Consider the following 70,784-nt stretch of genomic DNA (forward strand, 5'->3'; position numbering starts at 1 on the left):
CAAAAATTTAATATGAAGTACATACTTTATATGCACAATAAAACAATTACATTACATAAAAGACAAATAATTTTAAAGCTGATGCTATAGATGTTTTTGTATTTTTAATTTTTTTATACATGGTAAAATAACTAAGCTACTCTTAAAAAATAAAATGTCATTCATTGATGATCAATGATGTTTTGATATTTTGACTACCATTTTTTTTTCACAAGACCATGCTGATGGAGAGTCATCTTAATAATCTTTAAAATAAAATATTATTTTTAAAAAAATAATTGATACGTGCAATGTGTACATCAAAGCATGGGCCGCTTCAACATCACTTAGATGGCAAGTGGAGAGGCTTCAAGCACCCCAATGATACCTTCTAGTGTGACGTTCACATCATCTCGACGGCTCTTGTATCATTGAATAATACGTATAGTTTATTGACCTTTGATTTTAATGTTGACATCTTTTTATTTTTTTTCTTTCCTCACTACTCGTGAATTTTTACATATCTCTGCAAAACTTTAAAGGTGCCCTTCAATTTATTTTTTTATTGTTATTTGTTTTATTTGAAATAATTTATAATTTTTTTTTTAATTTCATCCCTCTAATTTTTTTTATGAGTCAAATTTGATGCTTATTTTTTGAATTGTTAATTATTGTGTTTGAACTTGATTTTTATGATTTTGTTTTGTGATTTCTTCCTTTATTTTTTTTATCAGGTCTGATATTTGTTATTTTGATTGTTTTTTTTTAAATATAATTTTTTTATGGTTTCATCACTCAACATTTAATATTAGGGATTGAGTTGTTTGCTTGGTTTTTTTTTTAATTTTTTAAGCTCGTGTTTTTAAATTTTGATTTTTTAATATTTATTTAATTGGAGACTGAACTTCTATTATTATATTTTCTTTACATTATGTAGAATTTCTCATTGATTTTGAAAATATGTTGGGTTATCCAGAGTCTTTTAATTTATTTTTTTTGTAATTTAAATCATTTAAATATATATACTTTTAACTAAATTAAATTAATTTATTAAATGTAAGTATGTGATGCTCAATTCATGTTATTTTTTTAAAATAAAAAAAATATTAAAAAAAAGAAATTATTTTTCTTGTTAAAAAATAAAAATTATCTAACATATTAGTTAGATGCAGTATTAAAAAAAATGAAGAAATAAACTTGAACTAAAGTTAATGGATAAATCGAACCACTTAATTAAATAGACTGGTGTGTATAGTGTACGATGCATTTTGTTTTAATAAATATCATTTGATAAACGGCAGTTACAGCCTACGGGTGATTCGTGGCGTAAATCCGGATAATATTCCAAGCTTGACTCTAGGCAACAACTTTTGTTCTAGTCAAACTCGCTAACTAACTAAGATATATGACAAAGATGTTGAGAAATAATTTAAAAAATATATTAGCTTGTTTAATCGTTTATATGAATATTAAAATTAATCTCGTACTATTTAATTGTTTAGGTTTATGTTTTAAAAGATAATTTATTTTAAATCAATATCCTTATAGTTAATAAAAAAAGTCATCATATATATATTATGTTATTCTAACACCTACCTGTAATTAATGGATCGATCAAGAGGTCCATATACTACGTCGTTGGTGCCATATATATATTTTTTGTTAAAAAAATATTATAATAAATTAAAGAAGTGGCGGTGCCATTCTCAAAATAAAAATAACAACAATGATAATCTTGTTGGTGCCTTCCATGATGCCAACCATGGGGGGCAGCGTGCTTTACAGCAATCATATGATTTGTCTCTCTTTTGCTCCGGATGAGGTCGCTGTAAATAAAAGGAGACAGTAAGGAGTTGGAATCCTAAATCATGAAGCAAAATAATGATTGATGGGTAATTTAAGTAGTTTGATTTTAAATTTATTTTTTATTAATTATAAGTTTGAGGTTTTTTTAAATTATTTTGATTAGAATCTATATGATATGAATATAAATTTACAAGATGTAAAAATTTGAACAATATATATATATATATATATATATATATAGACACACACCTACGAGTATCAACAGAATCCCCGTTATGATTTTTTTTCCCCTTCGCTAGAATTATTCCTTTTGTGTGCTCGAGACAAAAGCTGACAAGAAATTTCGGTATCTAATTTCATGCTAGAAGGCGCGATGAATATGATTCATGGATCAAATGTACTGTCCGCCACTCTTCAATAAAATTTATTTTTATGTAATTTCAAGCAAAAATAAAAAAACTGAAAAATAACACGCACAGCTGTTTCGAGCAACTTCTAAAAATCTCAGCTGCCGGGCAGCCCATCCCCAGGTATCAAAGATTTTAACAGGGCAATAACTCTAGCCGCAACTCGCGATGTTGGACACACAATAAAACTTGACAGATGGGTCTATTCAAGTGCAAGATGGTTGTTGCGGTCTTTTGAAATTTTTTGAATATTTGCGTCAACTTTTATTTTCCTTAAATAAGGTTGATCGAGGTATTGGAGCGTTAGTTCTGGGTTGCTGCTATCTGAGAAAATGTCCGTAGCAGAGCCGGCACCGTGTGGAGGATTTTGGACACGGACAGAGTTGGGATTTGGAACTGGACCTCGGATCATGGTTTCTGGGCCTTTTGAAATTGTGGACACTAGGCGGAAGTTGGACCTGGTATTTGTAGCCTTACAAGTTACAACTTACTTTAAGATCTGATCCTACCATAGAGTTCAGCCCTACAATCTGCAAATGGGAAATAGCGACGGATAGGTCGAAAACTCACAAGCGAGAGTGAATTTGAAACATCAACCGCGACGTGATCACTCTTGTCGCAGAGATATCATTAAATCTCATGTTATGCAAAAGTTTCCAAAACTGTTGATTCCGATTCAGGATAATTTTTCATTTTATTTATTGATAATTTAACTTTTTTCATAGTAACCTTTGTAATTTGTTTAGCAATTGGACATAATTATTAGATTATTTTGATAACATGCCAATTTTTTCAATATTTAGTAGTTTTCCCCCTTTGATTTAAATTTATAATTGATTTTTAATGTAATTTTAAAGAATCTTAATTGATAAATACAAATAAAAAAATCTTTCAAAATAAACCAAAAAAATCCTAAAAAAAAAAAAAACATAAAAAACACCCAACAAACATATACTCGAACATGGAGTCCAAGCCCACACACTAGGAACATGGGCTCAGGCTAGTAGCTCAAGCTCAAACACTAGGTGTAAACCTATTAAAGGCGTTCGTCATGCAGTGCACTGGGCATAAACCACTATAGGGCATACACCTAGCTAGTGTTAGACATTCATCCATCGCTCTTGTGAGCTTAGGCTGTCAGGCTCGAGCGCAAAGTGTGGGGTCCTAGAAGCGCACTCAAACTCACTTTCACCTCTAATAAGGTCGATACCTTACTCGATCTCAACACTCGTTGGAGAAAATTTCTTGGATTCCACAGATGTCCCTCAATATTTTATATTGATCCAATATGTATCATCTTGACTAGAATACAATTTAAAATACCACAAGGGTAAAATAACACTTCAACGCATTTTCTAAGAATAAGATTCATGAATTATAAATACACTGTGAATCATTTAAGTCAAAGGTTCATAATTTTTTCTTTTTCAACATTTTCAGTATGCACATTTTCAGAGTCTTATATCTGTAAAATATCATTACATTTTTTCTATTTATAAAGTTATTGATTTTATTATTAGAGAGACTCTATGTCCATTAAAAAAGACCTTGTGCAAGTACTTGTTAGTGATCATATAGCTTTACACATCACTTTTCACTATAACAATAACGATCATCTGGTTTTCCATGCACCGCTTGCTATTTGCTACTATCACGATTATCAGTTACCTGGTTTACCAGATATCATCTACTATCAATTACAAACTCTCAATTTTTCATATTCAAATTACTAAATATCTAAAATTATAAAAAATAAATTATATTATTTAAACTAAAAAATAAACTGATTATCCAATAATCCAACCATTTCCTTAAACATTTTGGAATTTAGAACTCATCAGTAAGATACCACACTGAACAAGTTGAATAATATAAACTCAAGAATGAGGGTGCTTTACAAAATACTTCGATTATTAGCAGCATTTAGAAGAGAACTGGAAAAAAACACATCAAAGTCATAAATGAACATGGAACGGGAAGAATTAAAAAACCGTAATAGGAGAAATAAAGAAAAAGGAAGATTAACAACAAAGTAGGCGTACTTACTTGAGCCTAACCTAGCTATACATCGAGAAAGAAAATGTTGTAGATTATCCGGTTATTAGTTTTGAATATTTTACTCTACACTAAACAATTGCAATTTTATACCAACACTTATAGCTTGCGGCATCAAAGACATCATGTAGATTCACCATGCTGTATTGATTATCCCAGTACCGAGGAAAGCGTACGTGCTCCATGTCCTTGGAGATTGTTAGAGAGCCAAAGCTATTTCGCATAAATTGGTTGAGCTAGCAGAGCGGGAGAACTTTATGATGGGTTCTCTGGAATCTTGGCTGGTAGTGATAATTTAGGTAGCAACAATGGGCTGAAAAGGGAGATCCTAATTAGCTTGGCCAAAAAAAACCATGGGGTGGGTGGGTGCGAGTGAATTACAAATGGAGAACGTCTTGTCCAGGTTTAGCTTGTGCAGGGGATCTCATTCGCGATGGAATTGGACAATGGCTGCATGGTTTTATTGCGAATTTGGAAGTGTTCTTCATTTAATTTAGAAATCTGGCGGGCTGTTTATAGACTAGCGCGGCAACTTGGATTCCTTTCTTGTCTAATTAGAGACTAGAGATGGACTTGGCTGTTCTGATTAATGCCATCAAAGCTTCCTCCTCTTCTCTGGTTGTGAACCGCTTTTTAAAGAGCTTAATCAAAGATATGGAGGTTCCAGTTTCCCATAACTATAGGGATAGAAATCGCAGTGCAGATTGGTTAGCTAATGCAGGACTCTCGACTTGTATTGAAATGCGCATCTTTATCGAAGAAACAAAACAACAACACACAATTTTATTAAAAAGAAACTCAGTAGCACACAAGAAACAAAGCACAGAAACACATCACTTTATCCCATTCCGCGAGTCTCACACACAATTCTATTTGTTTATTTGAATTCACCATGACTCCCTACAACACTCCACAAAAGGTCCCTTGATGCTCTGTAGAGTCTCAGCCGGAGATCTCAATGGACTTAACATCAGGCTTCTTGACTTCCTCTTTAGGCACAGTCACTGTCAAGACCCCATTTTCCATACTAGCCTTAACCTGATCAGCTTTAGCATTCTCAGGCAATCTGAACCTCCTCAGGAACTTACCACTCGATCTCTCAACTCTATGCCACTTGTCATTCTTCTCTTCCTTCTCCTTGCTTCTCTCTCCACTTATTTGTAAGACCTTACCTTCCTCTATCTCCACTCTCACTTCCTCTTTTTTCAGCCCTGGAAGATCAGCCTTAAAAACATGAGCCTCTGGGGTCTCCTTCCAGTCTATGCGTGTGCTGGCAAATGCTGATGTTTCTTTGGCGACCTCTGAACGTGGGGCTGCTAGGGCTGTGCTTGGGAAGGGAAAGTCCTGGAAAGGGTCCCAGATGTCAAGCGAGAAAGGATCAAAGACGTTGGTTCTTCGGCCACCAAAGAGGGAGCTTGGGATGAGAGACATTTTCTTGGTTTCTTGTCGAGGTATTTTAGAGGAAAGGGAAAATAAGGTTTGCACGTAAAGGCTAGCTGAGTGTAGAATTAGAGCTGATTGTTTTTTTGATTCTTGTTCTTGGTATGAATTGATGGATGGGAAAGCCATTTATAGGAAAAGAAAAGCGGTATTTGGTAAGCATCCATTTTAAGTGGCAGGTTCGGGAGGCTTCGAGACAAGGAAAGATGGAGAGCAGCGATCTTTCTGGAACCGGCAAGGGATTTTGATGTGCAAGCAATGTTCATTCTGGAAAGGGCCAGATAGCCCACTGCACTGAGGGACATTTTTGGGTATGAGCATGAAGGGTACGAGGGATACAGTTTGTTCTAGAAAAGTCTTCGTGCGTCGACCAATTGATTAAGGCCAAATTTAGTTTCCCGTAGGGTCCACTAATTAAGATAAGTGGTTTTTACCGCTGTTTGTATTGGATAAGTCGGTTTTTCAAAATATTTTTTTATTAAAAATATATTTAAATAATATTTTTATATTTTAAAATTTATTTTTAATATTATTATCTATTTAATAAAAAAAATTAAGAATTTTCATAAGACCAACAAACATGCACCTAATTCCAAACATACATCACTTTATTAATTGTCTATGTTTTGCTGCGGATGAGGTCGCTGTGTAAAAGGAGACAGTGAGGAGATTGAATCCTAAATCATGAAGCAAAATAATAACAATGGAGTGATAATTTAATTAGTTAAATTTTAAATTTTTTTATAATAATTATAAATTTGAGTTCTTTTAAAAACTTAAATGATTAATTAATTTTAAAATATGTAAAACTAGCATGACGAATATGATTCATGGATCAAATATACTGTCCGCCACTCTTTTTTTACCTGGCATCTTATTTTCCAAGGAAATACCCGTACATACAGCATAAAGAAAAAAATAAACCAGATTTATTAAAGTTACTGCAGTGAAAGCGACCACAGCGTGAAACCTAATTTAATAATGTGTTTTTTTTTTTTTTTTTTTTATTATTCTCGTAATGTTTTGATATATTAATATTAAAAATAAAATTTATTTTCATGTAATTTCAAGAGAAAAAAAAAACTGAAAAATAACACCCACAGCTGTTTCGAGCAGCTTCTAAATCTCGGCTCATGGTTTCTAGGCCTTTTGAAAATTTGGACACTAGGCGGAAGTTGGACCGGTATTTGTAGCCTTACATCTTACTTTAGGATCTGATCATACCCCAGAGTTCAGCCTTACAATCTGCAAATGAGATAGGTCTAAAAGCTCACAAGCTGGACTGAATTTGAAACATCAACCGCGACGTGTTCACTCTTGTCCGAGTTGTGCAGAGATATCATTAAATCTCATATGTTTCAAAAACTGTTGATTGATAATTTTTCATTTTATTTATTTATTTATTGATAATTTATTCTTTTTCATAGTAACCTTTGTAATTTGTTTAGCAATTTGACATAATTGTTAGATTTTATTGATAACATGTCAAAAATTTAAATATTTAGTAGTTTTCCCCACTGAGTTAATTTTATGATTGATTTTTAATGTAATTTTAAATAATCATAATTGATGATCTAAATAAAATAGATAATCCTCCAAACAAAAAAAAAAAACACTAAAAAAATCATTTAAAAAAAACTCAAAAAACACTCAAGTTTGAGCTTAGATAAGGAAGTCGAGCCCATGTACCAGAAGAATGGGCTCTGCAAAGTAGCTGGAGCCTCTACACTCTGAATAGGCACACACCCATGCAATGCACCGAGTATTTTTACAAGTCTTTACATATTAATACCACAAGAACTTGAGGGATTGCCGGTGCATAAAATAATTATCTAAAATAGAAAAAAAACACAAAACAACTCAATAAACATTGGATCGGGGCCTAAACTCAGCTCCCAGTGAGCGTGGGATCGGGTAAGGAGCTCAAGCCCACGTATAAGGAACATAGGATCAAACAAGTAGCCCGAGACCATCTGCCTTGTTTGTGCGCTTGGATGCCCATTGCATTGGTGCCATGCAGTATACTAGGCGTGCACCTGTGCAAGGGTGTATGCCAAGTGAATCCCAATTGTCTTAGACCCAACTATTGTTAGAGAAGCACGCCTAATCCCATCGTGTTTGGGTTCTGGTAGCACGCTTAGATTCATTTTCATCTCTAGTGGATTCGGACACTTTGGTTGAGCTCAACATTCGCAAAAGATTTTTTCTCAGATCCCATGCAAGTCTCTCAATATTTTATACTGATCCAATAAGTATTAGTTTAAGTAAAATACAGCTCAATATATCATAAGGATGAAATTGCACTTCAACTCCTCCTCTCCAAAAAAGAATAAGATTTATGAACCATAAATACACCATGAATCCTTCAAGTCAAAGTTGTAAAAAATTTTTATTCTCAACATTTTCATTATACATATTTTCAGAGTCTATCTCTCTAAAATATTGTTATATTTTCTCTCTCTATAAAGTTATTGACTTTATCATTAGAAAGTTCTCGTGTCCATCAAAAAAGACTTTTTATAGATACAAGCTACCGGTCATATAGCTTATAAAGCACCACCTGCTACTATCATAATTACTGGTCACCTGACTCACCAGGCACCACCTGCTAGTACCACAACTGCTAATTATTTGGCTTATTAAACACAACTTGTTACTATTATATTTACTGTTCCCCTCGACTTACCAGACACCATTTACTACTACCACATTTACTAATTATCTCTTTTACCAGACAACATTATCTGCTACTAGTTATCAACCCTCTAGATTTTTTATATTAAGTTATTAGATAACTTAATTATAAAAAATAGATTAGATTGTTTAAACTAAAAAATCAACTATTATAACACATATTAACTTTATTTTTAAACATCTTGAATTTTGTCAATCATAAGTAATATACAACACTAAACAGGTTGAATAATATAAACTCAAGAATGAGGGTGCTTTACAAAATACTTCGATGATTAGCAGCTTTTAGAAGAGAACAGAAAAAACCACATCAAAATCATAAATAAATATGGAACGAGAAGAATTAAGAAACCATACTAGAAGAAAGAAAGAAAAAGGAAGATTAACAGCAAAGTAGTTGAACTTACTTAGCCTTGCATAGATATACATCGAGAGACAAAAAGTTGAAGATTATCCGGTTATTAGTTTTGAATATTTTATTTTACACTAAACAATTGCAATTCTATACCAACACTAATAGCTTGCGGCATCAAAGACATCGGTAGATTCACCATGTTGTATTGATTATCCCAGTATTGTGGAAAACGTACGTGCTTCAAGCTCTTCGAGATTGTTGGAGAGCCAAAGCTATTTCGCATAAATTGGTTGAGTGAGCAGAGCGGGAAAACTTTTTGACGGGTTCTCTGGAATCTTGGTTGGTCGATAACCTTACTAAAAGCTTTGGTGTTTCTTGCTGTTTGGTATGGCGGTTTGGAAGATGTGGAAGTTGAGGAATGAGCGAGTTTTTAACCAGACTAGACATTTTGGCGATGGCAGTCAGGAGATTCTTGGTTTTGCTCATGTTGAGGTGGTTGGTAGTGACAATTTTACTAGCAACAATGGGCTGAAAAACGAGATCCTTATTAGCTTGGCTAAACCCAAGGGAGGGTGGGTGCGAGTGAATTGCAAGAGGAGCAAGTCTTGTCCAGGTTTAGCTTGTGCAGGGGATCTCATTCGTGATGGAAATGGACGATGGCTGCATAGTTTTATTGCGAATTTGGGAGTGTTCTTAATTTAATTTAGAAATCTGGCGGGCTGTCTATAGATTAGCGAGGCAACTTGGATTCCTTTCTTGTCTAATTAGAGATGGACTTGGCTGTTCTGATTAATGCCATCAAAGCTTCCTCCTCTTCTCTGGTTGTGAACCGCTTTTTAAAGAGCTTAATCAAAGATATGGAGGTTCCAGTTTCCCATAACTATAGGGATAGAAATCGCAGTGCAGATTGGCTAGCTAATGCAGGACTCTCGACTTGTATTGAAATGCGCATCTTCTATCTAAGAAACAAAAACAACAACACACAATTTTATTAAAGCAGAAACTCAGTAGCACACAAGAAACAAAGCACACAAACACATCACTTTATCCCATTCCGCGAGTCTCACACACAATTCTATTTGCTTATTTGAACTATCCATGACTCACTACAACACTCCACAAAAGGTCCCTTGATGCTCTGTAGAGTCTCAGCCGGAGATCTCAATGGACTTAACATCAGCCTTCTTGACTTCCTCTTTAGGCACAGTCACTGTCAAGACCCCATTTTCCATACTAGCCTTAACCTGATCAGCTTTAGCATTCTCAGGCAATCTGAACCTCCTCAAGAACTTACCACTCGATCTCTCAATTCTATGCCACTTGTCATTCTTCTCTTCCTTCTCCTTGCTTCTCTCTCCACTTATTTGTAAAACCTTACCTTCCTCTATCTCCACTTTCACTTCCTCTTTTTTCAGCCCTGGAAGATCAGCCTTAAAAACATGAGCCTCTGGGGTCTCCTTCCAGTCTATGCGTGTGCTGGCAAATGCTGATGTTTCTTTGGCGACCTCTGAACGTGGGGCTGCTAGGGCTGTGCTTGGGAAGGGAAAGTCCTGGAAAGGGTCCCAGACGTCAAGAGAGAAAGGATCAAAGACGTTGGTTCTTCGGCCACCAAAGAGGGAGCTTGGGACGAGAGACATTTTCTTGGTTTCTTGCTGAGGTATTTTAGAGGAAAGGGAAAATAAGGTTTGCAACGAGAAAGCTAGCTGAATGTAGAATTAGAGCTGATTGTTTTTTTTATTCTTGTTCTTGGTATGAATAGATGGATGGGAAAGCCATTTATAGGAAAAGAAAAGGGGTATTTGGTAAGCATCCATTTTAAGTGGCAGGTTCGGGAGGCTTCGAGACAAGGAAAGATGGAAGCAGCGATCTTTCTGGAACTGGCAAGGGATTTTGATGTGCAAGCAATGTTCATTCTGGAAAGGGCCAGATAGCCCACTGCACTGAGGGACATTTTTGGGTATGAGCATTAAAAATGCAAGGATATAATCTATTTGTTTTTGTTTTTAAGAAAAAATAATTTTTTTTATTAATTTTAATTTAATATATTTTTTTATTTTTCAAATTATTTTGATGTATTTATATTAAAAATAATTTTTTAAAAAATAAAAAAAATTATTATTAACATTTATTTTAACACAATTTTTTTTAAAAAAACAATTATAATTACACTACTAAACAAATTAGTATCGACCAATTGATTAAGGGTAAATTTAGTTTCCTGTAGTGTCCACTATTTAAGATAAATGGTTTTTAGGCTGTATATATTTTCAAAATATTTTAAAATAAATTTTAAATAATATATTTTTTAGTTATTTTTAATATTATCATCTGTTAAAAAAAAATAAGAATTTTCATAACACCAACAAACAAGCACCTAAACACGATCGTGTGCTCTAGTAACAGCTTCAATTAAGATCAGATGTGGGATTGATATGGCATAAAGTGCAATTGTCTCCAGGCTTCTAGTGTCTTCTGCGAAGTTCTGGCCGGTAAGGATGTATTTCTTTTGTTTTCTCGGGGCTGGATCGGATATTTCAATACCTGAGGCCAGAATTCACGTGTGTTTAAGAGTGTGGTTATTGTTATTTTTTAAAATATTTTTCATTTAAAAAATATATTAATAATATTTTTTTAATTTTTAAAAAATTATTTTTAAAATCAGCATATCAAAATAATTTAAAAATATCAAAAATATATTAATTTTTAAAAAAATTTTAAATTTTATTAAAAATATTTTTAAAAAGCATTCGCAGACAATCTTGAAAAGTGAAAAAAAGAAGGATATGAATGAAGATTAAACTAGTATACAAAACTAACTAAATTAAGGAACGGAGGATTTTTTTAAAAAAAAAGAAAAAAAGAAATAAAGATCTCTAGCTGGTACCTGCTTTAAATTACAATTGTAATTAAATTTAAATATAAGCAGACAATAATTGAAAGAGAAACATCCAATTCAATGTGTTTTTCACATGTTTGAAAAAGAGGAGGACGATTATTACAGGCAACGTGGTGGGCTGTAAAGGCAAACATTTTTAATATTTTTATTAGATGGGCCTCAGCCCATTAATATCAAGAAGGCTTTCTAAACTTTGGGTCATGAATCCAGTATAAATTGAAAGGAGACATTTTTGGATTACCCTCGATTCATCTGTGAGCAAACCATTTATAGAGAGTAGATGGGCCTCTTTTATCTAGCCCATGCAGGTGTTTCTCGTTTCTTCCTCTAAAAAGATCGTAAAAAACTTAGGTTCTGAATGGGAATGTGGTCGGAATATTCGTAAACAAATATTAAAATCCCTCAAACAAAGTCACATGCACGACCAGTACTGGATTATGTAACAGTTTGGGCTTCTCAGAGAGAGAGAGAGGGGGGTGGGGATCCGAGAAGCGTCTGTAGATGTCTGGAATGATGGGGGTCCAAGATTATGACAAGTGAACAGAGAGTGGGCTACAGCTGGACTCCATTAGCACTTACAGCTGGACTCCATTAGCACTTTAATAAACAGTAAGAATTAGAATTCAAAATAATATTTTTTAAGATTTACTTTCAATATTAATACACCAAAATAATTAAAAATTAAAAACTTCAAATAAAAAAAACCCAATTAAATCACAACACCAAACGAACCGTACTTTACTTGGCCAGATAAACTAAATCTTTATCTGCATAAAAGGCAAACAAAATTTTCATGGATCTTTAGTTAATTCCATGGGAGACCCGGACCTAAAAAATGTCACTTTCTTTTAATCTTATCCTTCTTCGTAATTGGTTATTTTAATTCAATAAAAGAATACAACTCAGTTTTTCTCGAAAAGCAATTACTATCACCAGTACAGATATCTCATAAAATGGCTTACAAGACCAAATGGGTAATCAGAAGTGCCAGATTGCAGACTCCGTCTGTCGCGCAACGAAGGCTGGAAAGGGAGAAGATCGAAACGACCGTCAAACGGTTATTGGTGAAGCTATCAAAAAAGGAATCGTGTGTTTAAAGGAGCAGGCAAAGAAATGTCTTGTTTTTTATTAAAAAAAAAAATTATTTTTTTGAATTAATACTTTATAATATTTTTAGATCATTTTGATATGTTAAAAATTTTTTTTAAAAAAAATAAAAAATTTATTATTTTAATATATTTTTATATAAAAAAAACTTTCAAAATAGTTCCATGTGGCTCGAGAAAGTAATTGTCGCAGGGTTAAAATCCGTCAGGGGTAGGCTAGCGAAGAGCATTGATGGATAATAGCTACTAGGTGGCAACTCGTGTGACAGTGGTGAAAATTGGGAGAGTGTGTGTGCGGCAGCACACAACAACCAGCGCAGCAGTACACTGACGAGAGTTGAGACTTGGGCGAGGATTGTCCAAGGCTTGACGAAACAGTGCTGGGATGATACAATGGGACAATGGGGAATTCAACAGAATTAATGAGATCGGCAGTGTTTATGGAATTCAGTAACGTCGACAAAATTGACAGTTGGGACTGACGATAACTTGGACAGTGGACGGTTTAAGGCATGTGAGGCAGTTTCGCTGGCAGTATGTGTGCTAGCAGTGGAAATTGGCTTGTGGGAGAACATGGCAATGCAGTTCTAGCAATTTGGGAGCAGTTATCGGTAGTTGAGGCGGTTTCTTATACGGGGAAAAAAGTGGATAGAACATGGGATAACGGGTGCTCCAGTTGTTCAGGAAGTTATAGATAGTTTTTACGTTTAACTTCCATTATCTTGTAAATAGATAGACTGTAGAATGTGTAGCATACAGAATGAAAATGGGCATAGCACATGAGAAGAATTTTGTGTGATCCTTTAGTTGAGTTAATGAAAAGGTTGGGACTTGTTCATGTAATCTGTTGTGTTTTTTGTTATGTTCATATTTATTTGTGTTATTTTGCTTGCTTGTGATATTGAAAGAGTGTGGAGATCTCTGGGTTTGTAGGACAAACTAGTCGTAGGCAAAACACGAGTGAATCAATGAGAAAAAAACTGAGTCTAGTGGGACTAGAATGTCGCGCGAGGTCTACTTTTGAGAGCAAAAAGATTGACCCGTGACAATAATCATAATGACAGTTCCACATTCCCCAAACATTGGAATCTCAAGTTTAAAGTAGAAGGAAAACCTTCAAGCCAATCACTGTATAGCTCGGTTACTCATGTTTTGGGAAACCTCAAACTAACCCCTGGTGTATTTACCCAAATATAAATAATTTTATTATTTAAGCCCAAAACATTTCATAGATATCTCGATGGATACTTATGGCCAGTTTTACTAATTTCATTTCATTTTTTATTTTTTAAAAAATTTTCTATTGCAAAAAATAAGATATTGGGTGCAGTTTTTTAACAATCTTTGACGAAATACCCAATCAAGTAATATCTAGAACATTTGATACCTGATTCGAATATATTAAACTAAGGCTCAATTTTCACTCAATAAACTCCTCCATTATGGGTTTGTTAGCTTGTTTTCTTTTAGTATATGATTTTGGTCCTCGTCTATCCGTGCGATGTGTCTCCAATCTCGCTTCCAGTCTTTATAATTGCTAACATCATAGAAATCTGGGGCTAGATGGGCCAGAACCCGAAGAGTGATTTCTTCATTTCCTGTTCCTTTTGATTTTTAACTGATTTTATGAATTTTTCTATGGATTGTTTCACATTTTGAAGTGGTTTTGAAGCTTGCGAGTTAAAAAAATACAGCTATCTAAAACCAGCATCGAATTTTAGGCTAAGCAATGCTACATATCTACAAAAAATAATTTTAAAAAGTATTGTGTACTCTAATACTAAAAACACTAACTAGATAGAGGCAGTAAAAAAAGAGAGTATATATATAGTGTATTTTTTTAGCAGAAAACCAGTCCCAGCTGATTCAGGACCTGCCACTCTGCTCATCTCGTGACAGAACTCCATTTTCCATGTGACAAGAATTTAAATTGATCGTTGGTTTTTCCTTTTTCCCAGTAGGTGCGGGCTTATCGAAAAGTGACCACCCCGAGAGGGGTCCCTATGATCTGTCTTGGCTGTTAATAATTCAATCTCTCTCTGTCTCTTTCTAGCCGGAAAGTACCGTAACCGGATGTCAGGGCTCGAAATGAAAGCCACGCGGGAAGGCTACTTCACTTCAGACAATCAGGCAAAAGCAGCGGTGACCTCCTCTCGGTTCTCCCTTTAACACCAACGCCGGGCGCCTTTCATAGCAATCCATAGAACGAGCTATGGAAAGAAATAATTCAATTCCCATCCCTTCAAATTTTAATGTACATGAATTCAGAATTCAAACAATTCATTTTAAACAACTCCTGTCATTCGAGTGTAGAAAAAAAATGGCCACTGAAAAATTAGCCACGTATCATAAGAAAATCCCACTTATTTTGTTTTGTGACAAAAAAATAATATAAAAAATGTAAAATAGGTGACGCGGCGTTAATTTTAAATTCTTTGGGCGACATGTAAAAAGACAATAAAAGAAAAAAAATATATTATTAATGCAACATCAAGCTATTAACACGGGATGTCTTTGACTGTTCTCGAAAGTGTTGGCTTTTAAATCTTGTTCCATAAGACATGTCAAAATCTTGTATTTTCGCAAGATACAATTCCTAATATTTCAAAGCAAGGGAAAAATTCATTATTTCATTCTAATTTGCATAGATATTTGATTATATCTTAAAATACAGTTAAGATAGTAATCAATCAATAATATATTCAAGAACTTGGATTTTTTCTCTTTAGTCTAAAAAATTTTAGGCTTGCAATAGAAACTTTGGTACCTACAAAAACAGTCTAAGTCGAATGGATTTAAAAACCTTTTAATGATAAAATCAATATATTTATGAGAAAAACAATAAAATGACTTTAAAAACTTTAAAATTTGAAAATAAAAATATTCTTGAATTTTAAGATGGTTGATGTCTTAAAATCTATATGAGTTTTTTTTTAAGAAATGAAAAGTTATAAACCCTTGTCTAGATGTATCCAAGTGATATTTATACCTTTTAAACCTTGTTGTTTATAGAAAAGAAAAGAACCAGAAAGTCCTCTCATGTTGGCAAGATTAATGCGGAGCATATATTTTTTATATATTATCAATAAGATAATAAGTACGACAGGTTCTTTAAGAGGTATTATATGCACCTAAAAGTATACGAAAATCATTACCTCGACATAAGTGATTATTTTAGAGTGAAAGACATGACGATTTATCATGTCTTCAATACTTTTATTTTAGGGTCGTGCATGTAGCCTTAGAACTTTGTAATGGTTAAATTCAAATGCTTTGAGTTTTGTATGTTTGCTAGACCTATGTTATTTTGAGTTAGGTTGACTGCTAAGTTCAGGTGCTTGAAGTTTGATATGTTTATCAGACTCGTGTTACCGTGAACTTGGTTGGCTGTCAAGTTTGAGTTCTCTTAGTTTGATATGTGTGTCAAATCCCTATTATTTTTGGCTTGGCTGCCTACGAAGCCTAAGTGCTTGGTGTATAACATGTCTGTCAGACTCATGTTATCAAACCCGAGTTTTTTGGTATCTGTCATGTTTGTCAAATCTAATTTACTTTTAGCTTGATTGTTTGTAAAGGTAAATTATTTATATTTACAAAAATTTAATTTTTTTGGATCTGACAGGTTTATTAGATCTATTTTATTTTTTAAAATTATTTATATTTATATATAAAAAAAATTTTTGAAAAAAAAAAAGTAGACAAAGCATTTCGTGTTGAAACAAAATTTATGTCCACGTCTATCTAGAGAGGCAATTCCGTATGATTCACGGCGAAACATCATTCTCACCCTCCCTGTCATATTACTAAATTAGATTGTGATTTATGAGTGATGGCTGCACAAAATTAAAATACATGTAATTCCAAGCGACGCTTTACAAATTGCCGATGACAAGATGGACCTCGAGCCTGCAGGCTGCTGGTGCCAAGTGTTGTTCCTGGTTAGCGCCTATTAGAATGACCTGATCGCTTCTTTCTACACACTACTGGCTGAAATGATCAGTAGGAATATTCATTCTCTTTATTCAATAAATGTCCAAATCAGAACTAAATTAATTTATTAATGCCAAGAAAGACAAGGTTTATTACTGTCTGCTAATTTTATCCATGAAATCAAAGAAATCCGAAGCAAACCACAGTGAAATGGCAAGTGCAAGCAATATCTTACACCTCTATCTCAGATATCATGTACTCGCACACTCATCGACCTTATATCCTCAATCAAACGGTTCAGATTACAATAAGAGGACCCACCTTCTCTGACACTCTTTCTAGACAACTCTGCCATCCTAGTCGCCGATCTCACATACTCCTCCCTCCTCTCCACCATCAGGTCATTCACCATCTTTTCAACGATCTCTCTATCGCACTGGTCCTTCATGTCCAGCCCTAGCTTCCAAACTTCACCCACAAACCTGCTATTCACCTGCTGGTCAGCAAAATAAGGCCAGCAAATCATAGGCACTCCAGCCACTATACTCTCCAAAGTTGAGTTCCATCCACTGTGTGTCAAAAACCCAGCAATTGCCTTGTGTGCCAAAACCTCCTCTTGTGGCACCCACCCCGCAATAAACCCTCTGTCCTTGGTCCCCTCCTCAACCTCCACGGGAATTTTTTCAAATTCACCATCTTTCGTGGCAATAGAATCAGGTCTTATAACCCACAAGAACCGCTTCTTGCTACTAACAAGACCATACCAGAACTCCAACAACTGGTGTCTAGTCATCACTGTGATGCTGCCAAAGCTAACATAGAGCACTGATTTCTCAGGTTGATTATCTAGCCATGTCATACAGCTCCTGTCCATTTCCCTCAGACTGTTGGAGGATTGACACGGTTTTTCGTTCTTCGCGCTGAGCTTTGCTTGTAAGTGCTCGTGGAGAGGTCCAATGCTGTAGATCTCGGGGCACTGAGTTCGGATTTGAGACAATATTGGCCCTTCAAGGTCTTCGAATGTGTTGAGTATGAGTGCTTTTGCTCGAGGGGACTGTCGTGTCTCATCCATGACCAGTAAGAGATTCGGGTGTGTCATGTCACTGACCCGGCAAAAACTAGGAAGATCTCGGCATCTGAGAAAAGTTTCCATCCCCGGTACTTTGGTTATGAGACGGTCCATATCTTCATCTCCTGCAGTCTCAACAAACACCAGATTTGGTACTCCTCCTTAAACTAGAAAACAGTAGACTCCCAGTTATCTACGAAACTCTAAGGGCAGACAAGAACTCGATAAGAACACGTTGCACCCAAGAAAAAAAAAAAACATGTCCAAAATATATGAATCAGGGGCAGAAAACAAAGCAACAAACACTTGTTAATGAACGAAAGTTAGATGGAAATACTAATACCTCTGATGGGAAGTTGACCACCTTCAATGATGTCAAAAATCGAAAAATAAGCCCAGAAGGAACAGGCACTAACGGTACGAAAATAAATAATAGGAACTCCAACCTCAATAGCAACATCACCAACAAATCCAAGAATCCCATCTCCTATAATACAGTTAACTGGCGGCTTAGTCTCAAGCAAAATCTTTTTAAAGATTGGCTTTGTAACCAACTTCATCGCGTCGAAAAGCTCCATGAGCTGGCCACCTGAGCGCGGGTGATCTACAGGCAGACCATCAGCTATGGTCTGGAATTGGAACCCAGGATATTTCGTAAAACGATCTTCAATATTCGTATAACGGGCTAGAAGCTCATGGTTGTGCTCGGAATTTAGGAAGGTAATGTTAATTCCGGCGAGGCTTAGAAGCTCGGCTAGCTTGAGCATCGAGTTGACATGGCCTTGGCAAGGGAGAGGAAAGATTAGGACATGAGGGGGAGGATTCGACCTGTTTTCCATTTTTGCTCGTAGGAAGCTAATTCTGAATTGCAGTGCAGGAAGGTTGCTCGCTTGCTATTTCATGTGTGATTGTTTTAGAGGTTGAAGTTGAGATTCATGCATGGACCACTAGATTTTTTTGAAAAAACAAAAAAAAAAAACTAGTTTTTATTATTAAATTTTATACATAATTAAATTATACCCCACCCAATCTCAAGCACAACCTCTCTTGCTGCAATGTAACGTATCCTTGTATATATTGCAGAAAGATCTCCAAGGACTTTCAATGCACTTTAAAAATATATTTTTCAAAGATGCGAATTAAAAAATAATCACTTCATGGTTAAAAAATTATCTAACGTGTGGTAGACAGAGACATGGATCTGTCAGTTGCAAACCAATGTAACCGAACCAGATACGCACAATGTTATAATAATTATTAGTTAGCTTGAGATTATTGGCTCCTACAATTATAGCATTTTTTTGGCAGATCCTACAATTAGTTTAAAACTCATAACTTATGTATTTAGTTTGTGAGATTTGAGATTTTTTATGTTAGGGCACAAATAAGAGATTTCTAGAAAAAACTAACATAATTCCATTGGGATGTTTTTTCAAGCAAGTTAACTAATTTGATTCGGCGTGGAAAACTCCAAGGCAGAAAATTAAAGGTATTTAATTAAAAAAAATTACTTTTCTTAAAAATAATTAAAACTAAAAAAAAAATATTTTGGTAATGCGAATTTAAAATTTCATAGTTTATCTATTTAATTTAATGTAGGATTCATTTACTTCAATTATGGTTAATTAGGAAAATTACCTCTGATAGGAAGTTCACCAGCTTCAATGACTTGAGGCATAGAGAAAAAAGCCCAGAAGCAGCAAGAACTAATTGTACGAAAATGTAAAGCTCACCAGCAACGTCAACAACAAAGCCCATGTTACCATCTCCTGTATTACAATTGACTCCTGGATGAATTCGAGCCAACAGATCCTTAAGGATTGACTTAGACACCGGCTTGAGAGATTGAAACATCTCCATGATTCGGTCACCTGATCGTGGGTGGTCATCAGGGAGATCATCGGATATAGAGCGGAGGTGGAATCCAGGTTACTGAGAAAAACGGGCTTCAACATCAGTGTATCGGACTAGGCGTTCATGGTTGTACTCAGAGTTGAGAAAGGTGACGTTTAGACCAGAAAATGCAAGAAGCTCGGCTAGCTTAAGCATGGAATTGATATGGCCCTGGGCAGGGAAAGGGAAGATTAATAGGTGAGAAGGAGCAGGATCAGGCTTGTTTTCCAATTTAACCGTAGTTGCTTAAGTTAACTAACCCTTCTAGTTTCTTATAGTCCCGTGAGTGTTATAACTAACTAATAATATTCTATACCGGAGATTATTAAATAATTTACCAATCCGAGGATGTTTGGAGTATAATAGAGGTCTATTTTAGAAGATGTTTGATAATTTTGCTGCAAGTTTATTAAAAATTGTCTTTCAAAATATATTTTATTTAAAAATAAATTAAAATAATATTTTTATTCTTTTAAATTTATTTTTGATATTAAAATAATAAAAAACATTTACAAACCAAGTAGCTATAAATTGTGCTGCTGCATGTGCCACTAACTTTTATCCCCTGCGCTTCTCTGCCTTCAATATAATTAAAAAATTGTTCGATTATACGGTAGCTTTCAGCTTTTAAAGCTAATCATGTAAACATCATGTTGGATAATAAAAAAAATAAACTTAACTACTCGTGTGGGATCCATGTTTTTAAGTCAAAACCACTGGTTTCACAAAGCAGTTGAGAGCTACTTCTTCTCATGTCTACTAGGTGAATAATTCACCTAGGTACTATTCACTTCAAGAACAGTCTCTTCACTGGACCGCGATCCGAGCTAGTAAAAAAAATTATTTTTTATTATTTTATAATCTTAATTTGAAAAGTATTTTTTTAATTAAATATATTAAACTATTTTTTTTTAATCTTAATCATAATTTTAACCATATATATATATATTTTTTTTAAACCAACTTCAAATAAAATAATTTTTTAAAAAATTATAATCACAATAACTATTACAGTAACAAACACACTAATCAGGTAAAGAATTCCCATCGAAATGCTAAAGATAAAGCTTGAAGAGTCGGGGATTCCTCTCCTGCAAATTCCAGTTAACCTAGTAAAAGCTCGGATTTCTTAAAAACATCAATGGAAGAAAGATGTGGTGACCGGCCCATTAAGGTAATAGCCTAGCTAATTGAACTAGTTTTTTTTTAACACATGTAAGCCTATTTGGCAACGTACCGCATGTTTATCAAAATTTTGATTTTTTTTTGGGTCTAAAATCATTATTTTTTTATATTTTTTGAATTTTTTATGTGATGATATTAATAAAATTTTAAAAAATAAAAAATATTATTTTAATAAATTTTAAAATTAAAAACATTTTAAAAAATAACTATTACCACAATAACAAACATTACCTAAATGTACCCACCTCATACATACACTCTCTATTTGTTAAATCGAAGATATATAATAATAATAATAATAATAATAATAATAATGTAAAAAGGGTTTGCGCACGCAATTATGGATCATTTGTTAAAGTTATGTACCAAAAAGGACAAGAACTTGAAAAGCTCTAAATGAGTGCATATCTGGAAAGCTTTGCACAATAAAATAGACATTTGAGCTTTTTTCTTTAAAAAGTGGAAAAAGCCAATATCATCCTCAATGGCGCGCATGTTTTATTATGCAAGTTTTCTATTTTGTCCTCGCTGTTCTTTTCCCTCACTAAACCTTTAATTCTATAATGTTTTTTTTTTATCAATTAAAGTATGCTTTTTTTTTTTTTTTATCATGATAAAGTGGGCATGATAATGAGATGTCATGAAACCTCAAAAAAATTCCCGAACAAAATGGGTGTAGAAGCTAAAGATCGCTGAGTTTTTTCCTGAGATTTTAGAAGTTGAAATTTAATTAAAAAACAAAATGTGATCCTAAAATTAGCAGGTAAGCAAGCCCAACAATCCAACGAAATGCAATGAATAGAGAATGGTAAAATGCCACACTCTACCATTTACTCGTCTTGTGTGGCCGCTTGATAAAAAACAGAAGAGATTTGCTAAATCAAAACGCATATAGTTGAGTGGATATTTACAGAACAAGACAGATTTGCTACTATTGGCCATCCTCGTCTGAGTCATGAACGTCGTCGACAGCAGCAACCTTAGATGCATTAATCCTACAAGACGCTGATCGAATCTTGAACGGTAATCTTGCATTATTGCTAATCACAACATTATCACAGCCTTCTTCCTCTTTCTTCAAGTCACTGGGTGGCAAAAAGCAATCCATGGACAATCCCTTTATGTTAAAATCAACTTCTTCAATAGCCCAAACCTCCTCCATTCTTGTCCTCGAATGACTCTCGGAGGTCTCCCCGAACCTGAACAATGAGACCGAAGTCCTACCCTTGTATGCTATGTTAATCCCATCTATGGTTCGGTAGTCTTGAATTGCTGACTCCATTGTTGTCTCCCAAAAAATGCTGTCGTTGCCTGAAGCTTTAATCCTTAGAAGGTGAGAGTCCTCTAACTGGACCAACAGACCCGTTCGTTGGCTGAAGTAGCCCCATAACGTGTGTCTAATTATTTCTACATTGCTACTGCTTCTTGCTCTTAGTGAAGAGGGCTCGGCTTCAAGTTTTAACACGAAACAGTCTTCGTTGTTGATTGCTTTCTCGCCAGTGCAAACAGAATTGGAGAATAAGTTGGCTGTAGACTTTGGATCAAGACCCTGTTGGTTATGAGTCGAGGTATGAGAATTTGTGAAAACAGAAAGAGAAATATAAACTATCTTCATGGAAGGTCATATGCTCATATGACTGAAGGAGCAGATTGCAAGATGTTCATTTCACCATTAATTAAAAAACTAACAAAGAAAGAAGAGTACAAGATGTTCTGAGTTAAAAAATTGCCAGATTTAATCGGAAAATATGTATTTTTAAACAAATTTAAATGCAGGATGTACTACTTGAAATGGATCGAGTTCCGTTAACAGGCTTCTCGCCTGTCTGTATTTTAATGGGCTCGGTTGAAAAACAACAGAGTTCATAAAACCTATCCACAATCTGGGCCAGTTCTAGAAAAGTTGACTTGAAAACTTCAATAGATCAGCTGGCATCCCTTTCTTTTATTCTCATTTCTTTTTCTTTTTTTTAGCTGCGTGCCCAACCATACCATTGACTTTGAACACCACTGGTGCTTTGACTTTAAGAACAACATTTTCCAAAATTTGGTCGAAGAGGTAAACAGCAGCCTGATAATTGAGAAATCTTGGTGGGCTAGGTCCCACAGTAAAGTGAAAACAGAAAAATCATCCCCCGGCCTTTTCTCTTAATTTAGAAAAATTCAAATGACATGAACCCCACCCGGGGAGTTGGGAGTTGATGAATTGAAGTGAACACCTTTTCTACTTACTGAGAAAGTCTAAGGAAACCCCAAAATGAATAAGAGCTGGATAGCTTTAACCGTAGCATCCAGCAAAGTAAAAACCCATAGAAATTACAGAGCCATGAAAATCATTGAAACAAATCCTGAGTACCCATAAAAAACATCAGATATTAACAATTCGATTAATGGGATCTTACCTGGAGAAAACGTCTGAGAGGCCTAGGTGGGCCTCTAGATGCATGAGAGTGGTGCCATGGGGTTTGCCTCCAAGCAACCTTACCGTCGCTGCCAGCACTAATTTTGCACCCAGAGACCACTAATTCCAAGCACCACAAATCAGGCCTTTTTTGCCATAGAACAAATCCTCCCATTTCTCCACCTCCATGACTCTGATTCTTCACTCTCAGCACCTTATTGCTGTTCAAGCTCCCTTCACCTGCACAAAATTCTGATGCTTCCATTTTAACTTTCCCCATGGCATACATGCTGTCCACAGAATTCAGAGCCCTCTCTCCTCCCACTGCTGCTATGTATTGTTGCACTATGTATTTTGCCATGGATGCCTCCTGTACGATACATGTAGAGATTGATAAGAACATAAACTTCTCACACACAACCATAAAAAAAAAAAAAAAAAATTCCTTCACGACTACTAACATTGGATTATGAAAAATAATCATAAAAAAATTTAAAGGATTTCATTATTAACTTACAATGGGCTGGTCTTTGATGTTACAGTTGACGAACTGGTGATCACAACGGATTTGAAGAGGGATCAAAGGAGCACCAACAACACCAAGCAAGAGTTGAATCTCAGTGTTTTTGCCTCCAAAAAGAGTTGCCATGGACCTTTCGCTGTGTGGTCTCATCCAGGCTTTCATGTTTTGCCATGACCTATAACTATGCTTGTTTGAAGCAAACATTTCTTCAGGGATTGGAACCTCGAGAACTGTCTCGAGCCCATCTTCACGATCAAAATTTGGACAAAGTTTCCTCATATCGGAGAGAAAGAAAGAGTAGTAGTGGTGGTCTTTGATTAATTTTGGCTCCGAAAGATTGAGAGAGTAATGGGGTTTTGCTTTAGCTTTGGAGTTTGTCGAGTACTAAAGAGGTCAGGAAGACTTGGATTGAAAGAGAGATGGATGAGAGAGTGTACGTGTGTTTGTGCAGCTAGTGAACATTACCAACCGACCATTGGCCACTACTAACGTGGTGCTCTTTGTCTATGTCGTGTTTGCACGCTCTTCCTCTCTTTCTTTATAGACTTGGTTTACTTGTGTATAAACATATTATATTTACGATGATCAAAATTGTCCGAGGCTGAAAGCCTAAGAGTGTGTGAAATTTTCATGGGTTTGGTAGGTTAATTGGATATCACTTGTTTCATTTTGCTCTCTCTCCAACGACTTGTGCTTTGATTTTTAACAATCTAGTTTGATTTTTTTCTGAAAGATGTATATATGTTGTTGATATTGTTGCATAATTGTCGCTTTAATTGAATCCTGGATTAATCTCTACGCAGTATAAATCTTTATATGATTCAAAGTCTTCAAGGAGCTTTACATTTTTTATTAAATTTATTATTATGTCTCTTCATAATTATATTATCGCCGCCAATCTTTTTATCAATTTAGCGGCTAATTAATGACCCACAAAATAATATGTTCGACTTAAAATGCAGGCTAACAGATGATCACTTATCTTCAAGGTTTTAGCCTAATTAATTAGAAAGGAATTAAGGGAGGTAATGATACTGGTCAACAATAAAAAGGCCCTTTAATTATAGAAGGGGAAAATTAGAAAGCAAATTAATGGCTCCAATTAAGAATTGAGAGGATGGATGTCTGTGATTATGAGCACTTTGCTGCTCTGGTAAGCAGCTGATTGGATAAGAATGGCTATGAAGCTTGATTAAAAGTAAAATGTCGGCCAAACATGCCCGGTGCCGGAGCATGCGGCCGACATTTTAATTCGGATTAAAAGCCATGTTTGTTCGGAGCACAAGCAAACTGATTAGTCTTAAACTGTGTGGCATTTGCCGTGCCGTATAATTAGTTGGTTTCTGAATCTTTTTCTGGATTAACTGAATTGCAATATATGGCGCGATACTTTACCTGATTGGACCAAGACAAAGAGAATATATTTATATTTTCATTCGTGGATCCAAAGATTGGGACTTGGGAGCTCTCAGAAAGGTATCCAATTATGTTGTCCACGTCACTACCTGATTTAAGGATAATTAGTGGTAGGGGTTCCTTTGTAAAATATTTAGAAATTTATTTTTAAAATATTATTTTTAATATTATCCCAAAAATATTAAAAAATTAAATTTTAGCCAGCAATTTTTTGGGTTGCAATCCTTAAGCGGGGTGGGTTAATACTACAACACATTTATGGATTACTTTCTGCACGCAAAGGTGGCAGCTAGGTAATAATTTCACAAAACATTCTATCGATCACAAAGTTTAATGAACAAAAAAATTATTTCTTAATTAGTAGCTGGACTTGAATTATCCTCAATATATGTCTAACTGTTTATGCAAGTGAATCAGAGCAATATTATTTTTTAGGGCCCCACGGTTAATTTGGTAAGCAATAATGTATATGCATTAATAGCAGTTTTAATATTATAATATTAATTGTTTTTCATATGGTAATAATGTATTGAAATAATAATTTTATTATTTTTTAAAATTTATTTTTAATATTAACACATAAAAAAAATCTAAAATCACAAAAAAATTTAAAAATTTTAAATAAACAAAATTTTAAAATAAAAAATCAAACATTCTGAGAGATTCTTTGTTTATGCTGTTCAGATCTAGCGCATGTCTGATCATAAACCACATCTGAACTCTATCATGTGCGATTAATCTGTGAGGGATATAAGCATTGAGGGTACAATAATATGTTGCGAATATTTCACATGGTAACATTCCTGCTTCAGCTCACGGCTTTCCAACTGACAACTTATTAATCTGACAACGGCTCTGGCTTGGAACAATATATTTTTATTAGCTTATAATACCTTTTCTTTTTCAAAATCTGAGAGTATTTTCATACGGGCTTACTTTTATTTTCTTTGATAATACATGTTCTTCGTTCTAGAGCAGGGCAATTTGAGATTCCAAAAGCTAGCTAGAAAAAAAAGCACTCGTACTCTCCTAAAGCTTTTCTAGCCAATCATATATTTTATATGGATTTTAAAAGTATAATAATAGTTATTTTTTAAAAGTATTTTTTATTTAAAAATATATTAAAATATATATTTTTTATTTTTTTAAAATTATTTTAAACATATCTAAAAACATCAAAATAATATTAATTTAAAAAAAATCAATTTTTTTAAAAAATATTTTTAAAACACAAAAATTAATTTCAAATTAGATATTGGATCAAATAATGAAAAGAATAAAAGAACTAGTAATTGTATGTTCTAGAAATAGCATCCCAGTTCTCTCTCCAAAATAAGAATGGATAATTCCACGTGACACACACACACTGCCGTTCATAATTTCTCCTCTACTAAAGAAGGGAATGGCATTCATGAGCACAGGGCGCCTCCATTGGCACAAGTTATTCTAAGAAAAATGCCAAAACCACAATAATAATAATAATAATAATAATTCGTTTTCTTCTCTGAAAGAGGCATCCTATGTAAAAATTATGAGTGATCACCCACTCACGAGCAAGAACAAGTATGGGTTTACGACAATGTAGCTGAAATTAATTAAATACTGCACAAAGGAAAACAACAGAAATAATAATATAAATAAAACTGACAAATAAGTGATCAGCTCCCCACCACGAGCTAGCTGTGTGCATGCCTGAGGCAGATTAAAGACTGCTAGTCCCCGCTAATTGCGGCTTGTTTGCAGCAGGGACTGCCGCATTGACCTGATCTGACCACCGCATCTATTAATCGCTGCTTAGACTCGCAGTGTTTGTCTTCTCCTTTTCGGCTGCGTGATCAGGTTAGATTGGATGATAAAAAATGATTTGGCTAAATTCTCTCCGTTTGTTTATTTATTTGTATTGCTATATATTACAACTCAATGATTCTTTTTTTTTTTTTATTATGTTCAAGCTGATGATATAACTTCAAACTCGTTATATATTTGGTTACTACATTTGTCATATGACACATAATTTAGTTTTAGATGCAAGAAATTGTAATACCAATAATACTTTTATAGAAATAACCACCATTAAGCCATGTGTCTGTTCATCATAGCATTTTAACTGCCTAACATCTCACAAATTATTGTGAATTAAAATAATTAAGTTTTTTAAAAAAAATTAAATTTAATTTTTGAATCTTTTATGTATAATTGAGTTTTTTTAAGCGCAAATTAGCATCCAATTATATGTTATTTTTTTAAGAAAAAAATTTGAATTGAAAGATAAAGTATTAAAACTTAATAGACAGGTAAGATAGATGGTATCTTATAATTTTATTTAAAAAGTTCATTTTAATTCTTTATTTTTTTTAGCTACTAGATAACTGACTCCTTTAGTTTTTCAAAACTCAATTGTATTATCAAATTTTATTTTTTTCATTTCTAGTTTTTTTTCGCAAGAAGAGAGAGAAGGGGGTTTGCTCAATTCTAGTATATGGAGAGAAATTTGTTGTTGATGACATTTTTATACAAAAAAAAAAGTCAATTTTGATATCAATGAATTCTATTTCATAAGAAGAGTTTGATTTATGTGTTTTTTTTCTCCTCCTTACACGAGGAAGTATATTTGATAGCAGGTTTAATAGGTTAATCCATGACATCTAGGGTATTATTATTATTTTTTTCTTTTTTGAGGGTTTAATGCTTTTTTTGTCCCTTAATTTAAAAAATACAATTTCACCATTTGTTATCGATAATTTATTTTTTTATTTATCTTGAATCTAAAAAAATACAATTTCACTCTTTATTGTCAATGATCTACCTTTATTATCTTGGCTCCATGTGCTTATCACAGTTTTATTTTCATGTGCTTATCACAGTTTTATTTACTTTAAAAAATGTGTTGTTTCATAAAAAAAAATATTATGCACTTTTTTTGTTGTATAATTAAATAAAAAATAATTTGTGAGATAAAAATAATCATTGAATTTAATGACGTGCATAGCTTTCATTACAAGTTTGTTTATTTAACTTGAGTTAACTCTTTTTTTTAATTAAATGTTTTTTTCATTGATTTTATTTTTAAACATTGAGTTAATTTAGATTAAGTTTTTTAATTTTTTTTTTTAAGATTATCCCATCAAATTTTTCAAATTAATCTAAATTAATTCTAATGAATTAAATATATATTTTTTATCTCAGTATTGGATCAAATTATTCGTCAACTCATGATTAATCTATTTCTCTTTTTTTTGGAAAAAAAATTACTGTTGCTGATAATTGAAGATCTCGATGCGTACGAGGACAGGGCTCCTTCGCGGATTGAACAAGGATGATGTTTATAAATTGCACAAGCTCACATGTACTCTGTTGGCACTGACAAGTTCACGATACATATTTTTGTGCCAATCTTGTCTTCCATTCCTGCATGAAGCATTCTTAATAACTACTTTGTTCATGAAAAAGTCACTAAAGAACAGCTAGTTGTCTCCCACATCTCCATTAATGACCGACTAGCTGATGCACTTACAGAACCTCTATCTCGACATCGATCTCAGCAGCTCATGTACAAGGTTGGTGCTAAGATGGGAGCACCATCTTGGGAGTGGGGGGCATGTTAAGAAAACACCAGAGAACTTCTCAATGAATCCTCTCAGAAAAATCATTGCAGAAAATCGTTCTCCAACTACTACAATATCCGAAGATATATCTCTATTGACCAAGATAATTTGTAACTGTATATATTCTAGCCGAAGAACGTGAACGAAAACATACTTTTATAGCAAATTTATTTATTTATTTATTATTTTGATTTATCATTAATCTAGTTTATGTTGAACTTGAGCTATATCCATTAATTTGTGCTGGAATACGGTCTTGTATCCAGATGATAATGCTCTCAAATTCCCTTCTTTCATGTATGTTTGTTTTAGTCCATCGACATTTTTTCTTTAACGAACAATTGATAAATTTATATCTTTCAGATAAAAATTTTGCTCACATGCTCTCCATTTTCTGGCACCATCTTGTTATTTTCAACCAAAAAGTAGTCCTCTGTTTACTTCCATAGAGCTGAAAGATCTAGAAAAGAAAGCAGATTTAATATATCATTCAAATACATATATCATCAGGCGAGAATTAAGTGATTTTTCCGTTGGATGATGTGATATACCTCTACGGTTCTACCTAATAATTTTTCCAATCTATTCAGGCTCAACACCAAGCGTATCCAGAGCAAACGCTAAATCATTGCAGGTCTTAGACATGGCTTCGTCGTTAACTGCTAGCCCTCAGCTCCTCTTATCACAGTAAAACCCCGATGGTTTAAAGCGTAATACTGTGAAACGCACCTTAATTCCCCTTCTTGTTTCTGCAACTTCTCTCTATTTATTTTAGTATTAATGTCACCAGCATCAAGTGACCAGGACATATGATAAAGTATGCAGATGTGTATTTAAGAAAATAAGCTGCCAGCCACATTAAGTTACTCCAACGAAGTAACCACATGAAAAATGCATTAGCATCCTTGGACCTTCCCAATCATCCAATAATGTATTGACCAAAACAAAAAACATTCATTTCAATAATGAAGTGGCTTAGTAAACCCCATGGCCATGGCCACGGTATCGTTTCCGTCCCCTTAATTACATGTCGTAGACAGGAAAACAGATACGAGAAAGTGGGATGGCACAATAAACCTCCAAATGATAATAAAAAGTAGATATTGATGCATTGTTTACAGCTGACAGAACTTGAATGGTACGGCTTTCAAGTTTTGCAATCCAAGATGGACGGAGACTAAATGCAAAGAAAGTTGTGAGGGTGTGCTGAGAACACTAGCATTGTAATATAAATGCTGAAAGAAAACCAAACTCACAACATTAGATGACAATCTACTTGATCGTGTGAAAAAAATCTGAAAATAATACAACACGAATTACAGTGTTTAAGCTCTAATACTACTATCAACAAGAAGCAGACACGGGAACCATAAAACTTTATGGGAATCCAGATCACACGGTTGGTGCAGGATGGTACCTGTAGCAGTGCTCGGAGCCATGATGCTTGTTTCCTTATCTTCCATCATCAAATCCAGGAGATAAGAAATATCTCTTACAAGATTAAGAGGGTATATTGAAGTGAAAGAGCCAGGAGATGACAAAGGCAAAGACCATACATGCTAGGAGGAAATTCAAGAACTGGTGACCCTGCCAGAAGTTTCGGGTCTCTGCAGGTTGCACAGGCGCAGTTGTGGTTGCCATGGCACCATCAGTGGCCTGGTTCCACTGCTCTGCCAACTCAGTTTCATTCACACCAGCTACATTTCGCGCAACTGATCCACAAATCTCACAGGTTCTGCAGTTAGATTTTTTAAAGAAATATCACTCAACAAGTGATCTTAAACAGCTACACAATTTACATAGTTTATTTCGAATGCTAAGACAAATCCATCCAAACCAATATCAATACAATGTTAGGAAGGAATACATTCCATATTCTAAACACAAGATGGACAAGAAAGAGCTATTGGCAACATTATAGTCCACTAATACTTCTGACCTGTCATTCTCAAAAGAAAATACTGCATAGCGAACATCTGATTCAGAAAATGTATTCCGTAGAGTTTTATTAAATACCAGCCATTTCTACTGTAAAAGACAGAACCATGATAAAGATGATCTCTTGTCATGTCTACACATAGAAAGGCATGAGTTGATGGAGAATAATTTCCATTTTGTTAGGCAAAGTATGAGAAAATGAAATACCAATCAAAACAAACCCATGCCAGTTTGGTCATTCTAAATTTAAGACGATACACTGGAGATTTGGTCCAATCATTCATTATATTCTGTTAGCCGTGACTAGTCTCAGTATCAGTCAGGAAACTTGTGAGCCTGGCTAACTAAGATCATTCCACCATGAAACGGTCCTTAAAATTAGAAATTCAATAGGACAAATAGAACAAAACTATGGAACTGTCAAAACATATGTATTTGAGTTGCATCATAGAAAGCCTTGATTATCCTATTCATATATAAATCATGTAGGAGGACAACATATGAATCTTCTACTCCCTGCGTAATGTAGAAACTATCACAAAAAAAAATCATGTTCTGATCTGTTACCTTTTAAGCTCCACAAGATTGTAGGAAAATAGAATCCTTCCTCAACTTTAAAAGGGTAATTAGCCAATTGAAAACATGTTTTTCGTAGTTGAAGTTAATTTGCAAGTGTGTTGTAGCAAGACATATTGTGCACAGCACAGCAGCTACAACTCAGCCTCAAATCCTCGAAGTGGACTTTCTAGCAAGAGTGTTGGGTAGCCTTGCTGCACAGAGCACAAAAAATGTATGGGATGAGTCCACATGCAGCAGATTATGGTTCTCAATCGAATTCAATGGCTAATATTCCATTTCCCTAGCTACTCCAAAATATTTTTCTTCACACAGAAGAATCTGAACCCAAAGGACTCCTTGACCAAGTCAAATTCATTCCAAAAAGGTTATACGCTGGGTAAAATTCAGAGACCATGTCTGATCATAAAGGAAACGGATGGTTTTATAGGGGAAAGCACCATGATGTCAAAAGCCAAAAATCCACACGAATTCCTGTAGTGCCACAAGAAATGTACTGGACTAGGAAATAATGCAATACCGAGGCAATTCACTAAGTTTCTTTCAATATGAGCTAATAGACAGATTTTGAACAGCAAAAAGAAGCAACACAAGGGAAAGGGCAAGTTAGACGAGCGACTCCAAATGCAACCCAAAAGTAATCCTGAGATGAAAAATATAACAGATAATTTATTTTGTATTTGTTTTAAAACATGATATTTCTGCAATGAAAATCATCTAAATCACCATGGTATGAAATCCTAGAACTGAAATGGCACCATAGACCTTGGGATCCAGCCGGAATTTTTGTTTTAGATCTCTTAGTGATCTGACACTATTTGGTTGATCTTTCTTCATAAGCTGTGCGGGTCACTAGACAATAAGACAAAATGGAAGAGTTCTGATTTTTTTGAAGGTATGTGCGTCATGAAACTACAGTTCAACAGGTATCCAACCTACCACAGATAGCCTGTCTGTTTACATCTTATCAGTAATATCTGCTAGTGCCTGGTTTATCAATCTAAATTATCATTGCACACTGGAGTCAAATCCCAACTTTTGTTATAGCGCAATAAAAATTGTAATCGCATTACACAAGATATTTTGACAAAACAAACAATGGAATGATTATTCACGTAGTTGGAATTAAAAGTAGGGTTTAGCCTTTTTCTTTCGCCATAAATAATTCTTTTCATTTAGTGCACAGACCACTTTTACTCTCCTTTCTCCAAACCAACAAAGTAGAGATTTTATTCTAAATTACGTTCCATTAACATGTTCCTTGCATCCAGCACGATGCTTTTCGCTGGTATTTTGACCAAATATTCCTCCAAGGCTTGTGTACTAACAAAAACAATTAGTATTATGTGCATCTCGACCAATAATTTCCAAAGGCACCAACTTTATAGCAATGACCATCTGAAACAAGATCATCGAACCCGTTTATGACACCCTTTTGGTAATCTTACCATTTGCTTCGTTAACTAACAAATTGCATAAACTCCTCGAAGACTAGTAGTGCCAAGATCAAACCTTAAATTTTTCAGTCATCTACCTAGGAAAAAAAAAACCTTGAAATTCCCAAGAATCAACAAATAGGCGTCCCCAAGAACATGTCAAAAATCATTTGCAAGGCAAACATTTACTATAATCATTGTAGGATGGCATTAGAGCACAACATCTAAATTTAGAAGAGCTAAGAACCAAAATATATAACACGTCAATAAGATCAATTCTGTGCTTTCTTTATCAACTTACTTGTTTCCCTTTATCTTGAACCAGGCCTCTGCACACTGCTTATGAGCAGCAGCCAAATCATCTTTACAAGAACACCCCAACTCAAAAGGCACTCCAGACTCCAGATTCCCTGCATCCATGGTCAAATGACAAATCCTGCAGTCCCTCTCAACTTTTGCCAAATGCAGCTTTATCTCTGGTGCCCCACACTCCAGATCCACAGCTGACACAGAAGATCTCTCCTTCACAATCTCACTGCAAGAGCCAGACTCACTTGAAGAACCTATATGCTCTTCACCCACTGACTGCTTGTTGTTGGGGTGACTACTTCCATCTACTGCATCAACATCAACAACAACAACAAGCAGCAGCTTGGGTTTTTTGCAAGTTTTCCATTTTTGAAACCCAGTTTACTAATCTTCATGTAAAGGGTTTGGAAGGCAGAGATCATCAATGCCAACCAAAGGTCAAAGAAGCTCTCAGAACCCGTGGCAAGTGTCAGTTTTGAACAGAACTTGTAGTAGAAAGAAAGAGGGCGGAAGATATTATGGACAGAATACAGTATCATTCAGCAAGTACAAGAAATACTACTGGAATGTATTTGATTACTTTTCTTTTTTAAAGTCGTGGCCTTGTGGCTGTGTGCTTTCATTATTTATTTACTTATTAGGTGGCAGGGTTGGTGCCAAGAAAAACGTGGGATAAGTGGTCGAGAGGAGCCAGTATGCAAAGGCAACAAGGGATCTATTAGAAGATGATTTGATGTTGAAGTTACCTATAAAACACTGCTCTTTTTCCGCAGACAGCACAGGATAGTGGCGGTGTCTAGAGAAAGATTTTTATCTGTCCTCTTTAGTGCTTTTATTGTATTTTAAATGCGTCATGAACCTGTACACCCTCCGATTTTGATGGGGTCGATATTGCCCATGCCTTTTTTACATAGATGATGTTGTGATAAGGGCAGTGTGGACTTTCCATTTATCATGTGCTGTCTTATCTCTTGTGAAATGGAGAGTTCGGCATATCAGCTGCCGTTTCAAGCTTCTAAAATGATGTTTTTAGCCACTTTAGATTTTTTACACTGTCTTACGAGTAAGTTTACCGTTTGGTCAGATACTATCGTGTGGGAGGAGACTGCCAGTGGAACAGTTGAGGCTGACAGTAAAAGAAAAGATCCCAACTACCTTCCTGCAATTATTATCACTATTACTAGTACAGCTCTCCTTAAATAATTGAACGAGTTCATGATTCACTGTTTTTTAGTTTTTTTTTTTTTTTAATCTACCTTCTAAACTCTCTCTCTCTCTCTCTTAATTTATTTTTTATGAGATTATTATAATTTTAACTAAAAATTCAGTATTTAATTGGCGCTTAGTCAAGAAATCTGGAACTAGGAATCTGTGATTAATGAAGTCGTGGGTTTACCACCAAATGCTGATGAAATCTATGACTGAATTTAGGACCCATGCACCATTGCTTACTGAAAAGCAGCCTCTGGAATTACCATTCCTGCGACACAAGTTACGCAGCCAAAGCTAAGGTTGATCCGTCAGTCTTTGCCTCAAGAACAAGGTCCTGCTTTGCACAAGTAACCGTGGTTTAAATGCACCAACGTGTGCCATTGGACGGGGAAGAGTGCAAAGCTTTATGGCCTTTAACTCTAATGGCCATGGGCCTAGAGACCAGCCATAAGAAAGCATCTTGACTGGGAAACTTGAGCACTGTAATAACGGATACAATCAAGTTTCATTTTTCAACTGAGTCAAGACTCAATATATCTTTAAGAAATATATTTGTGGCTGTATAAGCAAAATGACATCATCTCTTCGCCAGGAATGAAGAGCCTCCACATGAAATCATTTCTTCACTTCTAAAAAAGGCAAATAATTGATGACAACTGAATTAATTTCACCTATACCATCCTAAGATGAAGCAGTATCACGAGAGGAAATCAGTAGCAAGTTTGGTTCAAGCTCTACAATTCGGCAAGCATTGCCAAAGGTCAAGCAGGCATCTGGGTTGATATAGTACCTGCCATTGTGCCCATTAATCTGCTTCGCCCCTCCTCAAAATGCAAATGGCCGTTTCTTAAATTCTGTTCAGACATTCCCATTTGGGAGTCAACAGGAGTCCCTTGAGACATTCTGTAGCCTGCAGCATTGCTAGGTATCACAGTGCTGCTATTCTCCAGGCCACTCTTCATCCACGCAATATTGTTCAAATCTGTAGCAATTGAGATCAATTCTTGACTTGAGAAAGGAGGGGGCTCCTCATATTCAACAAACTCAGCCCCCAGCAAAGAGCTTGGAGGATGACCCCCGCTCGGGGTTGCACAGCAACCATACCCACATCGTGAAGGAATTATGGGCTCACAATGAACATCTTCAAGGAATTTGCAAGACCCCAAGTCTGGTTTGGGCGTTTGAACCGAAGGGCCATGAGTTGGAACTGTTCTTGTAAGCCCAGAACTCATTTTCAGACCACTGGGGGGATTATAAACTTTAAATGCACTAACACGTGCCTCAGGACGAGGAAGGGTGGGATTTCCATGTGGTTGTGCAGCAACAGTGACCTCATTTGTTTGAGGAATGGTGTCTGTTGGAGCTTTGTCTTCATGCTGGCTGGGTTGGTCATCGATTGTGACATCTCCCACTTCTGGGGGCTGTGATGAACTGATGTCACAAACTGAAAGGGTTTCTTCTGATGACGCCCTTGTTATTTCAATGCTACCATCTTCCATCACATCACTGGTTCCTGGTTTCAACCTTATCAGATCTGCCCATCGGCGCCTTAGAGTAGAATTCCAATGGTTCTTGATTGAATTGTCAGTTCTACCTGGCAAGAGCCTCGCGATTGCTGCCCATTTGTTTCCATGCTTTGCATGAGCTGCAATTATAATACGATCTTCTTCCTCTGTACCAATAGCCAACATATGCAGCACATGAAAGTTAATAATTACAAATGACACGCACCAAAAAATAAAAAGAAGGAAATTCAAACAACTTCACATGAACAAGTTACTTTGCAAATATGGAAGCTCTGTAGTGAGTTATTACAGAGATTGAATATAAAAACATGAACAAAGAACATCAAGAGTGCTCAAAATTGTCATCACACAGTTATCATTCCACTGACATAGTCCTGAGGGAGAGCATTTGAACATTCCTACAATTCACTTACACCTGCAGCTTTCTGATTGCAAGCCTGTAGGTTTTCACCCTTGTGACAAGTGATAGTCCCTAACATCAATAAAATTTTGAAAGAAAGAAAAATTGGATAGACCTAAATGTTAAAATTCAATAATTTCAAGATAATTTTTTTTCAAGTCTGAGGTTTTAACACGGTCAAACTCAAGTCGAGTTTCTACAATCTACACAATAGAGTCCTTGAGGAGCATGCTTTAGTGGGGAATAATGGCATACAGAGGGGCAAAAGTTTCAAAGGATGGAAAAGGTACCATCACTGCACTTATTTTAAGAACACGAAGATTAGTGTGCAACCACCACAAAATTTTAGGACAGAAAAACAAATTACCCTCATTTTCAAATATAACCAAAAAGTAATCACTTCTTGTTTGGATAGAGTGTAATTGTGAACGAGACTTGGGAATTTGCATAATCATCCTAGTACACATGAATAAAGCAGAATGCAAGAATAGCTAAGCTAAAGAAATCTTCCTTGTATCCTAAGGGTTAGCTAAAGCTTATTTGTGTTACAGTAGATTAGCAAATCCATTCTATCCCTTTAGGGTTCAAGTGCTTCACCCATGCTGTGAACCTGTGACATTATCACACTACACTTCACCAAGTGATCAACTATTGCACACCAAAAGCATGTGAGAGTGCTTCTGCATAGAAGTATCCTGTGGAAACGATTCAGATAAAATGTTGCTAAACAGTGAATACTAATAAGAAATGTGCTTAGGTAAATGGTTCTTCAGAATGATCATGAAATCTTCTAGAAGACTCCAAATAATTACCAGGATTACTTCCTTAAGATACGAATTCCAGGCTACGTCCTGTTTGGTTGCTATCCTATCCTATTCCAGCCAAGTTCCAGATTTAAAACCAAAAGCGTAATCCCATCAAAACCTAACCAGGTGATCTTACTGGTTAGGGCTCTAACTCACTTCCGAGACCAGACATTACCTAGCCATAAATTGTTTATACCTTAACTTCCTTAATAAGGGAAAAATTAAGCACCATATCAACAGCAGAAAAACTTTGAAAATGACAAGAAAATATCATAGACAACTAATTGTATGCACCAGGATACCCTGTTACATTATGTTGCCTTATTTCCTAATGAGCCTAACATATGCAAGTTGTGTGAAACACCAACATCAAGAAAATGGTATCTCCAAGAAATGGGGACTACCTAAACTGGAGCTTAAATGAATATTGTTATTTAACATGTCTCATAATCAAATCTCAGGCACTTTGAGTGACTTAAAATAATTCATTTGCTTCTATCATTGAGCCTTTAAATGAATGAGCCATTGAGTTCAAATAATTTACACACTGAAACAAGGCATACTTCTCATGTTATGAATACAACAGATGAGAAGAAGCCACGACAAAAGAAAACAAATCATCAGAACTTACAGGAAAGCAACCTGGATTTAAAACCAAAAAAAAAAAAAGAAAAAAAAAGGAAAACAAAACAAAACCATCTTTAAAATCAGTTGGAAAGCAATACCATACCCCTGCCATCACAGACAAACAAAATGATATATACAACGGGATGGGCCTATTCACCTACGCCATGTAAACTGTGATTAGCAGAGTTCACAACGGATTTTGAGTGTTCTGGGACCCATTTGCACCCGCCATTGTATCTATCTAGATGTCATAAACTTGATGGCCAAGTTGACAATCCCTTAAACTAGTAAACCTCAACCCCAAATAAAACTTTGCTCTCCAAGACCACCACTTTCTAAAACCAAACATAAGACTTGAATGTATACAACTCGATTCCAATGTTCAAAGATATAAGAAAGTCAATCTAACTATCCAACAATAACCAAAAGATCAATGCTCAACATCAGGGATTTTCAAATCCACTCTTTCACACTACAGCTACTATTGAAACAAGCTTAAAATTCACAAATCAATCATAATGTCGAAACCCCTATAAAGAATATATCAATCCACGCGCGCACACAAAAAAAAAATTAAATGAAAAAAAACCCCTATAACAAGTTGGAGTTCGGTTCGAATTTCCAACCTTGAACAAAAGACTAAAAAACCTACTGTCATCATTAAAAAAAAAAAAAAAACAGCAAATCACCATTCGAACCCCCCCCACCCCCCCAAAAAAAAAAACCCAGAAACAAACACAAAGAGATGAAAGAAATAGTATATGGAGTGACTTGATTATGGAATTATACCAGTGAAAGGTTTGCGCGTGAGACAAGGATCAAGCTGATTACACCATCTAAGCCTACAAGATTTCCCAGACCTCCCTGGTATTCCTCGTGCTATCAAACTCCAATTCCTCGCTCCAAACTTACTCACTAGTTGACTCAGTACTGCATCTTCCTCTGGTGACCACGGTCCTTTCACTTTACCATTAGTCCGACCGTTTCCCCCGATTCCGCCACCAAGCTCACCTGACTCAGCTCCACCATCTCCTCCAGTCGGCGAATTCGTCTGATTCTCTCTGTCCCCTTCTGTTATTCTCATTGCGTCATTGTTGTTTTCAGTTTGATTTTGCATTTTTTTGAGGTTTCTGTTTCTGTTTTCTTGTGTTTCTCTCTCTATAAAAAAACAATCTTCTTTTTTTTTTTGTGTGTGAAATACCGACCTGCCTAACTGCAAAATGCGAACAGTAACATTGGGGCTGATGTTCCGGATTCTTTTTTTCCTGTTTTAGACAGAAGTTTCCTTTAAATTACCAGCGTGTCCCATTAAAACGGTGACGTTGTTACCTTTTAGACCAGATGAAGTGGCGCCGTTTGGAGTTTTCTGTTAAGTAGTTGTTTTGACTTCCTTTGACTTGGATTGGATGGGTGGAGCAATAGGGTGGAAGTGGACCCGGGAGTGATGAGCTAATTACCTTTTTGCCTTTCATGTTTTATTGATTTACTGGTTGTTTTCTTGGGTTTTTAGTGTAAATAAGTGAATGGTCATGGCGATTTGGGTGACACCAGATTCTGTTATTCAGTAGGCCAAAGGACCCGCCTTTACAATTTTTATAAAGTTCTTGAAAAAATGGGGAGCGGGAGTTTTGTGACGATCTTGCCCTTGTTTTTAGCTTTATGAGGAAGGTGCTCAGATGGTCTTGGGGGATGGCCCAAGGTTTCCTTATATTATTTGGATTGGGCTTTGAAATTTGGACCTACTATCAAATTGATGAGCCCGTAACATTTCTTCCTTAATTGTCTTTAATTGCTCATGGCCCATGGGATTCGTACGCAGAGATTGAGCAGAGGAGGGGTATGGTGAGACATGGCTCTCCCACAGCTCAGAAAAATGTCTCTAAGGTTATGTTGTAGTCCCCTAATTTTATCAACTTTTTTCAATTAATTGTACCCGCGTAACCCTTTTTTTTTTTTTAATCTAAATATGCTACCAGTGATTATTTTTTTTTATAGAAAAACCAGAATAAAAATTTATACCATTTCTCGTGGAGATCATTAGGGGGGAAATTATTAAAAAATTGATTAAACTGGAAAAAATAACTAAAAAAACTGAACTGTGAAAAAATCAAATTAAACAGATTAAAATTTTTAAAAACTGAGTGGTTCGATTCAGTTTTGATTTTATAAGCCTAAAATCTAAAAAACCGAACCGAACTCAAACCAAAAAAATCCGGAAAAAACCAAGCTAATCTCAAATCACTAAATGTAAGTAGTTAATAACATCAAAAATACAATTAGGCTCTCAATTGTGGGATTTTTTTTCCTTTTCTAATCGATAATCAAACAATCAACGTTCAACTCTCGAACATAATAATATCAAATTGATTTCTAATTCAAGCAAAGGTCGATAGTTCTAGGCCTTCACTTCTCTAGTTCTTAAATCCCTCTCTTCTTTTTTTCTTTGAGTGTGAATCCGAAACTTAATTTCAAATAGAAATTTCGAACTCTAAAAAAAGTACAAGCAGGTGGGCACGTCTAATTCTTACAACTTTTCGATTTTGAGATTTAAATGGGATAGATTTTTTTCATGTAAGTTTTGGTTTTGCCGATTAAAATTCAGAATGAATGGGTTGAACAATCCATGTCAATCAACTATAAGATGCAATGTTAAAAATGAATCATATTAATGATGGATTTATTTATCATAATAAAAAAAAGAAGATAATTAATTTTAGCTAAAATTTATTATAACCATCTTGATGACTAGGGATGAGCAAAACCGGTTCGGTTAGGTTTTTATCAAAAAAAATAACCAAACCAAATTTTTTTTAAAAAAAAAAAAAACGAACCAAAACCGGTTCGAACCGGCCGGTTTCGGTTCGGTTCGGTTTTTTAGGGGGAAAATCGGTTTGGTTCGGTTTTTTCCGGTTTGGCTCGTTTTTTGGTTTTGGCTCATTTTTTTCCAGTTTTGGCTCGGTTTTTTCCGGTTTTGGCTCGGTTTTTTTCGGTTTGGCTCGGTTTTTTTCCGGTTATTTTTTCGGTTCGGTTCGGTTTTTTCAGTTTTATAAGCCTAAAACCGATATCAAACCGGTCGGTTTTTTCAAAATTTTAATCGGTTTTTTTTTTCGGTTTTTTTTTTTTTTTTCTTGATTTTTTCGATTTCTTGGTTTTTTTTGCTCACTCCTATTGATGACTTGAAAACCTAGGACAAGTGCATAATCTTTCAGTAGATATACCAGAACGTAGAGTAGTGGAATGAAGGTGGCCTGGTAAGCTTGAAAATGAAGGCAGAAAGCATGTCTTTGCTGTCAATTATTCAATCATTTGTCCATCCATCCATATATAAAGTCTTGCCTGGTTAAAGCTTTCTTGAAAAAGATGGGATTCATCTGCGTTAAAAGAGACCTACCATATTCCCATTTAATTATGCTACGGTTTCACATCCATTGATAAGAGCTTCTGAACTACAAATCCTTCACCTTTAAACAAGGAAATGATCTACTCCTGTGCAGATCAACATCATCGATATACAGTAGTAATGCCTGCTCTATACTTTGCGATTGTTATGATCCAGCTCCTATTTTATTTTCTTTCTTTCTTTCTTTCTTTTGTAAGAGGGGGTAATGTGGTCTCTCAGTGTCTTTGTGGCTTTGAATCTTATGCGCTTTTTTAATGAATTCAAGCTGGTATAATATTAATAGACAAGGGATCAACTGATTGAGATTAACTAGCCTTGAAAGGTAAATACAATTAAGAGGTCCTTTTCTTTCCTTTTATCTTTTTAAATCCGAAGCGGAAACATTAAGGAAAAAAGATGAAGACAATCATGGCTTTTCATGGATTGATCGAGGTGTGATCGCGCGAATATAGATGATCTCTTCAGCTGCTGGATACTGATAAAGCATGCGTGTCAGGTTACAGCAGAAATTTTTTCTGTTTCTGTTACATATAAGAAGAGAATAACAATAAGTAATTAACTTCACAAGTTACCAAAAATGCATGCTAGACTTGCATCATCTTCATTCTGGGAAAGGTCATTGCAGCTGGATTGATACCACCCAGGCGCTTGAACTTTTGGTCTCCAAATGACACCCGTGAGTTACAAGTTCGATGGTAGTACTTTCAACATGTTAATTAGTTAATAAAAATTGATAAGCATGTGTTATATTAGAAGTTAATCAAGCAAACATTGTCATGCCATGGTAATTAACATATTATGCGTGTAAAAACTATATTTGACTAGATTCATGCTTTCTTTTCACTCTAAAATTCTTTATTGATCTTTGCCAGGGCCTCGTGTGACATGGAAGAGCATATGTATTGTTAAAGATGAAGCAGTAAGATCAAAAGTCTGAGGACTTTGCTTTGGATAAACCAAGCAATGAAGAGATAAAAGAACGGCGAACAGTACTACTACCGAAAGCTGGAGATCGATGTGCATGCTTTCCAACCAGCCAAAGTGCATGGACCAAGTTCTCTCTGCGAAAAATGAAAACCCAACAGGACCACTCGTACACCCAAAACGAGGGTAATCAAAGGGCCAATATCGCCTTTATGGAGGGATGGGAACGTCCCGCCGGTGCTTGTGTGACGGCAGAATGGGGGCTGTTATTAATTGGTGTTTTCGATCTCTTTGAGATGACTCAGATTTGAACAGTTAGTATGTACTAATCTGAGAGCACGAGTATTTTGAAAGCTAATGACAAGCTTGAAATTCACAAAACTAAATATCCTCATCAAGTCTTACTACCTGTACTAATCCATTATATATATATATATAATGTTAGCTATAAACTTGGCGTTGCAATCAATGTGCGGTAAATATGAGAGGTAGAATATTTGCATACTGGATAGAAATGGAGAGAGCAAGGTACTGCTCATTTCATAATCCAATAGTTTAGAATATGTTTTGGTTCAAACCAAGCAAAAATGTCCATAATCTGCTTCATTTTATTAATTAACGCGATCAATTTTTATTAGAAAAATTAATATAACCAGTGTTCTTCCATAATTTGTTGGAGCCAGTTGCACTTGCAGACCCAACGGTACTAGCCAATTTCCCCAACACTCCAACGGAAAAAATGGCCAAAGACAGCTTGTGTACCAAACAAATTGCTAATATCGTACATCGATATATGAAATAATTTTTCGATAACTCAAGTCATCCTAAAAGATTCTAGTCTTGCTGTCAATCAAGGGGAATTTTTGTATATGAACTCTCAAGTAGCCGAGACAGTCAATGTCCCACTCCCAATGCACACCTGACTGGAACCTATAGAACCCGCTAGCTCCAAACAAATTAGGAGTAGGGCATAGAGTGGCAGGGTAATAGTGTGTCCTCAGCACTCATTGAATTGTTCTTCTCCTTTGGTGAGATCGTCCTGATTGAATCCATGTGATATTAAAAACTCTAGTGCTCGGTAGATAGATATACTAATGATCATCTGTATCATTGGATCCCTGATCATTACAATATTGATATTTTTAGTTTTTAGCGACTCTCTCCTCAAGTTAAAAAACCCCAGAGGATCTTATTCTGCAGTCAATAAGTGTTGTTACCATTAAGAAAATCTAATTTCATGTGGCGATCAATTTTTATGTCATCTTCATGCAGAAAATAAAGAACCTCAAGGCCACGTCTAACCTTTTTTTGATGTCATCCTGTATATATGTACGTACCGGAGTAGGTCTTTCAGATTTTGTCGGTTTAATATTTGAGGCCGCAGAGAATTTCTCTCCCTACCTACTGCATGAATTACTGCAATGTCGCTATCTTTACCGGTGTGGATCTGGTCCCTGAAAGCTAACCGGTCGCCAGGCTGCTCTATTTATTGCTCGCAAGTTGAAACCATTACTTTTGGTTCAAAACACCAGGAAGATAAGGGTCTGGTCAATGGTCATTGCAGGATAAAAAGTTCAGTACTCTTAGGACTAGCATGGGAACGAAAGATGACAGGAAAGCATATGACTGTGTATCACTTGTATGCAGAGAGTTATCTACCTCCATGATTATTTAATCTTGTCCTCAACTCTCGAGTCAATTGAATAGAAGAATGATGCCAGCAGTTGTGGTCCAAAGCCTTAAACATCGATCCAACGAAGAAATAATTGTAGAGGCTTAGACAACGCACATAGGACCACCAATCGAAATGATAATATCAAGATGATACAAGAGCAAAAAACCAAAATACTAAAAATGGAAAAGATAACAATGAGAAGAAAAATACAATTTACCATCAACAAAGCTCATAAATTGTATACATGTGACCACTTCACCATATGATAACATGAAAACTCAGTGAAATACTGGCCGTGGCGATCGATAATGTTAGCATGATCAATGCCCACTGCGCTGAAGAGTCCATTCTAACAGTGAGGTGCATGGAGGCAGGCACAAAGTGAAATCCCATGTGAGGAAGATTATGATATGTTCCTATAGGCAGCAATTTGGCAGCGTTCTTGCAAGGTCCTCACGCTCTACCAGAGGGGTAACAAGGACTGGGTGGATCTAAAATCTATGTCCTACAAAGAAGATACACAAGTTCCCAGAGGAGAACCCTTGTGATGTATACAGACCAAGGATGCAACCAAAAACTACACTTTCAAATCACTATAAATCAGACAGTATCAGCCATCCACATTTAGCCCGCTACAATGTATGCGAGAGAGTAAAAATATTTCGTGGGTAGGGTCTGTATAGCACCATCGAAAGCCTGCGCTGTGCTTGTGGTCCATTTATGCTTCATTAGTGTTGACAAGATCCAGCACCATACATCGAAATCTGAAGGGTCAACTAAGAAATCTTGAGGTGGCCCTTGTATCCAATGGCTGATATAACTCATTGAGATGCATGCCATCATGTTGTACCCGAGTGCTTGTTAGCAACCATCTTTCGTTTTGCTAATTTCAAAAAATTGAGTGTTTGGTTATAATGGCAGCAAAGGAGAATAATTAATGGAACTTTCGTTTTGAACATACACGCACACTGCTGGAAAATAAACTTGCATTATCTAATCATGTGTGTGTGTGTGTGTAAGGATTTGTGTAAGGATTAATAACATGTACTCAGAGTTCTATAAATACTTGTACAAATATTTGAGTTTAATTCATGAAAGTTATTTAGTTACTGTGTTTAGTTTAAAATATATATTTTTTTAAAACTGGGCTATCATATATCATTTTAATTTCGTCTCCTCATTTTCATTTCTTGTAACAACGTACAATTCATATATCATTTTAATATTCTAACTAATCAATGGTTAATTAATTTTGATTAAATTATATTGCTTCTACCTACTACGTATGAATAGATATTTTTAAAAGTTAAAAACAAATAAAATAAAATAAATCTATCAAAATGTTAACGCTCAATTAGTCAATTTTATAAACAAGTTTGAATAATCCATTATTTATCTTGAATAATCGAATCAATCCATGGATGTCCCAAGATTTGTGCACAAAGCGATACTAAAACCGCCAAGGATTTTAACATCCTTAACTGTTCCTCTGGCAAACGTATCGTTCCCACTAGAAAAGGAAGAAGTGTGAATTGAGAAACTTGACATGTCGACTAGTGTGAATTGAAAAACTTGACATGTCGAAAACCAATGATTTATACTATATGAAAATTTAATCTTTTATATTAATATTGTGAATATATAAAGATAGCCTATGGCCCCCCATAATTAATTGTGATTCATCATACAGGTTTTCTACACATGAATTTCTCTCCCCGACCTTCGATCATTTAATTACCAACTTAATTATTGGGTTTTTTTTTTCTGGGTGCATTATAGTTGATCATGACAGTACTGGAAGGTCTTCTTTTCAGTGACTGTCCACACTTTGACCTCTCACCGAAAGTCATCATTCGAGCGTTTTATTACAAATTTAATTGCGCCTAAGAAGGTCATTATGCGGTGAAATGTAATATGTTGCGAGATAAACAAACTCAATCAAGTGATGAAATTATAGCTTCTACCTTTTGAAATCGCTTTTAGTAATTCCATGTACGTACGTACGACTGCTTTGCATTTATCAGCTGGGACTATTTACATCCAACTCTAAATGGCAATATATTATAATGTTTATGTGAATATTCAACCGCGCTAATATGACCATATTGGAATCTTATTGTTGAAAAAATTCGAATATTGAGCGATAGTGTTTTCAAAGTCGGAGTTGCACAGCTCAATGGCTGTAAGAATTGAGATTTTCACTTTAATGCTCAGATTCTAAGAAGGATGAGAGATGAAGTGAAATTTAAGGATAGGGAATGGCTACTTTCTATTGAAAACGATAGCTTTAAAAAATCCAAAAGTAATGCAATTTCATTAATAAAACCTATGAAGGAAGATAACTATCTAATAAATTAAGTTAATAATGTAATTTAATCAAGTCTTGAGAATACAATGGCTAGCAAATAATTTAATAAAAATATATATTATCGCCAGTTCAAATTAATAAACGACTTAATTAAAATTCACTCAACCTTTTCTGTTGACGCAATTTTCATCGTAATATATAGTAACCAACGCCGACCTCCCATATGCTATCTTGTTTGATTGTGTATTTCATATATGATGGTCTCTTACACAAAGGAGATAATATATATATATATATATAAGACTAAACAGTCTGGTTCGGACTTTCCAGCTAATTTAATTAGAATATTACCCTTGAATGGATAGACTCCATGCAGAACAAAAAAGAAATGGGAAGAAGATAAACACTATCTTCCTATGGATGGACGTTGGATGCATATGATTTGAGAAGGTGGATAGTATCTGATTAATTTATCAGCGAGGCTAGAAATTATTGAATTAATCACACCAAATTACGCATCGTGTCATGTGTTCTATCTTTGACCCCGGCGGCGCCGATGGGAACCTAAATCCTATGACTAGCTTGGTAAGCTTTGTATCCGCTAATGAAATATAATTTTCAGTCAATCGTATGGTCATATCATTGACCTATATATACAAACATCTATACAATTGGGCCATTTAGCATCGGAGACCATTTATAAAAATATTTATGTGATAAAAAAAAAGTTCGATCATAATTATATGCCTTTATATTTGTACAGGTAATGGGAATGTATTCCTTGTGAAAGAAGCATAAAAAAGTTTGGTGTAAGAAAGGGAACATGGATTGGACCACAAACCTTCATAAAATACGGAGACTGCGAAAATGAAATGAATAAATATTGCCACCCAACTTGTTGGGTATTTCTCAGAATAGATAGATGACCCACTACTGGTACAACCTTTTTCCTGTGTCTGGTTTATTATGTTAGAGAATGGGGTCTACAAAAAGATAAATATCTTTGAAAAACATGTCCTGATGATCTGCTAAATCTGAAAAAACAAATAAATAATAAGTAAATTAGCATTTGAAAGGGAGAAAAAAAAAAAAGAACGGAAGATTTTAGTCGTTGTTGGGGCACTTGGTCTCTTTTATATTGAAGGCTCAAGGCTTCCCTCAAACCACTTCTCTCTATATTACACACAGAGAGAGACTGAGACTTCTATGGAGGTTCTTGTATGTTTTTACTGCAACTAGAGGAGGCATCCAAAGGGATCGCATTGATCCCAAGTGTCTGTCCCCCATAATTTTGGATCATGCTATCCCTTTGGATTTCTCCTTTGGTGGCTTCTATAACATTAATGGGTTTTAGTAGCGGTGATGCTCCACGCACTCGCCCTTCTCATGCATCATCAACACCAACATGTTTAGTATGGCTCGCCGAGAAAACCAACCTTGTGTTGAAGTTTGTTCAGACAGACAATTTTATTATATCAACGTACAGAACTACAGATCAAGTAAGTCATAAATATGCTTTTTTCATGTCTAAATCTGCTTTCTCTTTCAAATCTGAGTACAACCATGCATGTAGCAGCTTTTCTTTGTTCCTTCACTCTTTCTATAGCTGCAATGGTGTTTCATTATATATATATATTGAAAGTTCGCTCGACGACCAGTGCTCTGAACATATGGTCTTTTACTGGTAATTAACAAATCAATTTTCCTCTCGTATTACATATTTGTAGAAGAGAGTTTGTCAAAATTGCTTTCAGCGACTGACTCTTACCTTGTATCTTATATTTGTCTCTTTCTTTTAGTAACTCTTATTTCCAAGCTTCCTTTGGTTGATCTAATTACACATTAAACTCATTTCTTTAGATTTTAAATGAAACTTCGCAATATTCCCACTTACAAACCATTGGATTAATCCAAACTCCAAATTTGGCACGACGCCATTGGATCTGATTTTAATAAGGCTACACACTACTGTCTACTTGCCCCAGAAAAAAGGAAATGGACATTGGCTTCGAGAAAATTTCCAAGAGAGGTAAGTATCTTCTTGTTATTGTTGCTTACAGTTGTCATGAATGTGATTTGGTAATTTTATAATACCCACATTTAGTCCTTCAAGATTAATTTAAATGGTAAACATGTAACCAAGGACGAATATTTATTCCTTCTTTCAAAACATGTGAGACGATAAATTTATCTGTTGTTCGAGGGAGTCTGTACTCTGTACCGATCTTTAAAAGATGTGAGGTTTTCTGGCGGAGCTCCTACGCAATCTCCAACCGAGAACTCTTGTTTTCAGTGAAAGAATTAGAAGTTAATTTCTGGTGAAGGGAGAGTTTCTCTTGCAGCTACATTACACGCATATGTACACTCCATCTCCTACAAACTGCGAGCTTTAATTAATTCGGTCCTTTTCATGAACCATCATCAACGTGATAACCAGGTGGAAGCTAGCAAATCACAACTATACTGCAAATAAAACAGCGCCCCTCGTATTGAAGATAATGCAATCAATTTCTACTCATAAAAATGATTTGGCAAGGATTTACCCACATTTCTTTAGATATTCTTTTAATTTCTGATCATTACAAACTCCCAACAAATTGATTTCACCTTTTCAAAACGTTGACTTTTCTCTCATAAACACCGACAGCTAACTGCAGGTTTGCACAACTTTCCATAGGTTCTTGCTCAATCTAACTCCTTTTGACATATTCTGCTTGCCTAAACCGTATCTAAAAAGCGATGAAACATGGGTTAAAGGTCCTAAACGTTTTGAAACATGGTATGGCCGTATGCCATGTGGCCCTGGATCGAGGTCCAAATCACATGGTTTGAGGACTTTAATTAGAATCCAAGGCAGTGAAAGATGATATATTAAAGGACTTCTTTTTACCACTTTGGGCCTCAGACTGTGTCGGAAAGGCAAAGGAATCGTACGCATGTGATAAGACCTTAAAAAAGTCGTTTATATTTGCTCTAATTTTTTGTAGTGAAGGGTCTTTACGTGATCCCTCCTAGCACATGACACCAACATTCTAGTAATGACTTGCCATTTGATCTCTTTTGTCACATGGCCCCAACCTTTCGGTATTAGGTTCCCTTTTTTATCACGAACTCCAAGCATTTACGGATCTCGAGCTCATGCATTCAAGCACTAATACAAGGACAGCTTTAATTTTAAATGAGAAAAACACCATCACTAACACATGCATTTGAGCTTTTTCTAGACATACTTGGCCTTTCTTTCTTTTTTCGTTTTCTTTTTTACCATATACGGTCACATGATGGTGCATAAAATTAGAAAACAAATTCACCGGTTTGGGCTAGCCCCAAATGATGTGGCTGCTCCATTTAGACATGGCCTAATCGGTGTGATCCATGTCCGAAATGTATCCTTATTTTTTCTTTCTTATTATCGCGCTTAGTGTATTTTTAAGTATCGAGAAGTCATAATATGATACCACGCACTGTCCATACATACAATATTTATTATAGTTAACTAATATATTTTATTGATAAATCATTTACAAGTACAAACTTTTATGAAGGTTGAGCATCATATTTTTTAGTCAATAATTAACAATGCAAACATAAATCATTTTCTATGCAATTCAGATGTTTATTTCTTGACTAATAGAGATTTCTTTATCTACGCATCACTAGCATTCACTAATTGCTCAAAAAATAACGGCATCATACACTATAATCAATAGTGAAAATTGATATTTTCATCAACCAAACGTGATATTATTTTTCACATTTGAGTTGAGCTCATATGATTAAGATTTATATATACTTTGGGCGACCAAGTAAACAGGTAGGTTTGCAGAATCAATGTTCTTTCTTTAACAATTACTCTATATTTTTTTTTTCTTGTATATATATCTACTAACTTGAGCATTGAAGAGTTCCTCCTCCCATGAGGGTTGGTTTTTCTGGCAAACCTCCACCACTATTGAAGACCAACAACCCGACTCACCTATGTTTCAAGTTTAAATCCAATTTTGCATAGCATGAAAGCCTAATTTACGTGTGAGGTTTTCCCCGGATTATCATACGTATAGCTAGTGTTGCATATTCTGGTATCTATCAGTCCCAAATTGTTAATTGATTAGATGTTTCAATACAATATCACAGTAGCAAAAGCCTTGTGCTCAATGCTTGTCCTATTTTATTCGTTTCGTTACTTTGATTCTTCTAAAAATTATCAAGTTATTGTTTAATCAAGGATATGATTGGAGTTGCTACTATCCTTCATCAACGTTGCCTGTAATTTTCTTTTCTTGGACTCTTTAGTCCTTCTCTTTTAAAAAAATATTTAGGCAACATCTACAAGTAGGGTTCACTATCCATCAGAGTTACAGAGCAAACAAGGGAATGGATGAATGTAGGTTGGTTTGATACTCTAAAATTATGAGTAGCAAATTATGTAATTAATTACACGATTTTTTAAAACTTAAACCTGCTTTGCTATAAGCCAATCACTCTAGATCGGTGAAGGATTGGTTCAAAATCTTTATGTGTGTGCTCTGAAATTAGGTAAGCTAACTAGTAAACAGGTTTTTGCATCTTGATCTTAATTTATAGTAAAATAGAGACAAGCATAGGCTAAAGCATCACTCCAGATTAATTAATGCTCCACTTGTGATAAAAGAGGTTTCCAGTAATTAAAAAAATTTAGTAAGAACAATATTACGAAGAAGTACTGGATCAACATATAAATGCAAGTTGTGAACATTGGGAAACAAAAATACCCTGTTAGATTACGACACAGACACAAGGAGCATTAGCAATAAACTATTTGCAGCTCATTAAAATAAATAAAAAATAACAAAACAAGATTTCAGAAGTTTCCCGAATCTATGAGAAAGTTTGGCCAAGCACTTTGAGTTGTGTAATTGAATAATACAGTGTGTGATGGGTCGTGATTCATGAAATGATATTGGTTTTAAATTATATTCTATTGTTATATTTGACTAATCATAACTACATAATTCTATCTCTGATAATGAAAGATAATTAATTACTCCATTATAGAAGATAATTGCTCTCCCTCCATCATAGGAGATAATTACTCCGAATCACATATATATTCTAACAGGGAATGTACACAGTGTCTTCAAACGTGAAATACGCAGCCCAAAATGTCCCCTTCCTGGACTACACAAATTTTATGAAGGACAATATTCAAAAGAAAAACCCTAGATGTGAGTTTTTTTCCACGTCCTCAAGGGAATCGGATACTCTTTGCCTGGGGACCCAAACCCCATTGACTTCCCTTCAAAAACTAGTGCTCCCTAACAATTTCTTTCCTTTGCGCTTTGTGAAACTTAATTTATAGCCATGAATCAGGTTATCGATTTGATTCAGAAATGTTAGAAAGTCACCTTTTTACATGTACTCGTCTTCTTTTTTTTGTCGGAACTGATTGAGCGTGGAAGGATGTTCACACTGGTAATGACAAGACACCAGCTTTATAAAATACAGGCGATTAACCCGATTTAAAAAGCACGACATTAATTAGCTTAAACAGAGCGGCTAATTACTATGCTTTATTAAAAATAGGGTTGCGCATGCCAACCGAAGATGTTGGGTACTGTTGGTGTAACATGTAAATCGCTAAATTTGTCGTGGGTTGCACTTTCGTTGGTGCAAAGAATCAGAAAATATTGCTGTATTTGACTAAACTGCTACCCTATACATCTGCCTCTGTAGCTACTAGTGATGATTTTGTGGGAGCAAATCCAAGGTGTGGGCAATATGAGCCCCACTCGGTATCATTTTGCCTCCAACATTAAAATAGATTCAGATTCTATGAATTAGAGAATTTTAGGAATTGTCCTTAGACACACACAACCTCTCCACATCTTAATTTTGTTCCCAACAATACAAGATTACAAGATGCTTTCCTATTTTCTGAAGATTGTTAGCGAGCCCTTGTGTCAGCTAAAGTAGTGGCATGCGGCCTTGTTCTGAAGATTGTTAGCGAGCCCTTGTGTCAGCTAGACAATAAATGGGCGAGTCAGAACCTCAGAATGACGAATGTTAAGTTCGTCACAAGAAGAATTTTATAACCCCTTTTAACGACAAAAAATGAGTTATCACTAATTTTGGCTTCTTTTTTATTTGTTGAATAGAAAATAAAGCCGGTCCGATGGTTGCCGGCCCTCTAATACGGTGCTATAAATATGCTAATTTAATTTCCTTGAACTGGCAATGCTATAGAGGAGCTTTGGTGCTTTACCTTGCATTCACAAAACATGAAGCATGCAAATGTTTTGAGAGCTCTTGGAGGTCTATGTTAACTGTCCTAAGAGAGTCATGTACTTAATTTTTGATATGTGGACTGATAGAAGAACACAAGCAATTTGCGCAAATTTAATTCAAATCGCAATCAAGGATCTCTGTGCGGCAATTAAAAGAATAATGGAAAAGATTATCAACCCAGGAATTTATAATGGTTTTCCTTACTTGGGTATCTCCATTTTTCAAGGCTCCTCCATAAGAGTCGCTGTAATTAGACAACTGTAAGTCCCTTTACAATCACAGTGGTGCTTTTCTCCTTTGGTTCAACAACAATTTCTACATATATTTGTTTCTTTCTTAATTCTCACTAAACTTGTCGGTTATAAGTTTTCACCGCAGGAATAGTGAAACTGTGTGAAGAGTTTTCTTATGACCAGAGGAGGATCAGAGGAATTTTTTCCAAGTAAACGAGATATCGCAGGTCCACTTCCATCTTTTCTTTTCTTTCCTTCTGTTTTTTTTTCCGGGTAGCTAGAGTATGCATGTGTATACTTCCTATCCATATATATGTAGCCGTTCGGAGAAGGTCTAGAATTAAGGCAAATCATAAAAGATTTTCTGTCAAGGCTCAAAAGAAAGGTAATGGTTATCTCTCGAATAATTGCGGGAATGGGTAGAAACCTTAAGATTTTACCAGTCCTCTGGTAAGTGAAATCTTGTCGAGATGGAAGGAGTATGTCGAGGATTTCACATAGAGTTGCAGAGTCATCAAGTTACATGGAAACATAACGAGAGGTGAGAACTGTTTGACTGGCTCTTTTCGTTTAGAAGGCCTGCAAGGTACTTGTTCAACATCGAACTGTGTTGTTCTTGCTCACTTGCTTTGATCCAGAGACAATTCGGTTCAACTTCATCATTGCCTTCGCTGATCGCGTGGACTTTAAACTTCCATTGATGTTGATAGATTAAACCTGCAGTAATTGTTAGCCCTAACCCATCAAAATCTTGTTTGAATCTTTAGCAACTTAACACAAAGGCTCGGCAGTCTTATGTTAATGCTCAGGGGTAAGAACTTTGCCTTCTCTTTATTTAAACAATAGTAACTTGAAACAACTATATTTACAATGCCCTGTGTAAATAATTAATATGATTATGTCAAGTGTATGTTGAGAAAAAAGAAAAACTTGTTTATTAGTAGAACCAATATCTCGAGAATTTTAAAAATAAAATATATCAGCTAAAGTTTTATGAACTGCATTAAAAATGTAGCTTATGGATTATTTTTAATCAGATGGACTTTTATAGTGTCTTTGAAATTAATATCAATGATATATATGATTTTTATATTTTATTTTTAATTCTAAAAAAAATAAAAAATAAAAAATATTAATATTTTATTTGAATAATATTTAATTTGAGTGAGGTTATAATTAATTTATTATATGCTTTAATTTTTATTTGGTTGTGGTTGAAGCATCTTTTCCCATGAATAAGATAATTGGTATCCGAGCACATTCTAATCTCGAGGCCGTGAATTTGTATCCAGGATTAGTGAAACGGGCCTTGTAATGATTTGCTGGACCGAATTGTTAGTTGGCGCTTAGCAGGCTTGGAGCTTCCTCGGCCCAAGAGGCTTTGGAGCGGATGATCCATATCCATATTAGGGTCCACGTTTCTGCCTTTTGATGGTCGGCAAAAGGTCAGGGGTGTTGCCCTGAATGTTTATTAGCTACTACATATTAGGGGTCCACATTTCTGCCTTCAAAGTATTTTTTATCTTAAAAATATTAAATTTAATTTTTTATATATATTTTTATTATTTTAATGTTTTGATTTGAAAAATATAAAATAATATTATTATTTTAACACATTTTCAATTAAAAATAACTCTAGTTGATGTTACCAAACACGCAGCTGCCATCAAAGACTTTCAACCAAATTGGAAAAAAAAAAAATCACGGAATTAATTTATGTGGTGTACCTTTTTTAGAGCACTACAGACATAATCTTCATGTGGCCTTGCTTTAAAAATGTATTGCTTATAATTATTATTATTTTAAGCATAAAGATATTATAAATTGGTTAATGGTTTTTGTCCCTTTCGCAAATATTATTAAAACTGATTTATTCCAATATTATATTATAAAAATGATGAATTAGAATATCTGTTTTGAAGAAGATGCCAAAGCATAAATATATGGCACTGATTTGATTCTACTTTTTTGGTATTTAGTAATCATTTACTTTCCAAGCTGTTCTGATGCCCCTATCCACTTAAGAGCAGTGCGCCATAAGAAATTATGCGGTGTTTATAGTTCACACTTTTTTTCTTAACATGCTTTTGGTCAAATATCAATCATATTATATTTTGTATGAAAACCTTTGTTAGGAACCCTAAATACTTGCTTTTAAAAAAAAAAAGGGTCAAAACAAACCATTTTATTATAAAATAACAAAGCACTAAACTCATCCATAAGCTCTTAAATTAAGAGTTTGAAAATAATGTGTTTGCTTTTTTTATAATTTTAATTTTAAATTCTATAATTTCTATTATAATAACTATTAAAAATTTATATAATAATTAATTTCAGAATTTATAAATTAATTAAAATTCATACAAGCGGTCAACACATCAATAATAATAATAATAATAATAATAAACAAAGCACTGAACTCCTCATTTATTGGCTCGGGGGTCTATCTAGGAGATACGGATAGTAGACCAGGATAAAACACGAAGAAAGCACCCACTTGCTTCTGATGCAATCATGGCATTGACAACCTTACATGTGGCCTGTCGTTATTCCATTAAAAAAAATCTTTAATTGCATGGGATAAGAAAGTATTTCAGAATTCAGAGTCAAAAGGTGATTGTTTTTTACTTTTTAATGTATTAAAATAATATTTTTTTTAAAAAAAAAATTATTTAACATCACATATTAAAATATCTGGAAATACATAAAATAAATTAATTTAAAAATATATATATTTTTAAAACACAAAAACAATAATATCCTTCAACCATTACCGTCTCGACAGCTAATAGAAAAATAGGACAGAGGATAATGAGATATGCCAAGCAATATAGTCTCCATGCATAGCGCTCTCTTGCACCAAAAATGAAAAGGTAAAACAAAAACAGTTTCTTGTACGATGGGTTGAGGGATAATAATTAATCTAACAGCATGTATAAAGGGAGTTCTTTTTTGTCACCTCAGGCTCGGAGAACGGGGAGGATAGAGAGCCGTGAAGGCAATGAAAATTAATGCATCTAACATTTTCAATTAAAAAATCCAAATCCAAATATGTGTGTATATACCTTTGCTATTTTTTTGGCACGGTTGAATTATTATTTTATTATTTTTTGATTTTTAAAAAAAATTAATTTTCTAATAGTTTTTGGATTGTTTTTATGTAGATTGTAAAACATAAAAAATATATATTTTAATATATTTCTAAATAAAATTATTTCAAAAAACAAATAAACACCCCCACGTTAAACATTGATAACCATGACCGGATATTCTTTGTATCATCATATCCTTTAAAAAAGGAGGCTAAAAAAAGTCGCATATGAGAAATAGTTGCAAGTCCTTTGTAAAAAGTAGTTGCTCAAACATGTCAAAAAGCTATCCATCAACATCTTTTATTTGATAATGGAAGGATTCTGGGGCCAACATTATTAATAATATACTGTTTATTTTGATATTTTAAAAATATTTTTTTAAAAAAATAAATTTTTTTATTTTTTTGTTTTAAATTAATTTTTTTATATTTTTAGATCATTTTTATATACTGATATTAAAAATAATATTTTTTTAAAATATATATATATATATATATTATTTTAATACATTTTTAAATAAAATTTATTTTAAAAAATAATCACAACCATAATTCTAAACACATTAAAAAAATAAAACAGAGCATTGATAACATGACCGGATATTCTTTGTATCATCACATCCTTTAAAAAAAGGAGGCTAAAAAAAGTCGCATATGAGAAATAGTTGCAAGTCCTTTGTAAAAAGTAGTTGCTCAAACATCGTCAAAAAGCTATCCATCAACATCTTTTATTTGATAATGGAAGGATTATGGATCAACATTATTAATGTATTTTTTGTTTTTGTATTTTAAAAATATTTTTATGAGATCAACATCATCATCAACATCTTCATTTCTCAAAGATTCCGAACGGAATCTTCACGAAATCACTCTTCTTCTATTGATCTGTAACCGAGAAAGACAGTGTTGACAGAACTACTGACTTGCCTGTGCCAATGGAGAGACACGGCCATGGATGGATGGATGCGAGCTGATAAAGTAGATAGTAATTTTTTATATGTGGTCTTTAGTTTGACTTTTTTTAATAATCATGAGCCACACATCGCAAGTCCTGTTTTATAAATTTCGTTCAAGTATAAACATTTAGTTCAGTAACCGTGAGTTGACCCGGGACTCCGTTTGGCATTGTATTTGTATTTGTGTTTCATTAAATTTTGATTTTTTTTTTGCTAAAATTGAGTGCGGTTTGTACCTTTTGGATCGTTTTAACGTGCCGATGTCAAAAATAATTTTTAAAAAATAAAAAAACATCATTTGCATGTATTTCGGCACGAAAAGCTATTTGAAAAGCAACTGCTATCACACTGCCAAACACGCTCGGAAGAAAAACTCTCCCCCGGTTGGTCCTTGTAATACTTTTCACCTTCCGTTTAGACCATCGATTGCATTCTCACTATTGCAATTGCTTTTCATTTCATTTTCTCTCAATTTGTTATTACCATCAAAGAGGGCGCAAAAAACACGTTATTTTCCTTCTTCAAGCCCTTAGGTGCCGTATAAACTATAAACGAGGAATAAATGAACACGAAGAAAAGTACAGATTGAATATTCCAATTCCAATCCTAGCTAACACCCTCGACACCAGAAGTTCGTGTTCCTGTCACCTCGTACTGCAGCATCCCCATTCTCCATGTGCCTTTTTACCCCCTAATAACGATTGATTTTTACTTTTTTTTAATAAATGGCAAAATCTCCTATATATTTTTAATGGTTAATTTTGACCACGAGTTTAGGATCAATACCGAAAGGGATTCTAAAACTAATCATATTTTACTCTTGTTAGAAGAAAAACATAGTCGCTGCCCTGTCTTCGTCAATATTTTATTTACCTTCTTTAATTATTCTCTGATGTGCCTTCGCACACCATAAATTAAGACCTCATGGGTTAAAAGAAAAAAAACATGTCTTTAATCTCCCTCGCGTGCATTGAAAGAGTTGCTACCGCCTGGAGGAAAAATACCGATCTCTCATGACATCAAATCCAAATCGACAATAAACGTCCTAACATCACAAATCAAATTTGAGGACAGGTTTGAAAAAAGAAAAGATAACCACGGAAATTCGTTTTATGTTTGCCGACATGACATCGATGAGCAGTGCACTGTCGTGTTTCTTCGATTTAATTTTCCCTGTAGTTTTTAAACCCGATAGAGTTTAAAATTTTGATTTTAGATTTTAATTGGATCATTAAGATCATCAAGATGAATTCTTATTTATTTAAAAAATATCAAAATAATACTGTTTTAATAAAATAAATAAAAATTAATAGGCTGCAACCCGATTTTGCCGGGACAATCTATCGGGTCACACCAAATCGTTATTTTTTTTATTTTTTTATATAACTCAGTTTCAGCTTTAAATTCTGGTCAACTCACTATGCCGGACAAAATTTCAAAATTATTATCTTCCCCTTCTTTTTCGTCGATAGCATTTTATGACGTGGGATGCGTAGTAGCTGTTGTCACATATTCTGCAGACATTTTTGAATTTCCTCAAATAGTGGTTACCTTTTTTTGAATACCATTAGCTATTGGTTTGAACTCTAAACTTACTAGACATCTATCAAAGGAGAACTTAATGGGCATTACTCAATCGATCAATTTTTTTTTTTTGACACTCTACACTTCTAATAAAACAAAACTATTACAAAGACCCCAATAAAAAAAAAATTACATAGTAATTAACTCATCTCCTTTGATGTCACGTCATTGATTAAAAAAAAAATAAGAGCCCAGGTATATTTTGATAACAAATAATTTTTATTTGAAAATATATTAAATAATTTTTTTTTTATTTTTTTAAAATTTATTTTTGATATTAGAAAATTAAAATAATCTAAAATCATATAAAAGATAATATTTTTTTAAAAAAGAAATTCATTGTAAAGTAACATTTATTTCCTGAATAAGATAGTGAACAGGGCACCAGGTCTGTCTCCTATTACTTTTCAATGTCTTATAGTGGCACGCAATTTGAAGGAAAAGATCCAAGCCATCCAAACTGGCCACTCATGGGATCTTTTAACCGAACACAACCGCTACGGATCCAATACGAAAAGCACATGGAGAAACAGCAGTAACAATGATCCTCTTTCATACCATCAATTTAGGACCAAAATTAAAGTCTCGCTTTACTGGCTGCGATTAACTCTCCGCCTCAAGATAGACAACTATAACTTCTATATATATAAATAGAAAGCAGATACTCATTCTACAATCCGGGTGTTACACACATTGCAATTCAAGAGGCAGAGGACCAGCCGCTCTTGGTAGGAGGACAAGAGTCAAGAGAATCATCGCCAAGAACGAAGCTTTATAATGGAAGTGAATAATGGAGATGGAGTTGGGAATTTTAACTTGTCTCGAAAAGTTATTGACGAGGAAAAGTCAACAGTTGTGATTCCTGAGACTGCCCATCAGATTAGCAGTGGTTTGTTTCCTTTTCTTCTGGCATAATGAATCTGTCCTTTCCATTTCTTGGGATTTTGTGTTTTTTTGGTATATTCTATCGCTTAATATGAAAGCGGTTGTCTGAGTAAAAACATAACACGTCAGTTCGGTTTCGATTCCTTGGAATGTTGGTAAGGTTGTTACTTTTTTGAAAAAGAAATTCTGGGTTGGTAGAGTTCTATGTTCGTAATGGTTTCTGATTAATTTATAATTGGTATTTTCTTTTATGATACCCTTTTTTTCTGATTGATTTTTCAACGTTTGGAAAATGGATTTTTTATGAGAGGGTGTTTCATTGTCTGAGTACTAAATTGTACTTTTAAGGTCGTTTGATCTTCTGTGTTGGAATTTACAGATTCATGGTTTCAAGTTGGTTTTGTACTCACCACCGGTATCAACAGTGCCTATGTATTGGGATATTCTGGTACCATTATGGTTCCCCTGGGTTGGACACCTGGAGTAATAGGTTTGATTATAGCCACTGCAATATCACTGTATGCAAATTCTCTTGTTGCCAAGCTCCATGAATTTGGTGGGAGGAGACATATCAGATACAGAGATCTCGCAGGCTTTATCTATGGTATGTGAAAAGGAAAGGAATAAGGATCTATTATACATATATATTTTATTTTATTTAGTCATGTACATTAATTTATCACCACTTCCTTGTGTTTGATGGGGCCTCTTTGCTGCAGGCAGGAAAGCTTATTCTATTACCTGGGCATTGCAGTATGTTAATCTTTTTATGATTAACACTGGATACATCATTTTGGCTGGATCAGCCTTAAAGGTAACATTACTTTAGTCGTATTGGTTTCCCTGTCACTGCAAGATTAACATGTCTGGTCTAACTGGGAATCTTTTTTGCAGTTCATTGTGTTCTTTTCGGGAGGAAATTTTTTCTTCTACTTGCTTTTGTCAATAAAGTTTGATTTCTCAGTTTTTCATTAAAAATTATGCATTTTGTCATCTTCGTTTCTTTTATATCAATGAATTAATCAATTATGAACAAGTTACAGCCTATAAGAGGAACATTGATTTGGATTATTCTTACTGGGTGTAACAAGTTCATTTTTATGATGATATGAAGTTACTTCCAGGTTTCTCTTTTCTTTTTTTCCGGATTTCTTTTTTCTAATTCTATACATTTGCTATGCAGGCCTTCTATGTTCTTTTTAGGGACGACCAGGTCATGAAACTCCCATACTTCATTGCCATTTCTGGGTTTGTATGTGCCTTGTTTGGCATATCAATTCCCCACTTGTCAGCTCTCAGACTTTGGCTGGGAGTTTCCACGGTTCTCAGCCTCATATATATAGTTGTGGCATTTGTGCTCTCTGTTAAAGATGGTAAGTTTACAAGCTGCGAATTTTTTGTGCCATAGTAGACTCTGTTGTTTGCATTTCATTCCAGTAATTTCATGCACTGTACTTCGTGCACTCTTTCCCTTTTAGTAATTTATCGTGTTGAATAAACGAAGGATTTCTATAAAGGGGATATTGCAAACCTTTGTGCTGAGTCCGTAACTGCAATATGTTTTCAAGCAAGATGGAAAATACATCCTTTGCACAAAGCAATTCTTTATGTAGTGAACCAAATGTGTAAATGTGAAATGTATATGATCCCTGCTTTTCATCTTTGGGACATCCACAGTTCTCTGGCTGTTCTCTTTGCAACCAACTGGTAAATGCCTGGTCATAACTGCTTTTCCTTTGATACTGTATGCTGTCTGACATGTACAGCAATAGTAAATTTGACACACAGTTCGATATAATCCTTGATTTTCATTGAACTCGACTGTGCATTTTGTTTTTGTATGATTTTGACTGCTGTTTTCATACTGTATGTTGTCCATGGATTGTCAGAATTAACAACTTATAGATCACATTGCTTCCTGGAGTTTTTTCTGCTTTTTTTTTTTATTTCATTTTCCTTCAGTTTTTTTACTACTTTGTTTCCTGTCATATTTGCTTACTACTTTGAATTTGAGTTCGACAGTAATTTACATAAATTTTTTCCTGTTTTGCTAATTTTTCCAGCCCTGGCCATTGTTTTTCTAATTCTGAATTTGCATTAATATCTATGCTGTTGTAGGGATTGAAGCACCATCCAGGGATTACAACATTCCAGGAACAACAACAAGCAAAATCTTTACAACAATTGGGGCATCTGCTAATCTGGTTTTTGCATTTAATACAGGAATGCTTCCGGAAATACAGGTAGGCGAGGGATTCAAGTCTGTGGACTTTTCACATAACTTGGGAGTGCTCTCTTGCCCCATCTAAATAAAATAAAAATGAAGTCATGTAATTGTCGTCTGGGAATTTATGCATTTTTATTGAATAGCTATTCTAACCCGTTGATGGTAGTATTTTTCACGGGATGTAGGCTATATAGATGGTTATTTCTGCTTCTGCCTTTTTCTCTTGTTTTCTCTGCTCTGCCTTCAAAGCTTAACATGTCTTCTGTTGATTAATTTGCAACAGGCAACAATAAAACAGCCCGTTGTCAGCAACATGATGAAAGCACTTTACTTCCAATTCACGGCTGGAGTTTTACCAATGTATGCAGTGACATTCATTGGATATTGGGCTTATGGAAGTTCAACATCAACCTATTTGCTTAGCAGCGTCAATGGTCCTGTTTGGGTGAAGGGATTGGCCAACATTTCTGCATTCCTGCAAACAGTCATTGCTTTGCATGTAAATGATTCAAGACCTGTGCTTTCTGAAAACCTCTTTTATCTTTCCTTTTACTGCTGCGCTAACTTACACATGCTTCTTGTAGATATTCGCGAGCCCAATGTATGAGTATTTGGATACGAAGTTTGGGATTAAAGGAAGTCCATTTGCAATTCGCAACTTGTCGTTTAGGATCGGTGTAAGAGGTGGCTACCTAACTATAAACACGCTGGTGGCTGCTCTTCTGCCCTTCCTCGGAGATTTTATGAGCCTTACTGGCGCCATCAGCACCTTTCCACTGACATTTATTCTTGCCAACCACATGTACCTAAAAGCAAAGCATAACAAATTGACTTCTCTGCAAAAGCTTTGGCATTGGCTCAATGTTTGTTTCTTCGGCCTCATGTCAATTGCAGCAGCAGTTTCAGCTCTGAGGCTTATTGCTGTAGATTCCAAAACATACAGTGTATTTGCAGATATATAGGGAAGACTGGAACCTACTTGATTTAGACCTCGTCCCCATTGTTTTTTTTAGTATTTGACTTATTTTTTTTAGTATTTTTCTTAATTATGTGAATTTATTTTCTGCAATCAGCAAAGCTTCACATCTTCATCAGGACAAGTGTTTTTCTTTAACTGCAACTGTCGAGAAAGAAAATGCAGATGAAGTCAACTTATCATAAATTGATTGACTTTGTTTGAAAACGCCTTACAAACCACATTCCTTAAAAATTTAAATATATATTTTATTTTGTCAAAAAATAAATTTATATATTTTGAATCATTTTGATGCGTTGATCTCAAAAATAATTTTAAAAAAATAAAAAATATATATTATTTTAATATATTTCAGCATGAAAAATATTTTAAAAAATAACTATAACCATACTCCCAAGCAGAATCGAACATTAGAGAAAAAAAAAAATAGTACCCTGGAAGTCTCTCATTATGAAAATATTGTGGAGGGAGACCTGTGAGCATAGCTTCAAAATACTCCTTGCATAGCTGCCTCGATAAATAAAGGAAACGGTAAGTTTATCCACTGAGCCAATTCTCTGCTTAAAAACACAGGAGAATGGTTGTCTGATCAGATATATGATAGTCCGATTATATCCAGAAGCATTACAATAACCTGGAAGAACTCATTATTCCAATTGATATTCTGATAAAGTCTGCAAAAATTAGATGCCAGCATAAAATGATAGCGAAAACAGTTATCCAACTTAGTTCAACCAGATGTAGTAACTAGTTCGGTTGAATCAACTAAAAGATCTTCTGGCCTGGACTTGTGTTCTCCATCACAGTATAGCCCGGAGGTTGTAGAATCCTATAGTGGAGAGTGGGAGCTCGATAATTTGATGGGAAACAAGGAGAGATGAAAAGAGTGCTTTCTTTACCTCTAGTTTCACGAAAAAATTTGGGCAAGCATCAGACTTAGCTTATTAATATCAGCATTAAAACAAAAAAAGAAAAAAAAAAAAAGGGACCAGCATCGCTATTTCAACATCTGGTTGCATGCAGAATCACATCAAGCCACTCACCTCACTGATGAAATGAACACCAAATGTTCTTAAGAACCAAAAGGTCGAGTCCTAATTACTTTCACACACAAGCATAACAAGTGTAGAATACATCCACTCCACCATTAGTAAAAGTGTTCATCACATTAACATACATAATCTATCGAGAGATGAAGGAAAAACATTATTACTAAATCAAATCATGAAGAATATTTAGGTTGATAGCAAAACATTAATAGTGCCATAGAAGGTTAGTTACTTTTGAAACTTGTCGAACAATACAAACACAGAATATAAAATTGAGCAAAATCCACGCCTTTTTCATCCCACATCTCGTCGTGTTTTTTTAAGCAACAGAAAGAACCTTAAAATCACTAATTGTGAGAAAGGATATTCCAAAATAAGCGTGTCTTGGATTTTCTGAGTCACATGCCTCCTCAGCCTTTCTAAAATAGAATATTGTTTACAATCCTATTAGCCAAACTCCATGAATGCTGCTGCCACATAAAAGAAAAGGAACTCAATTAATCACACAAAAATAACTATAAACAAAAATCCATAACCTAGATTCAAGTTCAAATGAAAACTCCTGAACTCTGTGTTAATTAAGAGAGAGAGAGAGAGAGAGAGAGAGAAGGATAAGAAGCAATGAAAGAGAAGGTATCAAGTGAAGCTGAAGGAACGGATAGGTCTCCCACCAAAGAACTTTAAGCATTCACTACATTTTTTTGTTAAAGGAATCCTTCTCAAAACTAGTCACCTTGTGAGTTGAAGCAACAAAAATCAAAGACTAGACAACAACCAATGTATGCGCAAAGCAAAGGAATATGCGTGTTTCATCTTCACTCAATACAAGATTGGAGAAGAGAGACATCACATCCAGTCGTCTTACTATAATATTTGATATCAATTTTTCCTTTGGCAGCTCCAGTATAAAGTCGATCCAAAGGTACACCATGTTGTTCTCTTCCCACCTGACTAATTTTAAGAGAAAGAAAATCGTTTCAAGTACTATTTGCTATCCTCATCCACAAACTTCTGTGATCCTTGTTACTGATTTGACACACTGTTTAAGCGTAGATCACAAAATGACCCATGACTTTTGTTTTGTCTTTTAAAAGGGAAGGAAAGAGAAAAGAAAACCATTCCCTGCCGTAACACAATTGAACCCTTATTCTGCATGAGGCCCTATCTAAACAGTTGAATCTTTCAAATCATACAAACAATGATTAAAGTATACTAGTGAAAAAGGCCGCCAATCCCAAGTTTCTACCTCATCTATCACCAAATCCATGTCACCACAACAGCATCATAATGAAAGAACTCAGTTTCTATCCATTTTACGTTTAACAAAAAGTCCAAATCAATGGTAAGGGCTAACCGCTATGAAAAGGGCATCGTTACTTGACAAAAAACAAATCTAACCATAAAATCTATACCAGCAATCACACATAGAAACAACCATATACATACGGTTTTGACTTACCTCAGCGGCATCATCCAGACACCAGCTTTACAAAGATGCAAATGGAATTGAGTATGACAAGTGGAACTCTCATATATTGGGTCGCATAAATGAGACCTATAAGCTGCCCTTTCAAAGACTTTGTACGACCTACAGAGAATTCAGAGAAGCTCCATCCTCTAGGTGCAAGAAAACGATCTTCGTTTAATATTGCAAATGCATTTGCAAGGAGCAGAAATCCCTCCAATAACGTCCACAAACCCATTTCCTACATTATCAAGAAAACCCTAGTTAACTACACAAAACCCAAATTGCGTGTTCCAAGAATCAACAAAATTCCAAATAATGAAGAGGGAAAAGGTACACAATCAAGCGGCAACCAGCAATTGTTACAGACAAGGTACCCTTATGTGTGTAAAAATGGGATTTATCGCTCTATCAACCCTGTGCTAGCCTATAAATCGTGAACATAAATCTCAGTTATCTACCTTTTGTTTTGATCCAAAGATATAAAAATGTGTAAGTTATAAAAATGTGATCATTCATTTCATATCATAGAAACTGCTTTAAAATAATGAAATTCATAGAGAAAAATTCATAAAGAGAATCTGAGGCATTGAACACGAAATCATAAAATGCCATCGTTGGCAACATAAATAAATGAAATTTTTTTTTTTCAAAATGTCGCGAATTAAAGAGGGCTAGCCATACAAATCAAGCAGATCAAATAGAGAATACCAAAACGATGACAACAAAATATAAAAGAACGGAACTTCAGTGAACAGAAGAGTAAAATGCTTAATTTGATTTTGTAAAATAACCTGTAAAGGCAAAGCTGCTTCTTTGATACTTGAATTGCTTAGCCCAAATTAGAGCGTTGAGGTTGAAGCCTTGTCTTGTCAAGCAATTTTGAAAATTGAGATTTATCAAGGGCACGTTTGGTTTTAGTCATGAAATAATTATACACGACAACGGGCTGTAAATTTGATGGGCCGTTTAATTTGTTTATTATGATGGACCCAACCAAGTCTATTTATTAAAAAATTAGAAAAGAAAGAGAAACGTTACGTTCCTGGCCTCTCTCTTTTGAGTCTAGATTTTTTCTGGGTCCCCAACTCTCCTCTCTCGCGATCTCCCCCCTCTCGTATTCGAAACAATTCTGCAACTTCAACTTAATCATAGTTAAATTCCTTTTCACTGACACTGTCTGGAGTCTTTCGATTCGGTTCGATACAGTTCGCCCATTTAAGCTTGATCTTTTTTTCTGGTTTTTGAAGATAATTTAATGGTGATGGTATAAAGACAGTATGGCGAAAATTAGAGATAGAACAGAGGATTTTAAAGATGCAGTGAGGCACAGTGCTATATCTTTAGGTTACAATGAGGTAAAAATTTTAATTTTTCTTTTATTATTTTATTCATTTGCTTCTTCAAATTACAGTTTCCTTCTTATATCAATGGTGCTGAATTTAGAGTTGTGGTTGCTTTTTGACAGCCCAGATTGGCAGCTATTATGGCGTCTTTTATTATTCATAAACCACGGCAAAGATAACCGTTTACTAGAGCTGCTTTTAAAACGGTATGTTTGATGCTACAACTCTGCTCGACACTGCTTGTTTATGCTAACCTTGTTTTTTATTTTATTTATTTTAGGCTGAAGTTTCGAATTTTTGTGTTGTTTTTTAAACTAAAGGAGCATTTTTGGATGCACATACAGGTTATATATGACTGGCTGGCTGACTCTCCTTTTTTTTTGTTGGCTCATTTGGTGTATGTATTAGCTTGAAAGCATTGGAGCATTAGAACAATTTATGTTGAAGCATAGGAAGGATTATGTTGATCTGCATCGTACCACTGAACAGGAGAGGGATAGTATTGAACAAGAGGTAAGTTGTGGGGTATTATAGTCTGTCGGGTCAATGTCTCCTGTATAGTTGGAGACAGTGTAGAAATAATCCATCTTTCAATTAGCTGTGCTTGATAGAGGAAGTAAATGTTAGTATTATTTATGTTATTGGTTTTTCATCGGGTGTTGTTTTTAACTAGCTTATCTTGTTTTGATGCCCGGAAGTTAAGCATTGGCCTTCCATATGGGTAAAAGCTCAATGAACCTTGCTGTGATGGACTCCTAGGTTTAATTGTATGTCTTAGTGAACTATTTATTGTCTCTTCTATTCTGTTGGAGGGATCACAAATTCCATGTATGTTCATTAAAGCAGCAATTGAAAATAACTTGGATTATCCTTCTGGCCATCTGATCTTCTTTATCTCTATATGGGACTATTTTTCCTGAGCATTTTCTGTAACAACAATTTCTGCAGGTTACTGCATTTATTAAAGCATGCAAAGAACAAATTGATATTCTCAAGAATAGCATAAACGATGAAGCAGCAAACACAAAGGGGTGGCTTGGCATCAAGGCTGATACCTCCAACACTGATACTATAGCACACAAACATGGGGTGGTATGGTTATTCTCTTCTTTAGTTTTAACCGAGCTTATTCATTGCATGCTAAATTTGTCTGGGGATAAAATACTTAGCTTGCTGGAACGGTATCCTTCCTTGATTGAATCACCTTTCTCTCTTCCTAATCTCCATGGTATAGATTGTGATTGAAGTTTGCTATTTAATTTAGATCTATTCTTCTAAACATGTAGCATAGTGTGAATATTAAATCAATTAGGAACCTTGGAACTCTAATTGTAAATTGTCACAATTCTCAGTTGTATTAGATATTATAACTACAAACAGTGTTTTACACCTCATGCAAGTATTGTGATGCAAACCCTTTTTGTTGCTGTCACAGTGGTGGTGGAGAGAGTCATTTGTCTTTGTTTAGTCTCAATACAAATTTCATTCTTTGCAGATTCAGGATTTGCTAATAACTTCACTTTCTATATTGAAATCCCAGCATAGGATTCACTTTTTTCTTTTGGGCTGAAATGAAATTTAAGGCATTGTTTTGCCAAATTAATTCACCGTGCTGCTGCTTTTAAAATTTGCAGGTTTTGATTTTAAGTGAGAAACTTCATTCTGTCACTGCACGGTTTGATCAGCTAAGAGCTATACGCTTCCAAAATGCTATCAATAAGAGGATACCAAGAAGAAATCTTAACCGGGCTGCAAATACAAATACAAGTACTGTTGATTCCTCTAAAACAAACAATTTAGAGTTCAGTGAACTTGATGACATTCAAACAGAGTCTCTTAGAGTGCAGCAGCAAGTGTTGGATGATGAGACTCGTGCCCTGCAGGTTATAAGAATATCTATTGATGAGCTTCTCACAACCTTTTACAGTATGGGATTCTTCAATTGTTCAGGTGGGTCTTTGAGGTTGATCCAATTTGAGCTGCTTGCTGATGGACTTTTTTGCAGGTGGAATTGACTAGTCTTCTAGAAGCAGTTCAAGAAACCGAAACTAAGATGCTGGAAATGTCTGCATTGAATCACCTAATGTCAACGCATGTTCTGCAACAAGCACAACAAATAGAGCTTCTGTATGAGCAGGTCAGCATGTCTAGCTTGAACACTTACATTTCTTTGAACCTCCTTTATCTTTGGATGGAAAATTAATGCTTATGTGAGGCTGCATGTTTGGGTTCTGTCGAGTAAAAATCTGCTTTGAATGTTAGTTCTAGCCTGCATTATGAAGAATAAACTGCAAGCAGAATACTCCTTTGTATTTTAAACTTCGAGGGGAAAAAAAGAAATATCTTATGACGTTGATGTTCATTTCTCTTTTATACCCAATTGCATTTAGATTTTACTATCTAAGCGTATAGTATATCAATTAATTTCTGGGCTAGTGGGTAAATTTAGTGCTTTGGGTACAACAGAGCCTCTGCATCCAAAAAGCAAAAAAAAAAAAAACTAGAAGAAGATGAAGGAGGAACAAAATTGCCCGTGTTTTTGGTCTTCCTGTTGAACTGATAATCAACCTAAGTGTTTTTTTTTTTTTGGCTCTTTGGTTTGATAGTCAAAAAAATTGTTTGTGTTGTACTGTAGGCAGTTGAAGCTACAAAGAACGTAGAGCTTGGAAACAAAGAGTTGTCTCAGGCGATACAGCGGAATAGCAGTAGCAGGACTTTTCTCTTGCTTTTCCTTTCTGTTCTTACTTTTTCAATCCTCTTTCTGGATTGGTATAGTTGAATTTCTGATAGTATGTGGACTGTTGCGAGTACAATTTTCCTTGTAAATTTGATTGCGGAATGGGAAAAATTGTAGATTTATTTTCAACATTTGAGCAAATTGAGTTTTGAGCAGTTGAAATAAAAAACCTCTCCGTCTTACACTGAAACAGAGACATGCGTTTGTAGACCTAGAATAATTTGTCATGCAACCATTCATTTTCATTGAAGCTAGAATTTTCGACATTGGAAATCTCTTCTGGCAAATCAACAAAATTCCTTCATATTTTCAGTGACCTGTAACTGCCTTGGCCATATTACCATCATAGCTATGAACAAAAACACCACTCTCGACAGCTACAATATACTCTAGCTGGTTTTGGTAGTCCATAACTGGCTTCAATTCTTCTTCCTTTGAGTGATTTAATCCTGTCATGACAATATATTTTCCCTGCAGCTAAAGTAAATCCCAAAGCCTCAACAAACACTGCAACTAATCTCTGTTGTAGTCTAGGGGCAAAACCCTTCAAATCACTGCTTTGTGCCTTTGATAATTTTGTTCTCCAGTGTGTTACTCTATGTATTCCTTTAACTCCTTATTCTCGGTTACTGTAAGAATGTGATGGCAACCTGTGAAAGCCAACATGTCTTTTTCATATCTGCAGGTGGTGCTGCTTAGTTAGCAAGATCCAGCAAAGTTATCGTGTCATTTTATTTTTTCCAGGTACTTCAAGGGAAGAGCTATGAACAGTCGACCATCATTCTTGAGTCTACAGGCCAACTTATAGCTTTTCAATTTCTTCTGTAAATCCTAGTCCTTCATACATTGCACGACAACGAAGTCTTTGGATTGCAAGGCCAATACCATTGCTAGCAAGGCGAGAATCTGACACTAGGTGATTCAAAAATGCTAATTTCATCGGCTCTAGCATCAAATTAACGCAACATCTGCGAGGAGAACGGATATTATTCTCGTTGTTGTTATTATTTTTCACCTTCTTTCATCCCATTTTCTAGATTGTAGAATGTTGATTTGGCTGACTGTTGAATTAATATTATAATTATGGTTGTTTTTTAAAATATTTTGTTATTTGAAAATATATTAAAATAATATTTTTTTAATTTTTTAAAATTTATTTTTGATAACATTACATCAAAATAACCTACAAAATTAAAAAAAAATAATTTAAAACAATTTTTTTTTTTACAAAAACACTTTTCAACAATTTAAAAAAAAAACCTTAGTTTTGTTTAACAGTTTTGCCGATAATTGTTGTTTCCATCATTTGTTTATTTCTAGGTCCTGAATTTTGGATGCTATCCAACCGTGATGGGTTTCATGAGAGCCCAAAAATAAATTATAAGGACGTCTCGCCGAAAGATTAGGAGCATCAGGAACTGATAATTTCCACGGACCAGAAGGCCTAATATATACATATAAAAAAAGCATGGCTGACACAAACGTATTTCTTGAATAAAATTAACATGGGCCATGGACACACATAAAAGCCTACTCTTATAGTCCATAAGATCGGCCTACGAACTCTCCTTCCTCTATATAAACACACTGAAGAACTAGGATCTAGGGTTTTCTGGTATACGCGTTGCCGCTACGGAGTGTGAGCAGCTTTTTGCGAGGGAGTTTAGACTCGGCGAATTGAAATGGTGAAGGGACGCCAAGGAGAGCGAGTCAGGTCTGCGATCTATAATCGCACGCCCTTCCTTATACGCAAATGTTTATAGGATAAAAGTATTCTGTTTTCATTTTTTAAGAATTTGCAGATTTAAGCTAATAATTGCGTTCGTGACGAATCTTCTGTTTCTCTTTTTAGGCTTTATGTACGGGGAACAGTCTTGGGTTACAAGAGGTAAGAACCGAAACTTGGACTTTAGTACTCTGGTTTTAATCTGTTAATTTGTATTTTATGATTTTTTTGGTTACATAGAAATTTGAATGAGAAAAATAAGAAATTAGTGTATTTGAATCACGGGTTAGGTTATTTAGAGGCTATTGTCTTTCTGTTGTGCTAATTGAATTTTAGCTTCCTTTTTTA

General features: G+C 34.9%; 9 protein-coding genes and 1 pseudogene across 15 annotated transcripts in view; 3 read left to right on the forward strand and 7 right to left on the reverse strand.

Annotated features, from left to right (window-relative positions):
• Positions 1 to 5,011: 5,011 nt before the first annotated feature.
• Positions 5,012 to 5,788, reverse strand: LOC118052327 (17.3 kDa class I heat shock protein). The gene has a single exon (XM_035063272.2). It carries the CDS (start codon positions 5,676 to 5,678, stop codon positions 5,190 to 5,192), a length of 489 nt encoding a protein of 162 aa, XP_034919163.2. The 5' UTR covers positions 5,679 to 5,788; the 3' UTR covers positions 5,012 to 5,189.
• Positions 5,789 to 9,689: 3,901 nt separating this feature from the next.
• LOC118052329 (17.3 kDa class I heat shock protein) lies at positions 9,690 to 10,503 on the reverse strand. Its single transcript, XM_035063273.2, has one exon. The coding sequence runs from the start codon at positions 10,371 to 10,373 to the stop codon at positions 9,885 to 9,887; it is 489 nt and encodes a 162-aa protein (XP_034919164.1). The 5' UTR covers positions 10,374 to 10,503; the 3' UTR covers positions 9,690 to 9,884.
• Positions 10,504 to 16,768: 6,265 nt separating this feature from the next.
• Positions 16,769 to 19,274, reverse strand: LOC118052325 (7-deoxyloganetic acid glucosyl transferase). Its single transcript, XM_035063270.2, has 2 exons — positions 18,081 to 19,274; positions 16,769 to 17,862 (listed from the first exon to the last, which is right to left on the reverse strand). Exons 1-2 carry the CDS (start codon positions 18,574 to 18,576, stop codon positions 16,913 to 16,915), a joined length of 1,446 nt encoding a protein of 481 aa, XP_034919161.1. The 5' UTR covers positions 18,577 to 19,274; the 3' UTR covers positions 16,769 to 16,912.
• Positions 19,275 to 21,512: 2,238 nt separating this feature from the next.
• On the reverse strand, positions 21,513 to 24,347 carry LOC118052326 (uncharacterized). Its single transcript, XM_035063271.2, has 3 exons — positions 23,734 to 24,347; positions 23,218 to 23,586; positions 21,513 to 22,364 (listed from the first exon to the last, which is right to left on the reverse strand). Exons 1-3 carry the CDS (start codon positions 24,016 to 24,018, stop codon positions 21,747 to 21,749), a joined length of 1,272 nt encoding a protein of 423 aa, XP_034919162.1. The 5' UTR covers positions 24,019 to 24,347; the 3' UTR covers positions 21,513 to 21,746.
• A 5,485-nt stretch (positions 24,348 to 29,832) lies between these two features.
• On the reverse strand, positions 29,833 to 33,702 carry LOC118052324 (uncharacterized; annotated as a pseudogene).
• A 1,010-nt stretch (positions 33,703 to 34,712) lies between these two features.
• LOC118052323 (transcription factor MYB1) lies at positions 34,713 to 38,796 on the reverse strand. Its single transcript, XM_035063269.2, has 2 exons — positions 38,380 to 38,796; positions 34,713 to 35,903 (listed from the first exon to the last, which is right to left on the reverse strand). The coding sequence occupies exons 1-2, from the start codon at positions 38,705 to 38,707 to the stop codon at positions 34,993 to 34,995; spliced, it is 1,239 nt and encodes a 412-aa protein (XP_034919160.1). The 5' UTR covers positions 38,708 to 38,796; the 3' UTR covers positions 34,713 to 34,992.
• Positions 38,797 to 58,480: 19,684 nt separating this feature from the next.
• Positions 58,481 to 62,170, forward strand: LOC118052322 (proline transporter 2). Its single transcript, XM_035063268.2, has 7 exons — positions 58,481 to 58,914; positions 59,290 to 59,514; positions 59,630 to 59,724; positions 60,094 to 60,283; positions 61,029 to 61,153; positions 61,421 to 61,636; positions 61,722 to 62,170. The coding sequence occupies exons 1-7, from the start codon at positions 58,803 to 58,805 to the stop codon at positions 62,097 to 62,099; spliced, it is 1,341 nt and encodes a 446-aa protein (XP_034919159.1). The 5' UTR covers positions 58,481 to 58,802; the 3' UTR covers positions 62,100 to 62,170.
• Positions 62,171 to 63,306: 1,136 nt separating this feature from the next.
• Positions 63,307 to 65,576, reverse strand: LOC118052321 (uncharacterized). 5 transcript variants are annotated; one of them, XM_073410654.1, is made up of 4 exons: positions 65,422 to 65,488; positions 64,981 to 65,054; positions 64,622 to 64,868; positions 63,307 to 63,629 (listed from the first exon to the last, which is right to left on the reverse strand). In XM_073410654.1, exon 3 carries the CDS (start codon positions 64,863 to 64,865, stop codon positions 64,632 to 64,634), a length of 234 nt encoding a protein of 77 aa, XP_073266755.1. In that variant the 5' UTR covers positions 64,866 to 64,868; positions 64,981 to 65,054; positions 65,422 to 65,488; the 3' UTR covers positions 63,307 to 63,629; positions 64,622 to 64,631. The 5 variants fall into 5 exon arrangements, with proteins under 5 accessions (XP_073266755.1, XP_073266753.1, XP_034919154.1 ...); XM_073410652.1 differs by having other exon boundaries at positions 64,965 to 65,054; positions 65,422 to 65,440; XM_035063263.1 differs by lacking the exon at positions 64,981 to 65,054 and having other exon boundaries at positions 65,422 to 65,576.
• An 82-nt stretch (positions 65,577 to 65,658) lies between these two features.
• On the forward strand, positions 65,659 to 68,900 carry LOC118052320 (syntaxin-81). Its single transcript, XM_035063260.2, is given in 8 exon segments — positions 65,659 to 65,781; positions 65,878 to 65,985; positions 66,096 to 66,179; positions 66,382 to 66,486; positions 66,922 to 67,065; positions 67,608 to 67,856; positions 67,979 to 68,110; positions 68,609 to 68,900. Coding segments are annotated over 7 exon segments (936 nt in total). The 5' UTR covers positions 65,659 to 65,781; positions 65,878 to 65,907; the 3' UTR covers positions 68,753 to 68,900.
• A 1,382-nt stretch (positions 68,901 to 70,282) lies between these two features.
• LOC118052319 (large ribosomal subunit protein eL33w) overlaps positions 70,283 to 70,784 on the forward strand; it is a 2,245-nt gene continuing 1,743 nt past the window's right edge. For 2 of the 3 annotated variants that reach the window (XM_035063257.2, XM_035063258.2), the window contains exons 1-2: positions 70,285 to 70,424; positions 70,563 to 70,598. In XM_035063257.2, coding sequence (XP_034919148.1) covers positions 70,393 to 70,424; positions 70,563 to 70,598 — 68 coding nt within the window. In that variant the 5' untranslated portion in view covers positions 70,285 to 70,392. Of the gene's footprint in view, positions 70,425 to 70,562; positions 70,599 to 70,784 lie in introns of all 3 variants that reach the window. The other variant, XR_012170623.1, reaches the window with a different exon arrangement.

The sequence above is a fragment of the Populus alba genome, chromosome 8, assembly GCF_005239225.2.
Source record: "Populus alba chromosome 8, ASM523922v2, whole genome shotgun sequence".
Classification (NCBI taxonomy): Eukaryota; Viridiplantae; Streptophyta; class Magnoliopsida; order Malpighiales; family Salicaceae; genus Populus; species Populus alba.

Excerpts from the sequence above, each read along its gene's own strand:
- LOC118052326 (XM_035063271.2), bottom strand. The coding sequence starts at position 24,018 with ATGAGGAAACTTTGTCCAAATTTTGATCGTGAAGATGGGCTCGAGACA. Across the intron at positions 23,587-23,733 it reads ACATCAAAGACCAGCCCATT|GAGGCATCCATGGCAAAATA; the intron begins GTAAGTTAATAA and ends TGTATCGTACAG. Across the intron at positions 22,365-23,217 it reads CTCTCAGACGTTTTCTCCAG|GGTCTTGATCCAAAGTCTAC; the intron begins GTAAGATCCCAT and ends CATAACCAACAG.
- LOC118052327 (XM_035063272.2), bottom strand. The coding sequence starts at position 5,678 with ATGTCTCTCATCCCAAGCTCCCTCTTTGGTGGCCGAAGAACCAACGTC.
- LOC118052322 (XM_035063268.2), top strand. The coding sequence starts at position 58,803 with ATGGAAGTGAATAATGGAGATGGAGTTGGGAATTTTAACTTGTCTCGA. Across the intron at positions 59,725-60,093 it reads TGGCTGGATCAGCCTTAAAG|GCCTTCTATGTTCTTTTTAG; the intron begins GTAACATTACTT and ends TTTGCTATGCAG. Across the intron at positions 61,154-61,420 it reads GAATGCTTCCGGAAATACAG|GCAACAATAAAACAGCCCGT; the intron begins GTAGGCGAGGGA and ends AATTTGCAACAG.
- LOC118052321 (XM_035063263.1), bottom strand. The coding sequence starts at position 64,865 with ATGGGTTTGTGGACGTTATTGGAGGGATTTCTGCTCCTTGCAAATGCA.
- LOC118052323 (XM_035063269.2), bottom strand. The coding sequence starts at position 38,707 with ATGCAAAATCAAACTGAAAACAACAATGACGCAATGAGAATAACAGAA. Across the intron at positions 35,904-38,379 it reads CACGCGCAAACCTTTCACTG|AGGAAGAAGATCGTATTATA; the intron begins GTATAATTCCAT and ends CTATTGGTACAG.
- LOC118052329 (XM_035063273.2), bottom strand. The coding sequence starts at position 10,373 with ATGTCTCTCGTCCCAAGCTCCCTCTTTGGTGGCCGAAGAACCAACGTC.
- LOC118052325 (XM_035063270.2), bottom strand. The coding sequence starts at position 18,576 with ATGGAAAACAGGTCGAATCCTCCCCCTCATGTCCTAATCTTTCCTCTC. Across the intron at positions 17,863-18,080 it reads TGGTCAACTTCCCATCAGAG|GAGATGAAGATATGGACCGT; the intron begins GTATTAGTATTT and ends TTGAGACTGCAG.